Source organism: Henckelia pumila, chromosome 3 (genome assembly GCF_033568475.1).
Source record: "Henckelia pumila isolate YLH828 chromosome 3, ASM3356847v2, whole genome shotgun sequence".
NCBI lineage: Eukaryota > Viridiplantae > Streptophyta > Magnoliopsida > Lamiales > Gesneriaceae > Henckelia > Henckelia pumila.
Genome location: NC_133122.1, coordinates 54,606,868 through 54,678,956, shown reverse-complemented (window position 1 = coordinate 54,678,956; position 72,089 = coordinate 54,606,868). Strand labels below are relative to the sequence as shown.

At 37.1% G+C, this 72,089-nt stretch overlaps 1 protein-coding gene across 2 annotated transcripts; it reads left to right on the top strand.

Annotated features, from left to right (window-relative positions):
- Positions 1 to 16,494: 16,494 nt before the first annotated feature.
- Positions 16,495 to 49,360, top strand: LOC140887006 (RNA cytidine acetyltransferase 1-like). 2 transcript variants are annotated; one of them, XM_073293995.1, is made up of 27 exons: positions 16,495 to 16,608; positions 16,780 to 16,909; positions 17,027 to 17,118; positions 17,394 to 17,565; positions 17,684 to 17,806; positions 17,963 to 18,136; positions 18,468 to 18,578; positions 18,663 to 18,796; positions 18,878 to 18,971; positions 26,560 to 26,658; positions 27,319 to 27,455; positions 27,608 to 27,705; positions 29,440 to 29,563; positions 29,646 to 29,733; positions 29,827 to 29,926; positions 29,987 to 30,039; positions 43,626 to 43,802; positions 43,879 to 43,916; positions 45,910 to 46,003; positions 46,777 to 46,956; positions 47,043 to 47,151; positions 47,249 to 47,318; positions 47,383 to 47,524; positions 48,041 to 48,169; positions 48,434 to 48,559; positions 48,638 to 48,703; positions 48,792 to 49,360. In XM_073293995.1, the coding sequence occupies exons 2-27, from the start codon at positions 16,805 to 16,807 to the stop codon at positions 49,026 to 49,028; spliced, it is 3,072 nt and encodes a 1,023-aa protein (XP_073150096.1). In that variant the 5' UTR covers positions 16,495 to 16,608; positions 16,780 to 16,804; the 3' UTR covers positions 49,029 to 49,360. The 2 variants fall into 2 exon arrangements, with proteins under 2 accessions (XP_073150096.1, XP_073150095.1); XM_073293994.1 differs by having other exon boundaries at positions 16,502 to 16,909; positions 48,792 to 49,359.
- Positions 49,361 to 72,089: the final 22,729 nt, after the last annotated feature.

Genomic DNA, 72,089 nt, shown 5'->3' with positions numbered 1-72,089 from the left:
CAACTTTGGCACGCCGTGCAATCTCACAACCTCTCTGACATACAACTCGGCCATCTGATCGTGACGGTATGTCATACGGTATGGAATGAAACAAGCAGATTTTGTCAACCGGTCAATCACAACCCAAATCGCATCACAACCTCTGACTGAACGCGGTAGCTTCGTGACAAAATCCATTGAGATATGATCCTATTTCCATTCCGGGACAGGCAAACTGTGTAATAATCCTCCGGGCTTTTTCCTCTCAGCTTTCACCTGTTGACAATTCAGACAACGGGATACAAACCTCGTGACGTCTCCTTTCAACTGCTTCCACCAGAATTGAGTCTTCAAGTCATTATACATCTTCCAGCCTCCAGGATGAACACTGAACCGACTGCAATGCGCCTCTCGAAGAATACGCTGTCTCAACTCAGAAACATCGGGCATAACAATACGGCTATTCACAAATAACACATCATCCCTGACCTGAAACTCTGACTGATGACCTGATCTGACCTTCTCTATCGAACTTTGAATGCTCGGATCAGATCTCTGAGCCTCTCTGATCGACTGAAACAACTCTGGCTCGGCCTGAATCGCAAAAACTCTGATGGATCTCCTATCGGTCTCAAACTCCAAACCAGAAGTACAATATTCTTCAATCAATCGAGAGACATCAATCGTAGAAAGAGACAAAGAACAAAGCTTTCGACTAAGAGCGTCTGCAGCTGCATTCGACTTTCCAGGATAATACTTGATCTCACAGTCGAAATGCTTAAGCAAATCCATCCATCTCCTCTGTCTCATATTCAGCTCGGACTGAGAAAACAAGTATTTCAGGCTCTTGTGGTCAGAAATATCTCAAACGACTCGCCATACAGGTAATGGCACCAAGTCTTCAAAGCAAACACGATTGCAGCTAGCTCGAGATCATGGATCGGATAACGAGTCTCGTGCGACTTCAGTTGCCTCGAAGCATAAGCTATAACGTGCTTCCTCTGCATAAGAATACACCCGAGACCACGGTGAGAAGCATCGCAGTACACAGAGAAACCTCCAGTACCTGATGGAATAGACAAGATCGGAGCGCTCGTCAATCTCTTCTTCAACTCAATGAAACTGGTCTCACACTACTCGGACCAAACAAACGGTGCATTCTTCTGGGTCAACTGAGTAATCGGCTTTGCAATGGAAGAGAAACCCTCGATAAATCTGCGACACTACCCGGCTAAACCCATGAAGCTTCGGATTTTTGGCACTGATGTCGGTCTCTGCCAATTCATAACTGCCTCGATCTTACTGGGGTCCACAGATATTCCATCTCCTGATACAATGTGGCCTAGAAGAACAACTCGGTCCAACCAGAATTCGCACTTTGATAGTTTAGCATACAACTGTTCGGCTCGCAAAGTCTGCAACACAATCCTCACATGTTCGGCATGATCAGAACGGTTCTTTGAATAGATCAGAATTTCGTCGATGAAGATGATGACGAACTCATCTAGATACTGCTAAAAGATACGATTCATCAGATCCATAAAAACTGCTGGAGCATTGGTCAAACCAAACGGCATGACTATGAATTCGAAATGCCCATATCTGGTTCTGAAAGCTGTCTTCGGCACATCCTCGTCGCGAACTCTCAGCTGATGATACCCTGATCACAGATCTATCTTTGAATACACTGAAGAACCTTGCAGTTGATCAAAAAGATCGTCGATTCTTGGTAGAGGATACTTGTTCTTGACCGTCGCTTGATTCAACTGACGGTAGTTGATGCAAAGTCGCATAGAACCGTCTTTCTTCCTCACAAAAAGTACTGGTGCACCCCAAGGCGATACGCTAGGTCGGATGTATCCCTTGGCAATCAAATCTTCTAACTGTTCCTTCAACTCTTTCAACTCTAAAGGAGCCATACGGTAAGGTGCTTTCGAAATAGGCTGAGTACCTGGTGCAAGTTCAATGCTAAATTCGATGTCTCGAATAGGCGGTAAACCAGGAATCTCGTCTGAAAAAACATCAAGAAACTCGCTAACCACCGGTATCTCAGACAACTCAGGGCTAAACTTCTGAACATCCATTGCATAAATCAAGAATCCCTATGCTCCTTTCTGTAGCAAACGAGACATGGATAACACAGAGATCAACGGAATTTTGGATCGAGAAACCTTACCGAAAAACTTCCAATCGTCTGCCATCTCAGGTCTGAATCGAACCACTTTCTGAAAGCAATCTACTGTCGCCCTATACTTGGTCAGAGCATCAATCCCGATAATACAGTCAAAATCAGATAATCCAAGTACGATGCAGTCAATCTCAATCGAATTCCCTTTGGATTCTATTACACAATCTCGGACCATTCTCACCGAAACAATTCCTCCACCCAAAGGTAAAGTAATAGAAACAACATCAGATAATGGCTCAGCAAATAAATCATGCATCACAATAAATCTTTCAGAAATAAAACAGTGAAAAGCACCCGTATCAATCAACACAAACGCAGGATAACCAAAAATCGAACAGTTACCTGCTATCACGTCATTCGGGGCTGCATTGGCTTGATCCTCTGTCAAGGCAAACACCCTCGCCTGTTGTCGTGGAGGTTGGTTCTGATTCTGATTACCTCCCTGACGAGTCTGCTGTTGAGGCTGAAAGGAATGGACTGCAGAAGCTGATCTCTCGGGCTGAGCTGGTGGTCGAGAAGAACCGCCGCTCTGAGCTCTATTGGTTCCTTGCTGAGGACAGACTCAGCAAAGTGACCCGGCTACTGGCAGATATTGCAACTACCAAACACGCCTCGACACTGATCACTGGGATGACGTCCTCCACACTTGCTGCACGAAGCTCCAGAAAACCCTGAACTCTGCCCAGAACTGAACTGTCTAGAGCCACTGGAACTCGATGAACTGTCACCAGACTTCTTGAAATTCTTCCCCTTCGGCCGATACTAATCTCACCTGTTTCTGCCACTATTGCCTCCCTCAAACCTCTGAGGCTGATTCGACTGCTGAGAAGGTTGGAACTGATACTGAGACTGTTGAGGCTGAAACTGAACAGGCTAGTTCTGAAAAGATCTCTGCTGCTGCTGAGGAGCTACCTGATTACCTCGTTGCATCAAGAATCCGGCTTCGGCTCCCTTTGCTTGATCCATAGCATCTGCAAAATTGTTGGGTCTTCCGGTATTGACCAAGGTAAATATCTCAGGTTTCAAGCCATTGATGAAATGGTCGGCCTTGGCTTCCTCGTTACCTGCAACGTGAGGTGCAAACCTCAAGAGACTGTCAAATTTGCTCACATAGTCCTCAATGCTCAAGTTCCCTTGTTTCAGATTCGCAAATTCGGCACCCTTTTCCTTTCGATACGAGACAGGAAAAAAACGCTTGTAGAATTCAGTCTTGAACAAGCTCCAAGTGATGGCGGTGCCTCGGTTCTCATTCGCTCTCTTGGTTGTGGTCCACCAGTTCTTAGCAACACCCTGCAACTGATGACTGACTAACCTGATTCTGCGGTCATCGGTATAGTCAAGGGAATCGAAGAGCTCATCCATTTCATCTAGCCAACTTTCACAGGCAACGGAGTTCTCAGTACCCGTTAAATTAGGCGGTCAAAAGGATCGGAATCTCTTCAAAAGAGTCTCCATCGGGGTCGCGGTTGCATCAAACTGATCCACTCCTGTACTATCCTGATCGTTCTGAGGATTTATCACTGGCGGCGGATTCTCAGTAGAAGGAAGAGTCAAAGGTGGTTGATTCCTTCTCAAAGATCGTCGAGGTGCCATCTGATATCAAGGGTTAGGACACAATATCTCAAACTTATTCTCAATCTCATAACCTCGGTGTCCAAAACTCTGCTCTGAGTACTCATGAATCTCAATGATATACGAGAACAGATAATAGCACAAGGACAAATATATATCACGTAATTCATGCTTTATAAATTAAATCATAACTCATGTAATTCAATTAACTCAAGAATCAATAAAGCATGCTCGCACGTATTTAAAATTAACCATTTAAATAAATAAATCAATCACATGCGAGAGTTCAATTCATGCGGACTCGATCTACCCCGCTCACTCTAGTTCGACTCTAAGAATCTTATCGCTTTGATACCACTTAATATGAGACCCCGTTTCTAATCTTCTATTCTCGAATAATTAAACAAAATCAAACACGATGAGCCGCGTAAAAACGAATCCATTTTTTTTTAAAAGCACTCACGCACGGGCGCGCATTCCCCTCGGCCACCATGCGCGCCCGCGCGGTAAAACTCGCGCGCCCGCGCATAGCCCTCGGGCAGAAAACCAAAATTTCTGCACAATGAGGCGCGCCCGCTCCTCACGTCGCGTGCCCGCGCATAGTCCTCGGCCAGCCACGCGCGCCCGCGCGTAGTCCTCGGGTTGCTGAATCCTAGGCAAGAAAATATTGACTCTACAAGTTCAAAATGATAATCTAAACAACCAAGGTTCCAATCATAGCTTAAACATGAAATAAGGCGTTCGAAACACCAACAGAACGATGTTTAACAATACAAGTTCGACGGTAGTAATCGTTCGACTAAACAAAATAGAATACAAGTCCAAAAGCAACCCTACGACACACGAAGTCTCACTTCTATCATCTTACCCCGAGCTAACCTAAACGACTAGGTCCAGCTCCTGATGCTCCTGTTGCCAAGTACACATACAAACAAAGACAACAGCCAGATGAACCGGTTAGAAATATAATTTCTAAGTAAAAGAGACAGGCATGCAATATCAAGTAACATCTCAGATTGAAAAGTAATAATCAGTAATAAATCAAAATGAGAATGAATGAATGCATGACTTCAAAACTCGGGACTATCAAATCAGATAATCGAAATATCAATCGTTATTCGGTTGGGATCTCGGGGCCAAGTCCTCACAACAACTCACCGACACACCCATTCGGGGTGGATGTCGTTCAACTCAACCCCTAGACTTCAGAGCAACTATAAGAAGTATTCTGGCAATTGGAAAAACTTGAAATCCAAAGCCACTTCAATATAGCTCCCTAAATCGTCTAATTTCAAAACGAATCGAGAATTCGGCTCAATATGGAATGCAAGTGAAAATAGAATAACAATCAAATTCACTTAAGCAATTAAACATGTAGTATGTGATTTTCGGGAACTCGAGAATAAGTCAATCTCGAGTATTCGTTCCCATTCGTTTCATTGTCGACTTTTACCTTTTCTCGAAACTTCAAGTGATTCCTGTCAACAAGAGATAACTCGATATCATAGTCTATTCGGATAACAAACTCAAAGTCGATACAACAATCAATAATATACCGTCTTCAATTCTTCAATCGTTAAACAAGTCTCCAAGTTCGATCAACTCTCGAATCATCAATCAACTGTCAAAACATCGAATACGGACTCAATATCAACTCGGAATTCAAACTCAATCAAATTCGATATTCAACTAAACCGAACCAAAAACCGACAATTCAAACTCGATTTCGACGGCATAACGGCTATAAATTGACTACCCGGAAATGCAAACCATCAAACAACAATCACAATAACTCAATCATCATCCCAACCCATCAAAACAACTCAAATCCAACCTCAATCAAAATCCTCATTTTCGAATTTCACCTCTAAAATCATAAAAAATCCAAACTTCGTTCTTTTTCCAAACCAACTTCGAATACACGATCTATACTAGCTCAAGAACGACATACTCTAGAATTATCAAATTCTGACAACTCAACAAAATCGAAGTTCAAGAGATCGTAGCAAAACTTACGTCTAAATGAAGCCCTCGTTGCGGTGATCGTGAATCTCAACTCGGAATTGAAATCTAACGGTCGGATCGAGCGAATCAGGGGAAAGGAAAAGCTTGAAAGCCATCCATGGCTTCGATCAGTACGTACGAATGAGAGAGAGGGAGGAGAAGGGAGAGGGATGGAGTGATGTGATGGAGAGGATGGCAACTTTCTTGTCAATAATAATAAAATCCAACTTTTGCATTTCAGTCCTTTATTTATCCAAAGTTGCAAAGTAACCCCCTGTTAAATATCAAAACGATCCTCAATCACTAAAAATTCTGATTAACTTGATTAAACTTAATTATAATAAAATCGAGGCATTACACATATTCTCCAATGGTGAGACTAACATCTCTGACGAATTACGTCATCTTGATCACATGTTACTTACCTATGAGTTTCAATCGATGGGCTAGTCAAATCTCTCTATATGATTCAGCTATATTTGGAAATCCTCCTGATAGTTATATATACTTGCAATCACTGTACACACATCAAGACTAAGGCAAGCTTCCACCCAAAATGCTCAACTGGGACATTCCATATTATATCGGCATATGGAAACTCTTATTATTCTGTCTTGAAACTCGACAATCATTTGAACCTGGTACAACCCATCTCGGAGTCCCTGATGACACTATCATCGTTGATTCTATCCTTGCAAGATCTGACCAACTGATCTTAGAGGAAACTAGTCCAAACAGATTCAACATTCTCACTAACTCATGACCCTGTTGAAACGCATCAGCCCTGACATGAATTGGAAAAGACTATGATCCCTGACAAACACGTCATCTTTGGAACTATCACAAGTCATTAGTTACCAAGTTACTCTTGGAATATCCCATGCTTGAAGTAATTTGCTACACATCACACACCTGAATATTGTCCATTGCTGAAACGCAATAACCTTGACAATCAGTGTGAGACCCCTGTGGAGACCTCGGGTGCTAATCTCATCTTATATGGCAATTAATAACTAGAAATATTCTATCTGTAATACAGGACATTTGGCGACGCAAAACCTTACATTTGGCGACGCAAAATCACGTCGCAAAAAGATCAACAATTTTTTTTTAGAGGTGGCTCGCTCGAGCGAGCACCACTCGGGTTCAAACACCCTTGGCTCGCTTGAGCGAGCCCAAGCTACGCTCGAGTGAGCTGAGTTCTGCCCGGCCTGCTGAAATTTTGCTCTATTGCTTATCTTGGTTTTTTTGTTGATGTGAAAGTATCTATACATGCCAAATATGATATACAAAAGAAGAACACATCAAACACACAAACTAATCATGTATTGCTACCTCAATCTTTCCAAAGTTGGTACTCAACATAAACACATGCTAGATACAAACAAAACCAAGTGTTATACAAGGTTTATTCTATGTACAAAGAAGTTCCAACTACAAGCAATACAAAGTTTGATAACAACTCTAAGCATAGCCCAAGGTCACCACGTGCTAATCTTGCTATCTCGTGCTATTCACGACCTCTCTGTCCAGCTCCTGCCCCACCTATTGTCATGCACACATACAAAACACCGCAATAGCCGGATAACTCTGGTGAGAAATACAATTTCCCAGTATAAAGAACATAACATGCGAGATAATAAACATGAATGCAATGCATGTTCCAAATGTAGGCTATCAAGTTTGATAACAATAGAATTTCGGTTCTTGGGAACCCGGGAAATAAAATCTCAACCAATCACCAACTCACCAATCGAGGTGACGTCGAGTATCTCATTTTCCCTGACTTTGGTGCAACTATAGTGAGTCATCTAGCTCTGGAAGTAAATCTACATTCCGTGCCACTCAACTATAGCCCTCCAAACGTCATATGAACTCTAGGCCTTTCAGCCCTCTGTGCTTTTCAGGCTGGAGTTCAAGATGAATGCAACATAATCTGTATGCATTAAAGACTGTAAAAAATCTTTAACAACTAATCAAATAAGCAAGCAAAGCAACAAGCTCATCAAAGTCACATAAAGACATATAAGCAAACAAGTATGTGATTGACAAGGGAATACTCGAGAATCATATCTATCCCGAGTGTTCTATCTCATCTAGATATGTTGTTATTTATACCTTTCAATGCCTAGTCTGAAAGTATTTCAAATCTGAAAAGAGTATATCAATAACATAGATCAAAATCTGCTCAACTTTCCAACTTAATTATTCAAAGGCAAAGGCTTCAAACCTTCTTCAAATCGTGCTCTTGTCGTTTCCGATTGCGCCGCTGCCCTTTTAAGTAATGGGCTAGGTGCGTCCCTCTGATTTTGGCCCATCTGGCCTTCTGCTCTGGGGGCCCAGGCCCATACTCATGGTCTTCTTCCCACCTGGAAATGAGAGTTTTTGCCCTCCCCAGGATTCGAACTTGGACCACATGCATATACCCAAATTCAACTCAATGGTACCAGGGTTGAGTTGAATTTGGATATATGCTTGGTGGTCCAAGTTCGAATCCTAGGGAGGACAAAAACTCTCCTTTCCAGGTGGGGAGAAGACCATGAGTATGGGTCTGGGCCCCCAGAGCAGAAGTTCAGATGGGCCAGAAGCAGAGGGACGCACCCAGCCCATTACAACCCTTGTCCCACATGAAAAAATTGAAAGGTTTAAAATGAGTTTAAAATGGGCTACAATGGACTTCTATAGCAACTTGGGTTAACCATTTTCGTAAAGCGAGGATAGATACGAAGTAGTTGCTATAGGGGCCCATTGTGTGCAGTCGCGCTTGCACAGGCCTGGGCCCGGGGCATGACAGAATGGCATCAGAGACGGTCACCAGTCGGATGACGCCGAGAAATAAGTGCTATGCGGGACAAAGTGCTACGTGCGTGGGAGCCACCTCTTGAACCTGTGGGGCAAAGTGCTACATGACGGGAGCCACCTCTTGAACCCGTAGGAGCCACCTCTAGATTCCCGGTGCTGGTGGATCGAGAGGTCAGGTCGCGACGAGGACATCGCCTTCTGAAGGAGTGGTGATTGTGAGACCTCTGTCCCACATGAAAAAATTGAAAGGTTTAAAATGAGTTTAAAATGGGCTACAATGGACTTCTATAGCAACTTGAGTTAACCATTTTCGTAAAGCGAGGACGGATACAAAGTAGTTGCTATAGGGGCCCATTGTGTGCAGTCGTGCTTGCGCAGGCCTGGGCCCGGGGCGTGACAATCAGTTCACACTTGATGTGACCCATCTTTAGACAAGATGCATTGTCTTTCGTACATAATTATGGCAATCGCCCTCGATCCATTCTAATTATTTCAATGGCACCGCACATCAGAATCTTACTGGAAGATTAGTGGCAACAATCCTGCTAGACTCTGAAATACTATCCCAAGTACTTATCGATCTAATACATCCAAACCATCACTGAATAGGCTCACTTATCGACCACGTCGACCTACTATGGCTCACACATGGCCTGTCAGTGATAATCAAATCAAACAACCACTGATTATTGAAACTTACATGGCTTGATCAATAACCTTGACCCAGTTGCCACAAGTTTAATATTCCCAAACACTTGAAATAAGAAGAATCGCACTGGATTCAACACACCTATCCTTGAAAGCATCAGGAGGTACCAAGTATTTGATGTAAATAGATAACAATAAATCATTCAAATTATACCTACAAATAAAGATCAATTAGTAAAACAAAATAAAAATAGAAAATAAAAGAATATACAAAATATAAACAATCTTACTTGACCAATAATGAAACCTTTTCACCTTGACATTAATGAGTTTAGCTTGCCATCAACATAAAACTCAAGAATAAAGATAAAGGAAATTTCATACTTGAACTTGAGAAATATGTATATTAAAATTTTATTCTCACACACACAATATTTATTTTACAAATGAGGAATTTGTCTACACTCTTGCATACTTCAAAGCTTATACAACACATCTATTTATAGGCCAAATTAGAGAAAGATTCCAAAACTCATTAAATGTGAAATAGTAAAGTTGGTGGTTGTTTGTCTCCTTGAATGTTAATAACATGACCCAACTTTAATTGGCATGTTTGATGCCTTAAATCACCGATTCAGCCTTTTGCACTAAACATAGAACACGTAGAAAATTTTGTGTAGATGTGTTTGGACATATGATTCATCTTTTTTGGATAAAATGTGAATTATTTATGATATTTTTACTCCAAATTAGTCGTCTCCATTTTGATGTTTGATCATTTTAATCATCTTAATGAGGTTTTTGGAATTTCTTGTCTTCTACAAAGTTGAAGATGCCTCTTTTGTGATTCTATGTGATTTGAGATTACTCCAATATGACCTTTGTAGCTTGAGTAATTTTATTTTTACCGTACCTACGTAAACCGTAAAATTCAACATTTTTAGTAAAACATTTAAATATAAACGCATAACACTAAAACAATACAACATCATAATTTTAATGAAACTTTAATTTTAAAACACAACTGTTAGCACATAAATAATTACTAATTCTAAGTTTCATCACACCCCCAAACCGGATTATTACTAGTCCCTTAGTAATATAATATCATAAAATCGCAAGTTAGATTTTTATTCCTTATCATATATATCAAATTTGCAAACTTTGAAATTTTAAAACACACTTATAAGGTGTTCATATGTTTATTTATAAATCATGTTATCAACTAATATATTAATATATAATTGGATGGGTTATACATATATATTTCACACAATATCAAAATATTAAATATATATAATTTTTATATATATATAAATATTTTCTAAAAACTTTGAGAATAATATAATTAAAATGATAATAAAAATCATTTTCATAACATGTATATCATCAGGAATATTAATGTAAAAGTCTCAACTTCATATTCTCTCGGGTTATGATATTTCATATATAGTTATTTTTTACTCATGGAGTTAGAAAAAAAATTATACACTCATTGAAAATAGTTAATATGTAAAGCAGACAATCAAATAACCTAATATTGAAAATAAGATAGGATAATTTACAGAGAATAAACCCATTTTATTTATTTATTTATTTTACCTTTAGATGCAAAGTTTCTTTTTCTTTCTCGTCTTTTTTTTAAACGATGACCAAATATCTCCAATAAACTTTGAAAATGTAACATTTTTTCTTCAAAGTTTATTTACACATTTTTTTAATGAGGTAACTTAATTAACATTGAGGATTATAGTAATGATAATCATATTTATCATTACGTTCATACTTCAAGAAAATTTGCAAAAACAACCTAGAAGCTTTTATTGATTATTAAGAAATGGTTGATTACTAGATTAAACCCATTATAAAAAAAATAAAAAATTTGTGCAAATAAATTTGGCTGCACAAATTTTTTATTTTTTTTATAATGGGTTTAATCTAGTAATCAACCATTTTTTAATAATCAATAAAAGCTTATAGGTTGTTTTTTCAATTCTCACCTCTCACTCACAAAATTTATGTGAGTATATATTGCACTTTTACAAATTAATTCCTTCAATTATACATGTTATTATTCATTCAATCAATATCATTTTAACTATATACTCATAAAAGTTTTAGAAAATATGTTATTTGAAAACACACAATTATATATTATTTATAACCTATATCCCATCAATTATATATTTTTTATTAAATTGATAAAAAACATATATACAAAAAGACTTCATGTTTTTAGTAGTTTGCAATTTAAATATATACGGAATATTAAAATCTAATCTATTGTGATAATACGATAAATAAAAACTAATGCGTCTTAGGAGTTTTTGACTCCTTACTCTGCCATTGAAAAAGAAGAATAAATATTATAGCAATATTTTTTTAATTTTTTAATTTTTTTTAAATAACTCTCTCTCAAACTTGAATATGACATTGTTCTAAAAAATTTTTATATGAATAAAGAGTAAATGATGAAAGAGATATCACCTGAAATTTATTGAAGATGAGGAACAAACACAAACCATTTTGTGACATGTTGAATCAATGATCCAGTTTCCTTTTCTTACTCTTTGGTTTTACACCTAGAAATGACTTCAACATCTACTTATGAGTTGAGGGTTGGCTTCCCATCCAATTTTCTTATAAATTGGCAAATAGGGTCTTTTTTAGTTAGATACCCAAGACTATTACTATGACGTTGCGCTTGGAATAGTTTCCATAAACGGAGAAGTTGACCTTGCACATCTCCAATAGAATGCGTCTCAAGAGTTAATAAGATATCATCTAATGACTCTTTACTCAGCCCATTCTTAATAAAATCAATTTTATCTTCTCTATTTGTGGAAACATATCCCAAAGATCTGCATCGTCTGTCACAAGTCTATCTGGCATATTTATGACAAACATCTAACCTCTTGGCCCTTCTTTTCTTCGCATAGGTGATTTTTCCTAGTCCAGACATATTTCGAACAAGTAAAAATTTTGGAACTTCACCACCTAATTGAACCTTGGCTTCAATTATAAGACGAATATCCTTCGAAATTTCTTTTAGCATAAGCATTCTCAATCTTTCAAGCCTGCATTCATAGATCATTTTCAAAACCTTTTTAGAAACAGAAGAAGATAAATATTTTCCATGTTCTTTGATAGCTTCATCTATTTTTATAAATAAAGCAAAATATTTTTTTATTTTTGGATCAGTTATAGTGGGAAACCAATTTAACCGACTGTAAGAGCCACAGAGTACCGTTATCCGCAACTTAACCGGAAAGTGAACTAATTTTTGCAAAAATAAAATGAAAATATTAATAACAATTAAGTTGGATCATATAAAGGTATAAACTCTTCATCAAGAATTTTATTTTCTAAAAATGGTTTAAGTCTTTGCCCATTAACTTTAAACACATTATTATTATTAGGATTTTCAACATCAACAATGCCATGAGGATAGACAAATTTAACAATAAATGGTCCAGACCCTCGTGATCTAAGTTTTCTTGGAAACAAATGCAAGGAAGAATTATAAAATAAAACTTTTTGTCCAATTTCAAAATATTTTCTCATAATATTTCTATCATGAAAGGTTTTTATTTTCTCTTTATAAATCTTTGCATTTTTAGCTGTTTTCTTTGACAACCATTGATCTCCACATACCTCAGAATGACAAAATTTAATGACACTACTTACCTCATTGTCGGGTATGCATCGTCGAAAAATTTGATCTGGACAATACTTAAACAAATAAGGATCATCCCAATAATTTTTTTTTACCTCTTTCAAGAATTTATTTTTATCTTGTGAACTCTAATGAGAAGAAATTTTATTGTCACAAAAAAATTTACAATATTAACAAACCAAGGTATAGTAGTAGCATAAAATAGTTGATCATCCGAAAAATTTTCATTTATTTCTATTTCATTACGAAATGATTCAGAATTTATTCTTGATAAATGATCGGCTACTATATTTTCTTTTTCTTCTTCAAGTTGATTATTTTCTTCAAATAATTTTGATTCAAAAATATTTTCCGAATCAAAATTTTCCACTAAACAAACATCAGATTGTTGATTTAAGTTATCTTGTTGTATACATTCTTTCATAATAGTTTCTATTGCATTATCATTTTCATCTTTATTAATATTACATTCTTCCATAACAGTTTCTATAGCATTATCATTTTCATCTTCATTAATACTTGGTTGTTTACTTAAATTGAATACATTAAGTTCTAAAATCATATTTCCAAAAGACAATTTCATTATTCCATATCGACAATTAATTAAAGCATTGGAAGTTGCTAGAAATGGACGTTCCAATATTATTGGAATTTCATTATGCACTTCAATTGGTTGTGTATCTAAGACAATAAAATCCACAGGATATACAAATTTATCGACTTGAACTAACACATCTTCTACGACACCTCTAGGTATTTTGATTGACCTATCGGCTAGTAAAAGAGTAACAAATATAGGTTTTAAATCTCCCAACTTAATTTTTTCATAAACTGAATAAGGAAGTAAATTCACACTTGCTTCCAAATATAACAAAGCTTTTTTAATTTTATTTTTTCTAATAATACATGAAATTGTTGGACAACCAGGATCTTTATATTTCAAAGTAAAATTATTTTGAATAATAAAACTTACTTGTTCAGTTAAGAATGCTTTCTTTACATGAAATTGTCTTTTGACAATATATAAATCTTTTAAAAACTTTGCATAACAAGGTACTTGTTTAATAGCATCTAATAATATAATATTTTATTTTTACTTGTTTAAAAACTTCATAAATATCAGAATCATTTTTTTGTTTTTTTTATTTACTAATGCATGTGGAAAAGGAAGAGGTTTATTTGGCTCGCTTATTATTTAAGATAATTTATCATTAATTTTCTTATTCTTAGGATTCAAAGTATCATCTTTCTCGAAAATATCAGGATTTGGTGCATCAGAGTTCGGAGCGTCCGAACTCATCAGAGCCTCCGATCTGAGTTCGGAGCGTCCGAACTCATCAGAGCGTCCGTTCTTTAGGTATTGGCTTCGTTCTAGGTTCGGACCCTCCGAACCTGGTTCGGTGCATCCGATCTCTCCGAACCCTCAGAACTTTTCCGACCTTTTTTTTAAATGTTCTGGATCTATTTTTGAATTTCTTAGACCCATTTGGAAATCTTTTAATAATGTTTTACTTAATCTAACATGATCACTTGATTAATTAACCATTAATCATTAATTCAGGATACAGGTTACTATACATGATATCTCGAACAATACTTTCGTACCTCAAATACTCAATAGATAGACAACTCCTGCTCTACTGCCCAAGCCTATAATCATGAGATTAATATATCATTAAACATCATCTAAAAGCCTTAACTAGGCTAATACATACTCCCAAACTATTTATAGAAATTCGAATATACCTTCGTCCGTCGTCAGTTCGTTGTTGTCGATGACCCCAAACTTGGACACAACTCCGCTACGATTTTCCAAACGCCTCACCAAGGCTCACCCCTTGTCAAAGAAGACTAAAACCCTTAAAAACCACTAGAGAAACGAGAGGTAAGAGGTAAAATTGGTGCACAAATCTGAATTTCGGACCCCCTATATATATAGACGTAGATCGAACATTCCGAACTCCCGATCGGACGTTCCGATCTCCGCATGCATGCCACGTTCCGAACTGTCACTATCGGAAGCTCCGATCTCTACTTCGGAAGTTCAGATCTCATGCATGTAGCTACGTGTTCAAACTTCAATGACATATCACAAGTGCGCATGGCCTAACTCGATCGGAAGTTCCGATCTCACCTTCGGACGTTCCGATCTAGCTTCCAAACACCATCGTTTGATCCGATCACTTCGGATATTCTGATCATGTTCGGACCTTCCAAACTTGTCCAAGTACACTTTGACCTTTTGACCATTTCTGGCGTCCTAAAGTCGATTTCTTTGTCCAATTAAAAAAATTAAAATCACTAAATTAAATTTAACCATTTAATCTTGTAAAATGGGGACTGAGTTACTACAATGTATTTGTTAGTATTAAAATATGCTTGTTGAGTTTTTAGACTCACTAGATTTGGATGATGTATGTGAGAACAAAGAGTCAACGATTTAAACGATGGTCATGTGGCTGAGTAATCGAAGAGGTGGGAAGATTGCATGACACGACTGTCCGTCCGTAACATGTCTATGAAAATTTTGCATCCATGTATGTTGAGGCCCGACTAAAAACTTATATTTGATTTCTGAATAAAAGCCAAACCACACATCTCATGCAAGCAAACACACAAGTCGTGCAATCTGAGAGGTTTTTTTTAAAAAATAATTTTTTGTTACCAAATCAATACAAAATGCAAATAAAAGCTAAACTAACTGATTTTTTTTTAAAAAAGAGGCTAAACTAACACGGAGTAAAAAAAGATTTAGGTTGTGTTTACTTAGGATGTTGAATAATAATGCATAAACAATCATATGTTTACTTTGATGGATCAATTTTGTGATTGATGTTATGATTAAGTGACGAGTTACAATTTTGCCCCTTTTTATAATATATAAGCTTATTTTTAGTTTTTATTTATAAAATTAAGATTGTGATTTTTATTGAAGAATGTAAATTATTATTAATCCACATGCAAATTATTTAATTGACCAAAATTATTGAGTATAAAAATTATTTATTTTTTAAAACAAAAATTAATAAATTGAGTTATAATTTTTTTCCCATGAATAAGGATAAAATATAATGAAATGTATTAATCATATATTATATTATTAGTATTTTTATTCATGTTTTATAATTTTTAAATGAATCTTTCGTATATTAAAATCAAATGAAATGTATTAATATATATTAAAGTATTTGAAATTTATATTCATGTTATATAATATTTTTAAATGGGATTTTCATATATTATTTTTTTAGGAAGTAAATTAAGAATATTAGTGTAATTTTTTTCAATTGGAAACATAATTAGTTAAAAAGATTATTTATCACACCATTTATTTGTGATAAATCATCAAGGTTTAGAGCTTAAATTAGGTAAGTATGGATGAGTTTTATGAGTTAATACGGACCCTCAAAAATCAAGTAAAAATGTTATTGCATAGGATTATTAATATAATACTATACTTATCATAGCAAGTAAACGCAGCTTTAAAGTGTAAAGTTGGCAAGAAAGAAAATAGGCTCGATCGCATTCACGGGCCCAAATTTTGGGCCTAGTTGAGCTACTCTTCATGCAAACCCACGATATTTAGTAAGTCGGACTGCATTATAATAGGCCCATTCATATTGACCCCCAAGGCAGATAACGGAGAAGTGAGCACTCTGTTCAGAAGGCAAGCCCGCCGCTCAATTCCTTACTGCGTCCGTAGACGCCGCCGCCGTGGTGGTTCGCTAACCGTGTTGAGGTAACTGAAATCTATCAACTCAAATATGATGTTTCACACTTTCCCCCGTTTTCGGGCCGACTTGCTCCAAGGAAGGCACTTTCCTCAAGCACTTTACGAAGTATCCGTTCAAATTTGAATGTTATTCTCTCTTTTTTTCCCTGTTGATTATTGCCTGTGGTTTCAAATAAGAGAAAGAAGCAGAAATAAAGGAAATATGCGGAAAAAAGTTGACGAACGAATCAGAACTTTGATAGAAAATGGAGTCAAGTCCCGCCATCGCTCCATGCTCGTCATAATTGGTGACAAGTCTCTTGACCAGGTATAAAAACGTACATATATGCTTATGTATACATATTCATGCATTGCTTAGTAATAATTTGATATTGTTGGTGAAGGCGATCTGAAATTTATCATCAAATTTTTTTTCTTGAAACAGATATTGCATTTGCATCAGATGCTGAGCAAATCAGTGGTTAAGTCGAGACCGACTGTTCTGTGGTGCTACAAGGACAAGCTCGAGCTTAGCAGGTTCTCTAATTTCCTTTTTTTTTTTCCCCCCCCAAGTATTAATATGCAAATTGGAATTATGCATTTCAAATTCAACTTATGTCTTTATGATATAGGATTGAACTTTGGATTTCAATCAGTTATGATTTTATCCAAACATCACTTAGGGAGGAAGTTTACATTGTTGATGATGCCAACTTTAGATGTATCACACAGTTACTCTGAATCTTTGATAGTATCTCGTTTTACTGAGAAGAGAAATTTGATTCATTACTATATGATATTTGGCACTGTAGCCACAAAAAAAAGCGAGCCAAGCAAACAAAGAAGTTAGTGCAACGGGGGCAGCTGGATCCTGAGAAAGTCGATCCTTTCGTGCTTTTTCTTGAAACTGGAGAAATAACCTTTTGCTTGTACAGAGATTCTGAGAGAATTCTGGGGAACACTTTTGGCATGTGTATATTACAGGTAAAACATGAATGTTTTGATTACCTAAATCCTAATACTTGCCAGTTTTACGACAATCGCTATGAGCATTGATTCTCCATCGTAAAATATTTACTTCTCAATCTTTATTTTCCTTAAGGATTTTGAAGCTTTGACACCAAACCTTCTAGCAAGGACTATTGAAACTGTTGAAGGTGGTGGATTGATAGTATTGTTGCTGCGCTCTCTTTCCTCGCTCACTAGTTTGTTCACTATGGTCATGGTAATATCAACTCACTTCCCAATTAAATCATATGATAATTTCAATAGAGGATAATTCTGAATTCTGATGATACAAATTTTTCTTTGAAGATAAGATAAGATGATTTTTTTCCCATTTAATCTTGTCTTTTGTGCTCATTGGGCTTTACTGTCTCAGGATGTTCACGAGAGATTTCGTACAGAATCTCATAATCAGGCTGCTGGGCGCTTTAATGAACGATTCTTGCTTTCAGTTGCTTCGTGCAAAGCTTGTGTTGTCATGGATGATGAACTCAACATTTTACCAATTTCTACGCATATGAAAACAATTGCCCCAGTTACAGTTCGAGAGGTGAAATTCTTTATTTCTAGGGTAGTTTCGAGTTCTACCTGATGGATCAATATTACACCATATTTATCGCTTACAATGGAGCTAACCAGCATCTCTCAGATTTCCCAACTTCAAAATACATTATTTTTTAGTGTATAGAATACTGGAGGGAGAACCACTGTTTGTAAATAATGTATACACTGGATGTACGTGCCACACTTGTGCAAATTCTACTATAGGGCTTCTGCTGAGTGGATTTTATTTTTTTTATTGTTGGTAAACCTCAATGGAAAGATATGTCTGAAGAAGGCTGAAGGCTTTATAATTGGCTATTTTCTGTTGACTTTGCAAGGATTCCGAGGGGCTTTCAGAAGCTGAAAGAGAATTGAAGAATTTGAAGGAAGAGCTCAATGATGATTTCCCTGTGGGTCCTCTGATTAGAAAATGCTGCACATTGGATCAGGTAGAGGTTGCTTGCTTGGTAGAATGAACTAGAACTATTGTTTTTTGGTGTTCTGATTGTTATGAACTCTGCTTTTTTGTGTAGGGAAGAGCTGTAATTACGTTCCTTGATGCAATTTTGGACAAGAGCCTTCGAAGAACAGTAGCTTTGCTTGCTGCTCGTGGCCGTGGGAAGTCCGCTGCCCTTGGTCTGGCAATTGCTGGAGCAGTTGCTACTGGGTAATTCAGTACATTGTCTGTAACCTTTTCCCTCTATTTTGTTTGCTTCTCTGCTTGCTAATTTAATTATTTCAATCATAGGTATTCAAACATTTATGTAACTGCACCAAGCCCAGAGAACCTGAAAACATTGTTTGAGTTTATTTGCAAGGGATTTGATTTACTCGATTACAAGGTATGGTGTGTACCTCTTCTTGTACGAGGCGAGTGAAAACAATTTTTTTTTTTTTTGTGATAAAACGGTCGTGCGACACAATTTCCTTGTTAGGCTCAACTATTTCCAGGTTATTTTTTACGTACTGAAAATTTACCCATCACCTTTTCGGATTTATGCCTTAATTTTGTGTCAAAGCTAGTGATTTTATGGCGTGCATTAATATAAATAATTTGTGGTAAGTGCAGAAAAATAAGGGAACAATAGAGAATAAAGAAGGAAGAACAATTCTTCTATGTTTTGTATATTGAATTTCACCGTTTGATACATTTTAAATAGGTAAAGAAACCATAAAATCATATCCCACTAAATCTATAAAATATAAAATTTCATCATGTCCAACTTGCTCACTTGTTCATTAAAGGCTTGCCTTGATAGGCCTCTAGTTAAGACATTTGCAACTTGCAGTGCACTAGGAACAAACGGAGTGCAAATTTTACATTCTTCAAGCTTTTACGAAATGCTTGTCGATTTCAATGTGCTCGGTTCTGTCATGTAGAACAGATTGTGAACAATACTAATTGATGTCTTGTTATCATTTATCACAATATAACTTCGGCCACAACACTTCACACACTCCTCTGGCCGTAGACCTAAAGTCAGCCTCTGCCTTGCTTTTAGTGACAACACTTTGTTTTTTACTTCTCCACAGTGTTCTAAATGGCAGTCGACGCCTATAGACACCGCCTTAGCCTCGACCGCCCCGCCTAGTCTAAGGCAGTTTCTGTAGGCGGTCCGAGGCCATCTGACGGCGGAGGCGGTCAATGATTATAAAATTCTAATCAACTATCAATGTCAATTAATTTTAAAAACCAGTCAGAGTCCATCAATTTTAAAAACCTTAGATATAATAAAAACACCTGTCACTCTCTTTTGTATTTACTTTTGGTTTCAAATGTCCTCCACCATCAACCACCACCTGCCTCAAACCGCCTCCATCTGCCCTCCGCCGCTGCCGCTATTTGCCACCACCTTAATTATCTTGTTAGCTTATATTTATATATTTATTTACACTTTGTCTAGATTGTATATATTGTATGAAGTTTCTTTAGACATAAATATTATTTAATTACATATATTACACAAAATGTTGACTATTTGTAATTACATTGCATGATCATACATAATTGCTTATTAAAAATTGTTAAAAAAATTCAACGGCCGAGGCGGTAGGCGGTCACTGACCGCCCCGCCACCGCCTCCCATTTACAACATTGCTTCTCCAAGTTGCCCATGCGGAAGTGTAGTAACCAAAAGTAGATCTCCTATCAGTGGTTGATCCAGTCTAGTTTGCATTAATATTAACTTTTATCTGTTTCTTCTCGCTTTTTTGAAAGAGAAGTCCTTTCCCGGAGTTCTTTTGAGGTATCTCAAGATTTAATAAACAACCTTCAAGGTGTTCTGCAAAGGTTAGTGCAAAAATTGACTAATTGACTAATTGACTAATTAAGATTATTGCGAAGGCGACATCAGGTTGTGTGTGAGATAGGTATATCAATTTTCCAACTAGCATCCACTGAAACGTCATCCTATTGCCTCCTGGCTTAGCAATTGCCTCTATAGGAGTATTGACAGTTTGCAACCAATTCTTCCCTTTTTTGTTTGGAGATCCAGGTCTTATTTCTTTTGAGACACTATGATTCCTTTCTTGGACCTTACCACTTTCATTCCAAGAAAGTATTTCAATTGTTTTAGATCTTTCATCTCAAATTTAGTCGCCAAGCTTTTCTTCAGTCTGTTCAGTTCTTCTATATCATCTTCTATCACAATTATATCATCAACATAAGCAATTAATATAGAAATATTACTTGCGTTAGACATTCTGGTGAAAAGAGTAAGATCAGATTGTCCTTGACTATGCTCTAGCCTTTAACAAATCTCGTGAATCTCTCGAACCATGCTCTGGGTGTTTGTTTAGCTCGTACAGTGATTTTTTCAAACTGTATACCTTGTATCCAAATTCATCAATAAAGCTCAGTGGAGGTTCCAAATATACTTCCTCTTTTGAATTACTCGAATTGTGTTGTGTTTAACCACCAGAGAAAATGTTTCGCTGTAAGTCAACTCTATATATGTTTGGGTGAATCCTACCAAGCAAGCTTTGTATCGTTCTAAGGACCTATCGGAGTTGTACTTTGTCGTAAGACCCAATTACAATCCATAACAGACTTGCTACTAGGTAGATCGGCTTTCTCTCTCTTTTCCACGTGAATTTCTTCGCTTCACTCAGGTATATTTAGAGTCCGTCCCTTGTAAATTGTTATGGATGCTCTGCGAGATAAATGTAGAATAGGAGGATGACAATTATTATAAGATTCAAAATTTGAGATTGGGTGTATTGTGCATGGCCGAACACCTTTTCTTTGAGCAATAGAAAGAGCAATGTCGTTTGAAGAGATTGTCATGTTATTGCGAGCTTCATGATTGGGTCTTAGAGTTGATTCATGGCCAAGTTATAGTGGGACAGTCTCTCCATTTTTCTTTCCACCTTTCCCTCTTTCTTTCCAGCTTTTCTCATTGTGCACAGATAATCCTTTTTTTCCTACCTTTGTCGTGTTAGTGGGGTCAATATTTTGCTCAAACACATGCTAGCAAAAGATTTCTTTATTTCCAAATTTAACTTTGAAATCAGAATCGGTTAAGCATTCATTCACACTATTACTACTCTCCCTGAAGATGAGAGGTGTAGCAAGACTGATCTTCAAAAAATGTGATATGCATAAACACAATACAGTTTTTGGAAGTGGGAGCAAATCATTTATATCCCCGTTGGTTTGCAGGATAACCAACAAAGATGCACCTTAAAGTTTCCTGGTCAAGTTTCGAATTTTTCGGATCATGATTGTGAACGCAACCAAAGCTCCCAAAAATTTTCAGGGTGATTTCACTAATCAGAGGCGTGCCAGGGAAGCATTTTTGAAAAATGTGCAGAAGGGTTTGAAAGTTCAAAATACTTGAAGGTAACCTATTAATCATATAAGTAGCTGTAGAAATACCCTCTCCCCATAGATAACCGGGAACTTTAGTGTGAAAACTAATAGACCGAGCAACTTCGAGGAGATGCTTATTCTTCTTTTCAGCTACCCTATTTTTTTAGGTGTACGTGGACAAGTACTTTGATACACAATCCGTTGGTTAATTCAAAATTCCCCTAGATAATTTCTTAGGCAAAGTGACCCTTTATCTCTTTTTTATTTAATCTTGTAGTGGATGTGTTGGGCAAAATGTTGGATAGGGCTAAAACAGGTTTAGTACATGCCGCCCGCAGGGCAGGGCACTACCCTGCGGGTGATGTGTAACCCCATGATTGATCAAAATTAGTGGGTCTCACGTGGGGCCCACTAATTTTAACCAATCATGGGCCGCCATGTCACCCGCAGGGCACTACCCTGCGGGTGGCATCTACTCAACCGCTAAAACAATGGATGTCGAATGCATGCCTTTGTACTTCTTCTCTTTGTTCAGGATACCTTCTGGTACAACGGACTCCATGGAAAAAAGTATAAGGTATTTTTGTGGGATGGAGGTGACTAGGAGCATCATTGTCACCAGGTGGCTTGGGATCAAGTTTATAGACCTAGAGAACGTGGGGGTTTGGGCATTGGTAGTAATTGCATGAGGAATGAAGCTTTATTAGGAAAGTGGTGGTGGAGGTTTTTAAGGAGAGGGATTCGTTATGAACTTACGGTGCAAGATTATTGTAAGCAAATACGGCTTGCACGTCAATGGGTGGGATGTGGGTCTAGATAAAAATGTCACGTTCAAGAGTCCTTGGAAATTAATCTCTAAGATATATCCGGTTTTTCTTTATTCAATGAGGGATGTGGCCAGAGAGTGATAGGATCAGCTTCTTTGAGGATCGATGGTGGGGGATTCTTCTTTTCAGGATCATTTCCTTCTTTTTATTTGATTTCGGTGGCTCGTAATCAACCAATTTCCTTCTTCGTTTCATCTTGGGATTGGCATTTTCGTAGGGTTCTCAGGGATGAGGAAATTAACGAGTTGACCGTGTTGTTAGGTTTCTTGGTGAGAGTTTCTCTAGTTCAGGGGTTGCGGATTATGAATTTTGGGTGTTGGATTCTTCGGGTTCGTTTTCAAATAAATAATTTTTTGATTCTTTTTTCCAATCATCTTCATGTCTTTTTCTCCTTTTTCATGTCATTTGGAAGATGCCGATTCTTTCTAAGGTTAAAGTGTTCTCGCGAACTGCTACTCTTAGTAAACTCCCGACTTCGGAGGTGATGAAGGAACCCCTCGTGTTATCTCGGTCCTAGTTGGTGTGTTCTATGCAAGCAAGATTTGGAGACTCGGGATCATTTGCTTTTACATTGTCCTTTTGTCCAGTCGCTTTGGAGTAACGCCTTGGTAAATTTGAATCTGGTCCGTGTTGTGCCAAAATCTATTTGGGATTTACTTGAGTTGGATTTGGGACGAGTTTTGGGAAAGAAAAAGAGGATTTTCTGGAATACTATAGTTCAATGCATTTGTTGGTCTGTTTGGTTGGAGATAAACAGAAGGATTTTTGAAGATATAGAAGACACGATTGTAGACTACTGAGATAAGATTAAGTTTAGGGTACCTTTGTGGCTTTAGTCGTTTGCGGACTTTAAATCTTTGTTTGAGTCGGATCTAGGACGAGTTTTGGGAAGGAAATGGAGGATTTTCCGGCATACTGTAGCTCATTGCATTCGTTGGTCTGTTTGGTTGGATAGAAACAAAAGGATTTTTGAGGTTCTAGAAGATGTAGACTATTGCGATAAGATTATACCTTGGCGGCTTCAGTCGTCTGCGGAAATCTTCCCGGTGTCAGACGTTTATAGGGATTGAAGCATTATTTTGAGGAGTTAGTTTTTGAGAGTGTGTTGACCTATGGTTCACTTTTGCAATTCTCTCTCTTTTATCATCAATGCTACAGTTTCTGGTAAAAATAATTTTTTTTCCTTTCCATTGTCACTCCGAGAGTTTTTTTATCCTAATCTGAATTTTTTTCTGATCAGAAACGATAATATTTTATAAGTTGTGAGATTATAATTACAAAAAACGGACGAGGGGTCCACACATATAATCTAGAAAAGTATCAACTGACCAAGAGGGTGTTAATTTGTTTGATAATTTTTTTTCCAGACAACTTATGAGCTGTCAAAATAAGCTGTTTGACAGTTTATAAGTTGTTTTTAAAATGAACAAGGGTGACCTTACTATTTTTAAAAAAAATCTTATTTTAATATTTTATTTCAACGAAATATCCTCATATATTTTCATAAATCTCCATCACGCCCTCCACTCATTAAATATTAAATATTATTTTTAAAAACTTTTCCAAATAATATCAAATTTTCTAAATTAAAATATAAAATAGTTTTATGTTTTAATATGTTATTACAAAACTATTTTTGTATATTTCCATTACCTTCATAACATCATACATATTTTTGTAATTTTGATTTTGACAATAAAAAGATCTTATTTTACCAAACATGTCAGAATTAGGTGTAGACAGGAGATTATGGGATAAGCAGGGAGCATGTAACTTGTAGGACATTATGAAGTGCAAGAAAAGGAAGAATGGAAACAGATTTTTTTTTGGGGAAATTGCATATATCACCCTTTTGAAATCTCGGGTTTGCTGATAACCCCCTATGAAATTTTTTTAAGCTAATAACCCCCTGTGATTCTAGATTTATAGCATACACACCCCTTCTGATTAAAAAATGATGAAAATACCCTTGACTTTAATGAACTCTTTAATTTATCATTTATTTTATGTAGAGGTATTTTCGTCATTTTTTAGTTGAAAAGGGTGTGCATGCCGCAAATCTAAAATCACAGGGGGTTATTAGCTTAAAAAATTTTCATAGGGGGTGGTTATCAGCAGACCTGGAATTTCACAAGGTGATATATGCAATTTCCCCTTTTTTTTTTTCCAGCAACAAGGACAAAAGAACCACAAGCAATTTTAACCTTGTTGTTCCCTGCGCAAGGTGCATAGGAAGAAAAAATTGTAATGATCCTGTCATATGGTCTGTTGCACCTGGATCTAAGATCCAGGGAGCTCTTAGATATTGAACTTGCAACATTGGCAAAGGAAGATGTATACCTGTCTGAGCCAAAGAGCAAGAATGATTCGATTTTCCCAAGCGAGATTCAAACAGTTTGTACAAGTGCTCTAGCTGTTCCTTTGTGAAAGGAATGGATTTTGAGGATGATGATTGCTGTCCAGACTCCAGATCCATTTGCACTTGCTTGAAAGACGCGTCCACTATTGCCATGTCTGTTGTTGCTTGGCTTCTTCTTGAGTTGTGCTGGCTTTCCATGAATCAGCCAGCATTTTTCAATGGTGTGCCAGGGCTTTTTATACTTTATTTTCCCTGCTAACAAGCACCGATCCTTTAGTATCTAGCCCTGATTCATCACGCCTTAACATCACATGGCGACGAGTTTCTTCATGTCGCATTTCAGAAGAGACTTCTCGAAGACTGGGCAAAGGTGTGCGCCCAAATATCCAACCTCGAACCTCATCGAGTTCCTTGGTTAACCGTAACCTGGCTAGAAACACAAAAACCCTGCTGCGTTCAATGTTTTTCTTGCAGCTTGAACTTTCCTTATTGCTTTCCCACTCCACGGTGTCGAGTATATCCAACTCTTGCCACATAACCATCAATTCATTGTAACAGGTGGTAACGTACCTACTGCCTTGTTGTATTCGCCACATTCGAGGTTTTACTCATACAGTTGCGAATAATTCTCCGAATTAGAGTATGTTTCCTGAATTGCCTTCCAAACATCACGGGCAGTGAGAAGAAACATGAAGGTTTACCAGTTGTTGGGTCCATGGAATTGATGAGCCATGCCATGACCATAGAATTCTCGGATCTCCACTGCAAGAACTTTGAATCAGTAGTTGCTGGGGGCTTCACCCCACTGTTCAAGTATCCTAATTTGCCCTTGTCATCGATCACAAAAGGCGCACAGATTTGCACCCACTCGAGGTAGTTTTTTCCATTGAATTTATGGATTGTAATTTGAAGTGATGTATTAGGGAGCGCAAGGCTAGAGGTTTGTTTTGATCCGCTTCCCGAAGAGGTTGCACTTCCGATGCTGCTGGACCCGCTGGAAGCGGAGGTTGTGCCAGCATCAGCACCGACCCCAGCTGCCTTGAAATTCAAGAACGATCCTTGGTCTCTGATACCATGCAGAAAAATAAGGGAACAAAGAAGGAAGAACTATTCCTCTATTTTTTTGTAAATTGAGGTTCACCGTTTGATACAATTTAAATAGATATAAAACCATATCCCATTAAATCTGTAAAATATATTCTATTTCTATCATACCAAACCTATTCTAATAAAACAACTCTTAATATTAAAAGATCTTGCCAAAATTATTGACAGCAAGGACTTTTTGTGTTATAGATTTGTCAAATTAATTTAGAGATTTTGCGCGAGTAGTAGTGTTTTTCAGTATTGAGCGTTGTAAAAATATTTCTCTCTTATTATAGTAAGTTGCAGACCAATATTTTTAGCTGAAACATAATGTTCTCCACTTGTAGGAGCGCTTAGATTATGACGTGGTGAAAAGTGCAAATCCTGATTTTAAGAAAGCCACTGTGCGAATCAATATCTACAAACAACACAGACAGACAATACAGGTTAGTAGATTTTGTAGTGGTTTTCTACTTTTCTTTACGGACAACGATTTTGAGTATTAACTATACTGCAAGGACTTGTGTCACAAACTTTATTTTGCTCCAGTTATTTTGCTATGCATATTTTTTTCTGGGCGGTGTAATGTGATTCTTAGGACTTCATTTCTATTGTATGTGAGTAGGAAAACATGCGGTCATTCATGGTCAGTACTAGCTCCCATTTCATTTCTTTGACATTTAGTTTTTTCATGGGGAAGATTGAAGTGGTAGAATGTTAAGGGCCTCTTAGCTGAAAAAAGTGTGTGTGTGGAGTTTTTTGTTCCTTTGGGCATTATGGAAGAGGAAAATGAGAGTAGCGGTATAACATTTTTTTCTATCATTGACCAACTCTTCATTTATTAAAAAATGCTTGGTGTAAGAGCGAGATCTCTCCATCATTGATTGATTAAAGTTCTTCATGTGGCAAGAAAAAACTTTTTGTTCTTTTGTTGCCTACTTAAAAAAGAACATGCAGGATGCTTTAAAGTGGATTAAATAATTGGTTAGACATTCTTTGAGGCTATTCTTTATAGCAAATAATTGAAATGATAGGTCAAGAATGCCATTATCTACTTTTGAGTGAAGAAAATTGGAAAAATAAGTTGAATCCCAATGTTTGTGCAGTATATTCAACCACATGAACATGAGAAGCTCTCCCAAGTTGAATTGTTGGTGGTTGATGAAGCAGCAGCTATCCCATTACCAGTTGTGAAGTCCTTGCTTGGTCCATATCTCGTATTCCTCTCATCCACTGTCAATGGGTAAAAGATGCTCTTTTTCGGATTCTGTTAATACTCTATAAAACGAGTGCCCGTGCCCTCAGTGGTTGAAATTGTAGATTTCTTGAAGGAATCATTATTTCATAACTAAATGCTGAGACTTCTTGATGTTTTCTTCCAATTTCCTTATTAAGCTATGAAGGTACAGGACGGTCGTTATCGCTAAAACTTCTGCAGCAACTGGAGGAACGAAGTCAGATATCAAATAAGAACACAGAGTCTGTTGTCTCAGGTGTTTTAAGTTCATCTTTCTTAGCATAAAAGAGATACTTGCATTTGGAGTTTACAAGTCAATAGTTATGTATTTTATGTCATATGATGTTCTTTCTTTTTAATACTGAGTAGTGATGGTAATCATGCATGTACGTACACATTTATGAGTTGTAGTTAGAAAGAAGTATGAAGCAATGAGGTAATATGAACCAATTTTGCCGCCTGGCATATTTTTATCCATTGACCTAAGTTCTTGCTTTGTAAACATAACTAAACCCCTATAGTTTACATTTTGGCTAACTCTTACATGCATCAATTCGATTGGATTACCTCACTTTAACCCAACTTTACTCACGATACAAATGCATAATGGCAAGTTGTCTGTAAAAGAAAAGTAATCCTTGGGCATATGCCCTTTGTGTGATTGGGAAATATTTGGAACCGAAGCCCCACATTTATCAAATTCTTTCTCTCATAACATAGCACTTTGTTTATTTCAAATTTTTTTTGTCAATTGCCGTCTGAACAAAAGTAATTACATTCCTTTATGGTGTATATAAACCCCCTCAATTCTACTCAACATTGGATGTATAATAAGAAAAACTGCACGGCTGCATCTTGCATGTGATATATGCTCATAGATATGTGCATATGAAAATGTTTTGCATTATAACGGTTGAATTACCAGCTTTAAGTCAAATATGCTCATAGATATGTGCATATGAAAATGTTTTGCATTATAATGATTGAATTACCAGCTTTAAGTCAAATATGGTGCTAGCACGTGAAAGGACATTCCATACTTTAATCCCAGAAGCTAGTGCTTAAGTCCCATACTAAAGTCAAATCGGTCTGTGCACGTGAAAGAACTTATGTCACTTCTAGATAAATAAGGTCAATGTAGAGGCTTATATGTGAATGGGTACTTATAGTGTCATAGGGCATATGTGAGTTGGTATGATATAGAAATATGGGATATATAGTAAAGCTGAGCATGAGGATTCATGCCCTGTTATCAGTTTTCTCCGAGTATGAAATAATAATGTAAATATCAATACGCAAGGCAATACCTCAATGATGTTTTCAGAAACATCTTCCTACTCGACTATTCTTTCTATGATTTTCTCTCCCCTGTTCTTATTTCTTATTTCTGCTGGTCTCGTATCTAGTAAGTGGGGGTGCAGGCCAATATTACAATGCAGCCTTTTGTTAATTGTTACTTTAAGTTTATAGTTGGCATTTAAAATTTTTTTATTCGTATAAAGGTTTCTTTCTTGTGACTGGGAATGCTTGCATTTTGTAGTGGTCTGATTTTCAGCTTGAGGAATGTGAGATAGTTGTCTGAGCACTAAAGTCTGCATCTGAGATTTGACTTTTGGTCTTTATAAATATGTGTGTGTAGGAAATTTTGTCTGTTTAGTCTTTGAAGTAAATTACTCTCCTGCTTTGGTTATTTTTAATCCAAATAACTCTGGAAAGCAGTTGCGACACTATTCTCTGCTTTTTTAACAAATGTTGCCTTATTGACTTCCGGAAAGATACAATCAAAACAGCTTCACCACCCTTTTCAGCTTTATTGGTTTTCTTCATTGGATAGATTCTAGAATGCTGTAACAATTTTAGTTTTATGCATCCATTCCAACAATTTATCCTTTCTATGTGGAGAAGCCTCGGCGATGTATTTATTTCATGAATTTTTGTTGTAAGGCTTTGCTTGGTGAATTTGCTAAAATTACAGTAACTTCATCATTAGGTCGGCTTTTCAAAAAGATTGAATTGAGCGAATCTATCAGATATGCTTCCAGTGATCCAATTGAATCCTGGCTTCATGGTTTACTATGTCTTGATGCTACAAAATCCATCCCTAATATTAACAGGTTGCAATTTTATTTTAGATATTTTATTGAGAAGAGAATCTAAGCATTATATCTCCACTGAGGTCTCTTCTTTCTTCATCAGGCTAGCCCCGTCTGGCGAATGCGATCTCTACTATGTCAATCGGGATACATTGTTCTCCTATCACAAGGACAGTGAATTATTTTTGCAGGTAATTATATTTAAACATGATGATGCTAACGAGTTCCTTTATTATGTATTTATCGATCTGGTGGTTAAGTTCATTTTATGACAATTTTTGCAGCGAATGATGGCTCTGTATGTTGCTTCACACTACAAGAATTCTCCCAATGATTTGCAATTGATGGCTGATGCTCCTGCCCACCACTTGTTTGTGCTACTTGGTAAATTTTTTTGTGTTACCTACTTGCTTCCAGCTGTATATTTACTGACTGTATTTGCAGGTCCCGTTGATGAGTCCCAAAACCATCTTCCTGATATTCTGTGTGTAATCCAGGTCTGAACTTCTTCATATTCTACCACCTTAAAAAATGTGTTTCATGCCCTTTAAGTACTAGTTGCTCTTATTTATAATGAAGTTTGTTTGATTAAGAAATGTTCTAGAAAACACAATAGAAGAACTCTCCAGCTACTTCACTCAAGAAGGGAAAATTCCCTCTTGCCCTAGCAGTGCTAGACTCACGTAACAAAACATATCCTGCCTCACTACATCTCTCCTGTCCCCTTTTATTCCCTTTGCACACGCATAACAAAGTACTCACCTCTTCCCACATGTTCTGTGGGCCTTTTTTGATATACTTTGTAAACTCTTCTTGCTGGGCATGTATTGTTGGTCCTCCCACATCAGTGCTTGGGGCCTATAAGTGTTTGTCCCGTAACAGTACTCCCTCCCTCATTATCAGCCTTGTCCTCAAGGATGAAGTCCGGAAATTGCTAGGATATCTGTCACCTCTTCCCACGTTGCCTCCTCCTTAGGTTTGTTATTCCACTGGATCAGTACCTAATGGATCAATTCATCATCTTTATGTAGCATCCTTTCAGCCAAGACCCTGCTGGGAGTACGAGTCTCAGCAAGCCCGTTCTCCACTTCCCTCGGCAGCTGTGGTTCGACTATATAGTCACCTTTAGCATGCTTTAATTGGGACACATGAAAAACATGGTGCACCTTGGTCCTCTGACTCCTCCCCGGCAATTTAAGCTTATACACCCCTGCTCCAATTATTTGCAACACCTGAAAAGGCCCATAAACTTTGCTTCCAGTTTCTGATTTACCGTCCTCGCCATTGACACTTGTCTATGTGGTCGTAATTTAACAAACACCCAATCCCATGCACCATAGGACACATCTCGCCTGTGCGCATTAGCATATTTTGCCATTCTTTGTTGGGCTCTCCTAAGATTGAACTTTAGCTGTCTCAAAAGTCCATCCCTCTCTTCCAAGTCCCTTGCTACCGCCTCAACATTAGTTTCTCCATGAAGAAAATGGACTAAGGCCAGGGGTGGCCGGCCATACATTATCTCATATGGAGTTAGACTTGTAGCTGAAAAAAATTTGTGTTATGCCAATACTTGGACCAATGTACCCACTTGGTCCCAAACTCAGTTGTTCGGCTGCAAAACATCTCAAGTACGTCTCAATACAATGATTCATCACTTCGGATTGACCATCGGTCTCCGGGTGATATGTCGAACTCATTTTTATTTTATTCCTTGTAAACAGAAGTATTCAGACCAAAAGTGACTTATACAGGCGGGTTCCCTATCACTTACAATCGATTTCGGCAACCCATGAAGTCTCACCACCGCTTGAGCAAACACTTTCGCAACTACTCGAGCAGAATATGGATTCTTGATCAAAAGGAAATGTGCATATTTGGATAATCTATCCATGACTTACTAAATCACTTCATACCCCCTTGACTTGGGAATGCTTGTAAAGAAATCCATTGCAACATCTTCCCAAACCATTTCCAGAATTGGAAGTGGTTGTAATAACCCGACAGGTGATGTGGCTTGGTACTTCTGCCGTTGGCAAACATCACAAACTGCCACAAATTTATAACATCACACTTCACCCCTCTCCATTAAACACTAGCTGCAAGGCACTTCAAAGAACGATATGCTCCTAAATGTCTTGCCCCCTAATTACGTGTTGTGATACTCTGTTAATAATCTTTCACAACGTGACTTGGCCCAATAATTCTCATGGACCTCAGGTCAATGAAAAACTAATTGGCTCACTTAAAACATTATTTAAGCCCATTTAATTAATTAACTCAACCCAAGCTCATTAATTCATAAATTAGACTCTAAACCAATTTTTAAAATAGCCGAGCCCGAAATAAAATAACCCGGACCAGTACCCACATGACTTGACCCTAAAACACTCCAACCCGACCCGGGAAGACCCCTGCCCGAGCCCCTGACTGCTGCCCGAACCAAAGCTTCCTTCCCTAAGCCCAACTCGCGCGCAGCCCTGAGCAGTTGCAACAAATCTGTTCGTGCCGCCTGCTCCGGCCACCTTTGGCCGTAAAACCGCCGCCCAGACTTAGCCAACATCCAGGCGGTCCTAACCTAACAAACCTGACCCCAAACCGTGCCCTATAGAAGGAGAACGAACCAAAACAACACAGCCCCTCTTCTGCTCGCGCGCAGAACGCGACCCCCAACTTCAGGACTTTCGGCCGCCCAGATCCGGCCACCACCGGCCGGAGAACCACCGTGAGGACCTTCCCCAAGGTCTTGGGGTTCTAAGCAACCAAAAACCAGACCCTAACTCGACCTATAGCCCTGGAACGAACCCCTACACTAAAAATGCTCAACCTGCGCGTCCAGCCCTTACTCCTCACGTTCAGCCCCTTAACCAGCCACTTCCAGAGACAAACCACCCTTCAAACCGACCCTAGCTAGGACCCCAAACGTGGAGCAGCAGTCCCGAACAATCCAAGACCAGAAAACATGTCAAAAACCGAGCCATATGCTTAAAACCGTGAGAACTTGCATGAACCATGGATAATATCATTCAAAACTGAAAACACATGCATTATCAGATCATTCATCTTAAAAAAAGTGTAATATGATCTAAATGGTGGCCAATAATAGATTCGAGGCGTGCCTTTGCGTTATTTACGCTCGAAACTACAATACCGTCGCGTAGAGCGTTGTCCGGGACGAACAGGGCTTCAGTCCTTCGAGTTTCTCTCAATCTCAACGTGAAAGTGTGTGTGAAGGTGTTGATGGAGGCTGCTGATCAGATGGGAGGCGGCTGGAGGGGGAATCGTGAATGAAAGGAAGGGGTTTTGGGGCTAAAAACTTGACATATATTTGTTGGTATAATGGGTTGGGCATAATTAAATAATTAATCCAGGTTTAAAATATTAAAGCCCACCATTATATCAGATTTAAAACTTAAAATTTTCATAATAATAAATTAAGGCTTTTTGAAAGTGTCTTAAAAGCCCATAAAATGACTTATTTTGATAAAAAAATGGACATATATATATATATACATAAAAACTCTATTTTCTAAAAATAAAATCTTAAAATAATAATTTACGGCTCTTAAAAACCTTAGTCTAATTTTCCGATGAAAAATCTCCATCTCGTTCGTCCAAGGTCTCGTCTACGCGATCGCAACATAACTTTTCTCAAATAAATTCATAAATTTCATAATAACGGTTTAAATGCTATAATAAAATTTAAAACATGCAAATAAATCACATAATTCAATAATGGCACATAAAAATAATTTAACCCCTTTTTAACTTATTTTTAAATCATTAAATTCCCTAGTTATGCATGCGAGTTTACGTAACGAATTTTCGGGCGTTACAATTCTCCCCCTTAAACGGAATTTCATCCTCGAAATTTGAAGCGAGTTCCGGATAGAGCTAGTTACTCGTGCAGATCCTAATCAAACATTCTACTTACGAAAATTTTTAAAGACGTAAATTAAAATTACCCGTGATGCGCAAAATATTCGGATTCGCCTTCTCTGCTTGCATCACATAGATACGCCCCGTGGCATTCCTTTTCTTGGGACAGTTCGGCATAATATGTCCAGGCTCCTTGCAATGAAAACACTTGCCGGACCCAGCCATACACGGTCCAAGATGGGATCTCTGGCACTTCTGGCAGAGAGGTAGTACTTCGGTGTTAAGGGTGACAGCCCCCTGGTGTTGCTGCCTCGGTGGATTTGGGCCCTTCGACGGCCCATTAAATGGTCGGATTTGGGCCCTTCGACGGCCCATTAAATGGTCTCTTCGCTAGCTGCTGCGAAGACTGATCGCAGTCACTGCTGTTGAAGTTGTCTCTTCCTGTGATTGTCCGTCTGCATTTCCTTCTTTTCTCCGACCGAAAAACCCTATTAACTGTTGCCTTGTAGGTCGTCACATCCGCCATATACACGTCATGCTTGATATCAGACCTCAAGCCATCTACGACGTGTCTCAGCTTCTCCTTCTCGTCGTTAGCAATCATGGGCACGAAGTGACACCCACGCTCAAACCGCTTCACAAACTCTGCAACAGTCTTGTCTCCCTGTCGGAGACGCACCAGCTGACTACGCACATCTTCAGTGAAATACTTCTCGAAGAAAGTCTTCTTGAAGTTTTCCCAAGTCAATGCAGCCAAATCCAAGTCAATCACTGCGCCCTCCCACCAAAGAGCGGCATCGTCATTCAGCATAAAAATCGCACACCTCACTTTATCCGCATCTGTAATCCCCATATAAGCAAATATGGTCTCTAGCGAGCGAATCCACTCAGCCACAAATGGATTAGTAGTCCCTCCGAACTCCTTCGGTCCCTGCTTACAGAACCTCTCAGCTACATATTCCTCGTGCGACTTCCTAGGCTGCGTGGTCTGACGCTCGTAAAGCCTCGTAATCCCTGTCAGCATCTCAACAGTGGCCCTCTCGTATGGTGTAAGTGCTGGTGGTGGAGGAGGATTTCCACGAGCTCCACCTCCCTCTCGACTGGCGTCCTTAGTCTGACGGGTGGGTCGTCTGGGAGGCATACTGCAATTTTCATAAATTCCCCAAGTAACCGCAATGCATAACTAAGTGTTTTAACTTTTAAGACTTTTATAACTTAAAATTAAAATTCTCATATCATAAATCATCAAAAACATAAATCATGTGCCCCATTTTAAAACATAATTTAAATTTAAACATTTAAAACTCACAGACTGACAATGTTGCTTCTGATCTAAAACTTGAGATGAAAATTTATTTGAGATCGAAGGTAAAATATTCTGACCCGAGATATTGTGTTGATGGAGAGGAGTGTAGACTTTGTGCTTGACCTGGTGAGGGAGTATTTCCCGAGGCTAAACTTTTAAAGACATTCGTGTAAATTCCCACGGAGAAGAACCACTTTGGCTAGGTCCTTAACAAGACAAAAATGAGGGTGAAATTCGAAGAAAACACGATTATCTTGGGTTTACATTTACTCACACAGAGCAGATTTTAAAAGAGAAGGGCGTGAGGAAGGCGATGAAGAAAACTTAGATTGACCAATATGAGTGATCGACAAATTTGTTCCATTCCCTAAACCTTGCCACCACCAGAATATTCAGAGCAAAGATTGAGATTCCCAAGTTCATTAGTGATGTGGTGTGATGCCCCGGAGTCCAAATACCACCATTCCTCAGTGAGTGGTTCAGATTTGGTAGTGGTCAGAGCAGCCGCTGGATAAGATTGAGAGCTCCGATTAAAACCTGGTGATGGTGGGCAAGAAACACCAGTAAACTTCGGAACATATTCATGATCAAACCGGTAATAACAGATCTCGGCGACATGACCGGAAAGCCCGCAAATTTGGTGCACAGGCCGGCCATTGTTATGTCGTAGGCTCTGGATACCAAGTTAGAAAAAAAGAAAAATAATGGAGCACATAGAACTGTAATTTTATTCCCAAGATCACTTCACTGTACAACATGTATATATATAGCTGATTACAATTCATAATGCGTTGACACCTGTAGAAATCTGTTGTAACCAAATCTGACAGACCAACAAATTACATCGACAAGGAATATTTTTATATACATAATGGGCTTGTAGTCTTGGGCCTGAAGGAGACATCCTATTCTTAGATAAAGTGGCCCAATCTATATATCATTTGACTGTGTAGTAATATTTTGTTGTGTCAAGTAGCGCGAGGATTTTTTATCTGTCATCCCTTAAACCATCGCCCTAACAAATAAGGACGCCAATGATGTATAGCGAGGACTAGTACCATCAATTCCTTCTCATATACGGCCTCGGCCGCCTAGGTGGTTGATTTTTTTTACTAGATTTTATGCATAATTATGCATAATCATACAATATACGCATAACTAGGCGGTGTCTTGTCGGTTGATTTTTTTTACTAGTTTTTATATATAATTACGTATAATTATATGATATATGAATAAATTAAATGATGTTTATGCATAAATAAACTTATTACACTAAAATATAATTTATATAAATTGCAAATGAATATATATAAATAAAACTGTTAAATAAAATATTAGAACAAGATTTTATTACAAATATAGTATACAAAAGCTATCCTAGTGGGTTGAAGGTGGCGATGGCTGGCGGCAGTGGTGCGGCAGCGTAAGGAGGAAGAGAGAGGCACTTGTGGGTTAGCTCTGTTTATGTTTTTGACTTTTGAAATTTGAATGAAAAGCGCAGGTATAAATTATGATTTTTAAAATTGGTTGACTAATCTTCAAAAGAAAAAAATGGTTGACTTTGATTGCCACCCACCCGCCTCGTCTGCCACCTTGCGCGCCTAGCCTGCCTTCAGACCCGCGTGGACTGCTTCGCCCGAACTTTGACAGCCTACAACACCGCCTAAGACAAAGGGTATTCTTTCGGCCAACGTCTTGCTGAAAAATGCCATCGGCCTGCCATCCTGTATCAATACAGCCTCTAATCCTCAACCGGAAGCGTCACATTCAATGACAAATTCTTTGTTGAAATTTGGTACACCTAGCACATGAGCTGTAGTGATTAACTCCTTCAATTTTTCAAAGGACTCTTTTACCGGTTCCCCCCACTTGAACCCATTTTTCTTCAATAAATGTGTAAGAGGTCTCGTAATCTTGATCCCTTATAATAATAGCCTATCAACCCCAAAAATCCTCACCCCTTTCACCGACTTAGGCTTCGGCCATTGTTTCGAACAAAGCTCTTTGTTCGGGTCAACCTCTACACCTTTGTTTGAAACTATATGTCCCAAATACTCGACCCTCACTGTCCAAATTTACATTTTTTTTTCCGTTTGCAACACATTTGTGCTTTGCAACACTTCAAAGACTCACCGCACTTTGTTTCTACTGCACACTAGAATATCATCAAAGGAAACTAGACTCAGAAAAGGTTTTTCATTCACTGCAGCCTGAAATCTTTCCCGTGCATTCGAAGCCCAAAAGGCATAACAAAGAACTCATAGTGCCCGGACTGAGTCCGGAAGGCTGTATTGGGACGTCTTCCTTCCTCACACGAATATGATGATACCCGGGCCTCAAATCTATTTTAGAAAACATGATGGCCCCATACAACTCATCCATAGTTGTTAAGGGCGCAAAGCGCACTAAGGCGCAAGGCGAGGCGCGCGCCTTATCGAAGCAAGGTGCACCATTAATTTTTCAGAAAACTATATTTATTTAATGCTATTATATGATAAAACACTATTATTGAAATAATTAAACTAAACAAAAATATAACATATCATAAAAAATATTTATCTACTAATACTATTTTGTGGTAAAGTGCATATTCTTTAAGAATGTTGTAAAAAAATATTTCATTCTTGGCATATTTCTGCATTATTTTTAGTTTTCTAATCTAGAATGCGAAGATTTTATTTTTAGAATGTTGTGTGTAGTTAAGAAAAATCCTATTACTGGTAGACTTTTTGTTTACTTTTATTTTTCTTTTTTACCATAATAAGTGTAGGGAATTTCTCTACTAATTTGCAGTCAATCAATTTAGATTCTAGTTTAAGGAAGATTTGACAATTTAGATCCTAGTTTATATTTGTTATCTATCTATCTATAAATGTAATTTTCAAATATTTTGGGAAATGGAAACTCGATTAAATGTTCTTTAAATTAAAAAAGGGACAATATATAACTTTCCTTAGCCCATTTATTTTATTCTAGGGTTTGATAGACTTTCTTTTTATTATGTTAAAATTAAAAATAGAAAAGAAATGTAAAAAACAAAAACAAAAACTGAGAGCGCGCCTTAGTGGGCTTCAAAGGCGAGCCCAGGATTATTAAAACGCTGCGCCTGGGAATATCCCAGGCGCAGAGGGGTCGCCTGGTGGGGCGAGAGGCGCTCGCTATTCCCAGGCTCCCAGGCGCAGAGGGGTCGCCTGGTGGGGCGAGAGGCGCTCGCCTTTAACAACTATGAACTCATCCAATAGTTCATCAGTAATCCGAAAATGGTATTTGTCCAAAATTGTACCTCATTCAAGGCCCAATAGTCCACCAAAAACGCCAATTTTCATCTTTCTTTTTCGGGTAAATTTGCTTTAAATCCTAAAATCCAAACATAACTGTACATTCAATCCCTATCAGAAAAAATATATCTTTTGCACCAATATCATATATAAGTACTATATATTCAATGTTTTGTACCGATTTTCACTCGTGAAAAGGCATGTGGGCCCATGGAGTGCAAAAACGTTTTTTTGTGAATTAGAGAGTGCGAACACATATTTTTTATGAGAAGAACTAAATGCAAATTTAAGTTTTGGTTTGGGGATTTAAAGCAAATTTGTCATTCTTTTTAACCTATATAACTGGGCTTGAATAGGGACTCGTGCTGAATTGAATTATTCCAACATTTATCATTCGCCAACCAACTTCTCAATTTCGTTCTTTGGATGTGTGTGTATCTCGTTCACCTTGTTCGATCAAATTTAACCGATTAACATCGGACAATGGCGTTGAGGAAGGGAACGCCTTATGCATTGAGTGCCCTTCCCTCCTCCACCCAATCCCATTTGTTGAGGTTTGGCCGGATTGGTGTTGATGGATTGGGCATAATTTTTAGAAATAGGCCTTCCTCCATAGAACCTAAATTTTGCAGGCACGCTGTTACATCCTTCTAGAAACCCTTTCTTCCTCTGCCCAGCTACACATCCACGTAATTCCATCTCCACCGTTTGAGCTAACTCCATTGCCCTTATCACAATCATCAGTCCATGGGTATACACACTATACCGTAGGTCGGTCCACAGCCCACTTTAGAAGTAGGCGATAAATGATCTTCGGAGAGTTCCGGCTCCTGGGCGATCAAAGATTCAAAGCTTTCTATGTATTCGTGGACGACAAGGATTTTTTCTTCAGGGAAGCCATCTGTTCATAAGATTCCTAGCCATCCTCCCCGAGAAACGACGGAACAATTCTCGGGTAAGTTGCTCCCAAGAGATATAGGAGTCTGGAGTCACTTGTTTTAATCCAGCGGAACCAATTTAGAGCAGGTCCTTTCGTACACGTAAGCAATTGGGACCCGATTAACCCATTTTGGTATGGTGTGGCGTTGATGTCGAAATATTGCTATGTTTTTACGATCCAGCCCATGGGATCAGTACCATTGAATGGAGGTAAGTCTAATCTCTTGAAGGCATGCCACATTTCACCAAATCCATAATTACGATCAGAGCCTTTCTCGTATCCTCCCCACTCGGCCTCAAAATCCCACCCAGTGCGACTCTTGGGAATTCGATACTGATCAGTGATCATCATAGATGACCTTTGGAACCCATCGCCCTCATCTTTTTTGTTAGGGCTCTTCGCCGCATCAGTCAATACTTGAATTGGCAGCAGCCAAGGCACTAATCTGTCCATACAATGATTGTATTTGGGTAACCCGATCTTTTTCTTCCTGAGCAAGTATCATCTTCTTTGACGTTTCGAACTTAGCATCTGTGCGTGTGGAAGTCATGGAAGTCCCTTGGCTGGCTTGGCATGTCAGACCAATTGATAGAACTCTAAGGGCATGATTGGTACGTTGAAAAAAATAAGATAGAAATGAAATTAATTTTGGAATGAAATGCGATTGGGAATGGAATGGTTGTTATATTTTCTTCCAATGATTGGTTATTTATTATTTTGGAATAGAATGAGATTGGTTGTTATATCCCAATTTTGGAATGAAATGAGATTGAGAATGAAATGAAATTATTTTTAATAAAAAAAACATATTTTAACTGCATACATCAAAATAATAGTTATTTATATGCTTATTATTATTATTATTATTATTATTATTATTTTTTTGACGGGTAAAAACTTGTAATATTATTAATCACGATGAAGTTGTTTAATTACAAGATCTACCAACCAAACCGGAAAAGTTCCATACTCCCAAATCGTAAGATTTTGGGAAGGAAAAGAAAAATGCGCAATAGAATGAGCAACCATGTTCAATGATCGACGAACATGAAAAACTCTCGCATCTTGAAAACACCCGAGCAAAGAAAAAATATTTGTAGCGATAGCTCCAATATAGCTACGATCATCCTCCGGACAAGTGACTGCTCGCACCGCCAGAAGAGAATCAGAATAAACTTGAAGAAGCCCAAATCTTCGATCCTTAGCCAGAAGCAACCCCACCCTTATTGCAATCAATTCAGCATACACCACTGATTGGGGTTTTTTAATTTTCTTTCCAAAAGCAACAACAATCTTACCCTCAGTATCACGAAACAGCCCACCAATTGCAAAGTTATTTGAATCAATATTATAAACCGCATCCACATCGAGTCTTAGCCATAGGGGAGGTGGCGCAGTCCAGCGAGAATTATTTCCCAGAACACTATCGTTGCGGAAATTGAGCATTGCCGCAGATGCTTTACGATGTTCTTCAAGTAAGATCCCTCCCTTATAAGCCGAAACAATATCATTCGATCTCTCCTTGTCATGAGCGATCCTGTTTCTATCAAGCCAAATAGCCCAAGCTCTCATAATAAATACCTCCAAATCTGCTCTGTCCACTGATTCTTTCAAGCACATAAAAATGTCTATAATCCCTAAATGCCTTATCATCTTCAAAACGGGCCAGAATGGAGTCTCTTTCCAAGAACTCTTAATTTTTGAACACCATAGCAACGCGTGTTCAGTAGAATCATTCCCAGATTTACAAAGAGGACAAAATTCAACCATAGGCACATGATGTGATATTAAATTCTTAGAAGTTGGAATAATATTTTGCATTGTTCTCCACCAGAAAATTCTAGCTTTAGGAGGTATAGACAAACTCCAAATGAAATTCCACCACTTTCTCAAGAAATAATCAGAGCAATTTCGTGGGGGTTCATAAGCTTCAATCTCAACTTTGTAACCTTCACGAACCGAGAATTTACCTTTGATATCCGAGTTCCAATACCGCAAATCCACCTGTGAAGAATAAATCAGTGGGATATTGATAATTTCCTGAGCAGTATTAGTATCAAATAAAGATGTTATCAGCGATCTATTCCAATTTCCATCTAACATGAGTTGATTAACAGTGGCAAGACGATCTTTGACCACTTGGTTCTGGAATTCGATCTCTCAATCTAGGAACCCAACGATCCTGGTAGATTCTAATACTCTCGCCTTTTCCAACACGCCATCTAATTCCTTTCTCAAGTAGGGATCGACTCCACATCATAGAGCGCCAAATAAAGGAAGGATTACTACCGAGTTGTGCATCCATTATATCTTGGTGTCTAAAATATCTTCCTTTCAAGACTCGACTTACCAGCGATTGTGGCTCTTCAATAATCCTCCATATCTGCTTGGCTAAAAGAGCTTTATTAAAAGGCACCATTCTACGAAACCCCATTCCACCCAAACATTTTGGTGTGCTTAATTTTTTCCAAGACTGCCAGTGAATTTTCTTTTTTCCATCGTTAGTGCCCCACCAAAAATTAGCACACTCACGTTCAATCTCCTTGCAGACCGAAGTCGGAATACGGAAACACGACATAGCATAGTTTGGGATTGATTGCAACACAGACTTGATAAGAATTTCCTTTCCACCCAAAGAATAAGCTTTTGTACCCCACCCTTGCAACTTTTTGATAACCCTCTCCACAAGATATCGAAATTGAAGTTTCTTACCTCTAACCGAGAATGTTGGTAGACCCAAATACACATCATGACCTTGCACAATCGGGATTGAAAGAATTGATTTGATCTGATTCGCAAGATCTGCATTCACGTTAGGACGGAAAGATAGAGAGGATTTAGCGAAATTAATCAACATCCAAAATGGACGGAATGACTATTTCCATGTTCATGAGAATCCCATTCCGATGTCAAACCAAGCATGGGTAAGGGAATGAGATGGGAATGCTCATTCCATTCCCACCTCATTCTCTCATACCAAGCATGCCCTAAGGGCATGATTGGTACGTTGGAAAGGAATAAGGTAGGAATGGAATTGATTTTGGAATGGAATGTGATTGAGAATAAAATGGTTTTTTTATTCCATTCCAACGATTGACACTATTGAAATGAAAAAGGGAATGAAATGAAATAATTTTTAATAAAAAAACATATTTTAACTACATATATTAAAATAATAGTAATTCATAAGCTTTTTTATTATTATTGATATTGAAGATGTATCAATTATCAGTGTTTTCATAACCGGACCGGTGATCGAACCGGTTTACTTAAAAAAAAGGTCCAACCGGTCGGACCGTTTTAACCGGACGGTCGAACCGGAAAACCGTTTATATAAATTAATATTTTAAATAATATATTTTGGAATTTTAAAAACTCAAAAATTATATAAATAGACATAAAATATATATTTAACATAGTTTGAAAGCTAAATAAATATGTAAATATATTTAAAATATCAATTATAGTTTTAAACTATTAAAATAATAAATTATTTATTTTTTAAAAAAAACAGTAATTATTAAAATATTTTTTTAAATGAAGTAGAAGTTTCAAATAATAATGTATTTATATATAAAATTATTAAATCTAAGGTTTAAAAATAAAAAAATTTAAATTTAAAAAAAAAAAAAATAAAAAAATTCGAAAAACCGGTTCAACCGGTTTTCCGGTTCTTGGCTGGTCCAACCGGTTCATGACCGGTTTTGACCGGTTGGGCCGGTTTTCCGGTTTTTGGGGTCGGACCGGACCGGTCCGGCGACCGGTTCCCGGTCGAACCGGCCGGTCCGGTCCGGTTCCGAAAACACTGTCAATTATTATAATTTTTTTTTGAAAAAAAGATCTCATACTTTTATAGAATAAAATCTTCAATTTCAAGATCGATCATTTTTAATTATTATAAAATTATCATTATATAGTTTAACTAATTTAAATTTTTATTTTATAATAATAATAATATAATTTTATTATAATAATAAGATACAATTATAATATTGTTTTTTTTAATTTTTATATTAGATAAATAATATTAATTATTATTTTCAAAATAATATTAAATAATAATAATATTTTTGTAATAAATAAATAATAATATTTTTTATTAATACTTTCATAAATAATAATAGTAAATAAATCATAATACTAATAATTAATATTACAAAAATATTATTATTAATATAATAATAAAATAATAACATAATTATTTTTATATATATTATAATATATTGTTATAATTTTATAAATAATTAAATATTAGTTTAAATAATTTAAATATGAAAAAGATTGCATATAAATATAGAAACGGTAGGTGGGAATGGTCATTCCATCCATTTTGGAATGGACATTCTCATTCCATTGCCAAACCAAGCATGGGTATAGGGAATGAGATGAGAATGCTCATTTCATTCCCACCTCATTCCCATGTACCAAGCATGCCCTTAGAGCTCTACCTCAACAACACACAATATAATGAAGAAAAAGAGATGAATCTCAATATTGAAACTTAGGGAAACGATATTGTTCAATAAACTTGCAGAATAATAAAAGAAACACTCCCGTAACAAAATCATACCTTAGATGATTAAAGATACCGGCTAATGACATGAGGAGATCTACTTTTTATACAACATTAATGGTCTTGATTATGCTGGTGGTAAGGTATTTCCTTGTATATAAAATCTGTAGGTCTGCCTTGAGGGACGCATATCTCGTAAATCTGCGGTTAAAAGCTTAAGTGAGGGTCGTCAGCCCTTTGGAGACCAAATTCCCTGGAAATTTTGTGAGCAGTTTCGGAACACAGATTTTCCCAGCCTTTCAGGTGCTCGTATTGCGCGCATTGCCACACATCCAAGTGTAATGAGGGTAATACTAGCGTAATCCGATACAGATGAAGTAATTTTGTACCCTCTTCATCAATAACATATTTCAATCATTGCAGTCTGGATATGGCTCTGCAGCTGTTGAACTGTTAGTTAGGTATGTTCATATTCTTTCCAAGCTATTATTCTACTCATTAGGTTTTTATAAATACAATTTCTTTGTACTGGATGCTATCTTTTTAAGCTTTGCAAAATGAATCTGCATGCATGATCTTAAAAGTATTCACTTACTGCTACTCATTTTTTTAATGATAATGATTCTTGAGCCCCTAAGAAAGAATATTTTAATCCATCATGCTGGTGTTCATTCATTTTCTATTTGGTTGATTGCTTTGTTGGGTTCTTTGATGAAGATCGGAGTGCCGGGTTGTCTGTTTATGTGGGGGCTATGTTTGCATTTTCATGTACTGTGATTTAGGAAAATATGCAGTTTGTGACAGAAGAACGTCTAAATTCTAAAATGTTCTATCGAGTCCTTTAGGTTTTGTGAAGTCTAACTAAATTTGTTCGTTTTTTAGTTAATCTCTTGCAACCATAGACTGGTCACAACAAAATTTCCTGAAACCTATGTTATGACTGCATATAATTGTGTCGTGGCTCTGGTCTTGTAGTCAATATATCTGCATAGGAACCTCCAAAATGTTGATGCAGCTACTTTAAACTTACCTGCATAGGGACTTCTGACATCCGACCCCTCTGTGAAAATGCTAATAGTCACAAAACCCCTTATGAAAAATCAATAGGCTAATTCGTCTTCGAACTTAAAATTTTGGCTTACAGCACCCCGGTGTCCAATGTTGTTGTTATATTTTTGTGTGTTTTCACATGACTTGCCTTAATTGTCCTTCCCCTACCTTCTTTCTTTTCTTAATAGCCGTGACTTCATCCTTCGATTTCACCGACTTTTGCGATAAACACCAAAATTTCAAAGAAATTCGAAGTCTAGCTCTAACCCACCCAAACCAGTCAAAACTCAACCAACCGTTTTCCGGCGATGTTACCGCTGATCAACCACTGGGAATGTGCGTCTCACCTCCCTCTTTCAAACCCCTCAAACAATTGCTCCGATTTCCTTCAAAAATCACGTATATTAAGCTCAAAACCTCAACCCCAATCGGGGACGCTAACTGCGATTTTTTTCGTCCGATTTCGCCTTCAATTTGTATCTAAAACTTGAAATTGACCACATAATTGGAATCCTTGTACCTAAGATTTCCATTGATACCAAAAGTGCAAAGAAACTTAAAGTCTAGCTCAACCCAATCCGAACCGGTCGCCCGTTTTCACATTCTCAACTTTGAGCTTCGATCTCGGCCATTTTAGCTTTGATTTGGGTACTCCCACCACCAATCTAGAAAACCCAGTAGTCTTAGTGTTGATTGACAACGAGAAGCAGTTGGCAATCGTCTGAAAAAGACCCGAACCAGTCGGAATTAGCCTTGGACAGCTTGAATACTAAATCCCCAAAATTGATATAGAAAAACCCTAAGAATGATATGGTTTTAAGGGTATAAAAGTCATTTGATAATTAAATATATTTTTAATTGAGTATGGGTGTTGTGAGCCAAAGTTTTAAAAGTTGAAGGACATATTAGCCTATTGATTTTTCATAAAGTGTTTTTTGGCAGCTAAGATTTTCACAGGCGGATGCCATTAGCCCACAATAATTGAGATATAATGTCCATACATGATTTGCTGATTTACGCGAGTGTGGAAATGAGGCACCTTTATAGTGATGTTGGCTAGCTTTGTAATTTATGATGACTCGCGTCCTCAATGCTTTTTTAGGGTTGTTGTTTGTAGCTTTGAAAATGCCGAACAACCTATATGTTTTAAAGAAAACAGATAATTATATTGTTTTTTGTTGATTTTAATTTTTCTTCTTGCCTTATATTTTACAAAAATTTTATATCGAATTTAGCACAAGGTGAATCATATCTTCATCTCCTTGGTTAAATAATTGTCTTTAGAATGTATGTTTATCACTCTTCAACCCCTCTCGCAAACATTGAAGAATGAGCTGCCAATTGTCTGTAATGATCCAATCACCTGGATATTGGATGCAAGGATTATATATGTACTGCTTGTAGGTATTTTGAGGGCCAGTTGACTCCAATATCTGAGTTAGAAGTTGACGAACTCACAGAGATTTCCCCGCGCAGAGTCATTGTTGCTGCAGAGAAGGTCTCTTTCACAGTTCTCATTCGTTGTCTGGTCCTTTTTTATTTTTATTTTTTTAATTGTACTTATTTTACCTTTAATTCTTTTTGTTTCTTTTTTGGTGAGGATCTTGTACATCTTATCATTTGCGTCTTTGCGGGACTGTGATTGTTTTGTGTTGGTGTCTTATTTGTGTCCCACATCGGTTGGCTAAATAACCTGGGAGCCCTTTATATAGACAAGGGCAACCCCCCTCTTGAGCTAGCTTTTGAGGTGAGTTAGGTTCAAGTCAATTTCTAACATGTATCAGAGCCCGGGTTCCACCGTTATGTGTTGGACGGCCCATAGTTGGCTTCACCCGTCCCATAGTGGGTCACCCGTTAATATCTCCACGCTCAAGTTGTTTCATTCCTGGGCGTGAGAGGGGTGTGTTGGTGTCTTATTTGTGTCCCACATCGGTTGACTAAATAACCTGAGAGCCCTTTATATAGACAAGGGCAAACCTCCCCTCTTGAGCTAGCTTTTGAGGTGAGTTAGGTCCAAGTCAATTTCTAACATTTTGTTGTTTTGCTATGATAGTGAGCCTCTTGTTTTTTCAACTTGACACCAAAGACGAGGATAAATTACAGTCTCCACACAATCATTTCTGAGATGAAATTGTTTTAGTTGACACAACACAAATTTCTAACGAGGGAAAGAGGAAGCTTGAGAATTGCAACTTAAGTGCTGCTGCAGAAACTGTTAAATTATATCAATGTCTTCTGTGTAATATGAGGTGGTGGTCATGTTGACTGCAGGCCTCGTTGCTGGAAGAAAACATAAACCCAAGAACTGACCTTCCTCCACTGCTTGTACCTCTCCGTGAACGGCAACCAGAAAAGCTCCATTATTTTGGTGTCTCTTTTGGGCTTACTCAGGACCTTTTGGGCTTTTGGAAGAAACATAAGTTTGCTCCATTCTACATTAGCTCAGTTCCGGTAAGACGGTGATTCTCTATAATGGGCAAACTCTCGATTTTTGTTTTATTAGACTAGCATATTCTCTGACACACTTCATTCAACAGAGTCATGTGACTGGTGAACACTCTTGCATGGTTCTGAGACCATTAAATAATGATGACATTGAAACCAGTGGATCTGATACTTTGGGCTTTTTCAGTCCATTTTCTGAAGGTTTACTCTGTTGCTTTTTTAAGACGAACACTTCTATTTCAAATTAGTGGTCGATTTGTTTGGACCGAAGTAATTATCATTTTTTAATTGTTCTTAGAATTCAGGAAGGACTTCACTAAATTGTTGGGTCGTACATTTTGTCGAATGGAATACAAGCTTGCTATGAGGTATGGTTCTCGTTTTCTTCTTAATGATAATTTAGTATTCTAACACTGCTGGATTTTTTGCCAGTGTCTTGGACCCGAAGTTAAAGTTCTCAGACGTGGATTTGTCCTCTTCCAGTGGATTTGTAAATTCAATAAGTGCAATCCTATCACCCCTTGCTATGGAACGACTGCAAGCATACACTAATAATCTTGTAGACTATCGCATGGTAGGATCTTATTTAAATGATTGAAGGAGTTTAGTATTTGTCGTGGAAATTTTATTAATGTGATTGTATTTTTCCAATGGGCTTCTCTTTTGAACTTTTATAACCTTTCTTACTTCTTAATTATCTTATGAATAATTAATAATAATATATACGGTATAGTGTGTTTTGACTTTCTTATTGGACTCTATAACAATTTTGACATGGTCACTTAAAGAAGAAAGTGTACAAATATGCTTTTGCTTTTATGAAATTTTAATTATTGAATCAAGGAGTTAATGTCGATGACCGTCAATCATCAAAATCAGTTGTTTTTCTTAGTTTTTTCAATTACGGAATCTTTTTGTACCTTTTATATTTTCAGAGTTGATCACAATTTTCAGTAACCACTTTATTCTCTGGCTGAATATTTGAATATAAAACCGACTACTAGCTGTTAATATTTCTATGGTTTCCCTATATGATGTCGTTGCCTTTTGAGTTGCAAGTGTGATTTGCCTATTCTCATGCATATTGCAGACTGCAGCATTTGTAGATGATCTTGCCCGTGCATACTTCTGGGGGAAGATACCAACCACGTTGTCGTATACCCAGGCTTCTGTTTTGCTCTGCATGGGTTTGCAGGGAAAAGATATTTCCTGCATTGAGGTATACTTGTCATTTCTCAATTTTTTTTAAAATTACAATTGGGGTGTGGTTGGTAAGTCTCGAACTTGAGCCGTCTCAATATTTTCCCCTAGTATCCCCATGATTTCATTAGTGCCAAAAGATATGTTGATGTAGGCAGAACATTGGTTTCCAAAGCATGACGTCGACATGAAGCTGTGGTTCAGCAACATTTTGACTCCAATTTCTTAAACTTGGAGAGATGGTGATCTGATTACCATTTTTGTTACTCATTTTGATCCGTAGGCAGAGATGAAGGTAGAGAGGCAGCAAATAATGTCGTTGTACATGAAAGTAATGAAGAGGTTTTACAAAGTCTTGCATGATTTGGCATCAAAGGAGACTCGTTCTAGTGTTCCTCACTTGAGAGATGTAAGTTTACAGTTTACTACTAAACTACTGTTTGCAAGTAAGAACTTTCGTTGTAGCTGATGTGTGTTTGGTTTTCAGCTTGCCATGGAACCTCATCCAGTTTCCTTGGAAGAAGAACTCAATGCAGCAGCGAAACAAGTTGAGGTTTGTGGACCTTCTTGTTGCTATTCTTCAATTTGGTTTTTTTTTTCCCCCACATTTAAGTTGTGGTCTTGCCTCATACTGTGTCCAGGATGAGATGAAAGCAAAGGCGGATGGTATGCTAAACCCTGACCATCTACAACGGTACGCGATTGTAGATAAAGAAGTTGATTTTGAGCATGCCTTGCAAAATGGCGGTGGAAAGGCTCTGTCTGGTGCTCATTTTAGTGTAAAATCAAGTAAAAGTAAGATTGAGAAGCTGAATGAGAGGAAGAGAAATAAGCAAGAAAAAGGTTCCAAGACGAACAAGAGGAGAAAATCAAATTGACACAACATTCTCATTTTATTTCGTGATTATTTTATGTTAATTTGGATGATGTTACTAAAAACTCTGGCATGGCAATACTGCCCTGATGTTGTTGCTTCAAAGGTATAGTTTTATATAAACAGATCCATCGAGAGTCAACACCATTGACATTCATCATCCCGTTCCTTGTCCCGTCCATGTTGAAAGGGTTTGGTAACTTGGTTAATCTCTGTTAGATATTATAATTGATGATTCGGACGCACATTTCAAGTTTCCCCGCAGGGCTCCAAACCTGTTGTCACAATTGTCATCCTCAAGACAAGCGTACGCTTGTAAGTTTTGGATTATATATATTCTAGTAAAGCATTATTTGCATGTGAAAAAAATGTAATAGATATAATAAAAATAAATTTTAATTAAATCATACTTATAATTAATAAATTAAAAAAATAAGATATGATTGAAATTTCAAATAATCTATTTGTTTTTTATTTTTTATAATATGTATTAATGAATTTAAAGAGTTGCCAAGGGTTTTATATTTGAATCTTATAAAGGTTTTATATTGGAATCTTAAATTTATTTAAATAAATGTGGATTAGGTTTTGACATTTATTGTTTAATAATTATCTTTTTGTCTTATTTCTATTGATGAATTTAATTTATAATAATATTTAATTTTTATTGAAATTTTAAATTATCCATAAACTTGATACTCGTTTTTTCTTAATTTTTTACATTCATTTCTCATCAAACGTTCATGCAATTAATCGAAAAAATACACAATCTAAAAGTAAAACAAAAAATCCACAATGAAAAATTGTCATTCTGTTCCCACTGTTTAGTATAACTAGAATGCACGTGTTGACAACAATTTTATGTGGTTGAGACAGAAGTTAATTTATAATAATATTTAATTTTTATTGAAATTTTAAATTATCCATAAACTTGATACTCGTTTTTTCTTAATTTTTTACATTCATTTCTCATCAAACGTTCATGCAATTAATCGAAAAAATACACAATCTAAAAGTAAAACAAAAAATCCACAATGAAAAATTGTCATTCTGTTCCCACTGTTTAGTATAACTAGAATGCACGTGTTGACAACAATTTTATGTGGTTGAGACAGAAGTTATCATATTTTACCTTAAAATATTTAGCTTTTTTTAATTAAGTGTTATATTTTTTACTGTCAATTTTAAATTTCGATCACAATGATTCGAACTCTAATTAGCTATTGAAGTAAGAAATCAGTCTATTTTTCGAGTCGGGCCTATTGAAAAATTAAGTTTTGGTGTTTACAAGATATTAAACGAAAGACAAAACCGATATGAGGCTAAACTGAATCGTTAAGCCCAAACCGAAATTACCGCATAAAGAAAAAAACGCTAAACTGAAAAGCATGTCCCTCATATAAGCTCAACTGATAGTATTCAAGTCAACTAAACTGAAGACACTAAACTGATCTATTGTCAGTTTACCCTCGCGCCTCTTTTTGGATAAGGTTTTCCGTACTCTGACATTCTGCAGAAGTTAGTGTCGCGATCCAAAAGGAAATGTCGGCTTCAGAAATTGTTCGTGAAAATGACAATTGCAACGGAAATAATTCGAAATTCTATTTGAAGATCCATTTTGAATTTATTACCGTTGGCATCCGAAGAGTATAAATAAGGATTTGGATCGATTGAAGAACAACTTTTGTCAACTACGCTTACTGTGAATATCTGAAATCTCAAAGCTTGGAAATCGATCAAAGAACTTGAAGCACAAACACTCAAACTGATATTTTGATCATTGAAGGATCATTTTTGTGCCAAGTTAACCGAGTTGTAAACATCTTTACTTTATCACTCTAGGACTGAAACTGAGTTGTAACTAGGAGTTCTTGTTTAGGCAGCTGTTGGAACACGTTTTCAGATCACTCAGATCTGATACCCAAAGCAGCGGAAGTTTAAAAATTTTTCTTTTCTGATATGGAATGATTCCATATCATGGGTATCAAATCCTTACGATTAAAATAAACAAGTAAAATAATAATAACAATTATAATTTTACCTCTTCAAACTATGACTTGAATTATGGACTCCAACAGATTAAATCTGCTCTTGTTGTAAATCCCAGGAACTGATGACTCGCTCGATCAACTCCTGAATTAGGTCCACGTATAGAAAACTAAAACCCTCTGATTGATTGCACTAGAAATCAATCAGATGTTTATCGAAGAGATTTACAGATTTGATCTGTCAATTCAGAATGTAATTTTTCGAAAAAAGCACAGACTGAATTCTCTCAAAAAGGTAGACAGAATTCGAAAATTCTCCTTAGAATTAATCTAGGATTTTCGAAAACTTTAGATAATTGTGTGTGTTTCGAAAATCCCATCAACCCCTATATATAATTTGTGTACTGGACTAATTATATGTCTAATAGGACACTAACACCTTAGGGCCCATTAGTCATAACTTAAGCCCAACAAGCCAAGCCTGTTATTATAGAAATTAATATAAAATTCATCATGACTCCGATTGATAAACTGATTTCACCAATGTGCACAGAAACCATTTCTGCACCTTTTAAAGTCAAGATAATTTTTCTGAATCCGAATTCAGTGATTTCCAAAAATGCCCATCCCTATGTCATTTTAGGAAATTTCACTCCATTTAGTTAAGAAGTCCAACTTCTCTTTCGCCAAATTTAACTCTTTAAATTCAACTATCTCAACGGGGATTAGAAATCCATTACTTCTGTAACCCTCAATGGTTCAGGGATACAGCTAGCCGTGGGCTAACAACTTCTTGTGACTCGAAACAATAATTTCCGACTTACCCATCGAATCATGGTAAGAGCGCCTAGAAACATCGCCCCATGATTCCCTAGGTATCACTGTTAGTGCCTGCAAGAACCAATAGGTTTTGGTTAGCGTACAGTACGGTCCCTTCATCCAAATATCCCGATCGAATCAATAACCATTGGTATATCAAGAGTCATTCGAGATTCGATAACTATGCAATGCATCTTGAAGATCAAATAGTGACATCGCATGTGCTACTAGGAAACCAAGCAACCTAAAGCACATCATGTACTCTGGCCAGAGATTTGTCACACTAATATCTCCTCATATCGCATAGGATATCCACACTCGCAAGCGTGTGGTGAATCCTTGACAACAAAGCATTGACTCCTATATGTGTCGTAACTGTACCCAATATCGACACCTAATGACCCTCATAGAGTCGGTAAACGAGTCAAAGTACAGTACTAACATATAGAGTCTCCATGATGTTTCAAGTAGTAAGGACTAATGGTGTTCAACCAAAACCGCGGACTTATCCACTCAATTAATGATAACCACTTGGAAAGTCCAAATAGGGTAGTTCGATCATCCATCATATGAATATCCATTTGCATGCTTCGAATATCTCTATGTTCTATACCAATGAAACGTGGTACTAGGCATCGCAAATGCTAGTCTCAATCTCGAGCGATCCTTATCCTTATTAGCGGACGGCTCAATTGACTAGAAACTTTTTAGAATATACAGTGATTATAAGATGTGTTTTATGATAGTCATTCAATTCTACTATCACATCTTACATGCACTCTAGTATATTCAAGGTCTTTATCTAAATATCGTATAGTACGTCACAACATAATAATATGATAAAAGATAAAGTAAATGCCAATATAAAAGTGTAAATTATATTAAACAAAGATTGTTTACACATAGAGTCACAAAAGCCCTTAGCCACAAGTTGGCTAATCGGGCACCCACTCTTTCAATCTTCCACTTGCCCTAAATCCAACTAGTCATACTACGTAGTCCCATTGCTTAGCGATGTTTGTCAAATAATGGTCCTGGCAAGGGCTTAGTAAGTGGATCAGCGATATTGTCTGCAAAGGCCACTCTCTCGATAGTGATGTCTCCTCTTTCCACGATCTCCCAGATGATGTGGTATTTCCTCAGTATGTGTTTGAATCTTTGATGAGACCTTGGTTTCTTTGCCTGAGCAATGACACCAGTGTTGTCACAGTACACCGGGACTGGACCAACAGCTTCAGGAATGACCCCCAACTCTTGGACGAAATTCCTCATCCAAACGGCCTCCTTAGCAGCAACTGATGCTGCAATGTATTCTGCCTCAGTGGTGGAATCTGCTGTGGTGTCCTGCTTGGAACTCTTCCAAGAGACAGCAACACCATTGAGCATGAATACAAATCTAGAGGTTGATTTCGAGTCATCCACGTCGCTTTGGAAGCTAAAGTCGGTATAGCCTTCCAATTTCAATTCTCTTCCCTCATAAACCATGAATACATTCTTAGTACTTCTTAAGTACTTAAGAATATCCTTCACAGCTTTCCAATGCATATGACCGGGGTTGGCTTGATATCTGCTCGTGACACTCAGAGCATAGGCCACATACGGTCTGGTAGATATCATCCCATACATGATACTCCCTATGGCTGACGCATATGGTATGTGTGTCATTTTCTCTATCTCTTCGTCAGTCTTGGGAGACATAGACTTGGATAGAGAAACTCCATGGCACATAGGTAGATGTCCTCTCTTGGACTCATCCATAGAAAACCTTTTCAATATGGCGTGGATGTAGGTTGCTTGAGTGAGTCCTATCATTCTCTTAGATCTATATCTATAGATCATTATTCCTAGAATATAGGACGCCTCACCCAAGTCTTTCATCGAGAATCTACCTGACAGCCATATCTTTGTTGACTGCAACATACCTACATCATTCCCAATGAGTAGGATGTTATCAACATAAAGTACTAAGAATGTCACAGCATCCTTAACTACTTTCTTGTATACGCACGGTTCCTCCGGGTTCTTGATGAAACCAAAGTCCTTTATTGTTTCATCAAATTTTTGGTTCCAACTTCTTGATGCCTGCTTGAGACCATAAATTGATCTCTGAAGCTTGCATACCTTATGCTCGCTTTCCATGGATGTGAATCCCTCAGGCTGCATCATATAGATCTCTTCCTTAATGTTTTCATTAAGAAATGCAGTCTTCACATCCATTTGTCATATCTCATAGTTATACCAAGCTGCTATGGCAATAAGGATTCTTATGGACTTGAACATTGCGACTGATAAAAAAGTTTCATCATAGTCAACACCTTGTCTTTGAGTATAACCTTTTGCGACCAATCGTGCCTTGTAGCTAAGTACCTTACCATTAGACCCAAGTTTTCTTTTGTAGATCCATTTACACCTTATTGGAACAATTCCATCGGGAGGATCTACTAAAGACCAAACTTGGTTTGTATGCATCGAGTCTATTTCCGACTGCATAGCTTCAAGCCATAAGTTCGAATCAGCATCAGAAATTGCTTCCTTGAAGTTTTTTGGATCACATCCAATGTCGGGTTCACTTTGATCCCCTTCAAGAAGCAGACCATGTCGAATAGGAGGTCTAGAAGTCCTCTCGGATCTTCTAGGAAGAGGCGTGTCAATTATTGGTTCCAGAGGTGCGAGATCGTTATTTTGTATCTCGGGTTCTTCTCGTATTTCTTTGAGTTCCATCATCGCCTTTCTTATCAAGTAAGAACTCCTTCTCCATGAAGGTGGCATTCCTCGAAACAAACACTTTTGTTTCAGTAGGATGATAGAAATAATATCCAATTGAATTCTTCGGATACTCTACAAAATAACATAAGGTGGATCGACTATCCAACTTATCTCCCACTGTCTGCTTCACGTAAGTAGGACATCCCCAAATTCTTATGTACGAATACTTAGGAGCTTTGCCATTCCATAATTCATATGAAGTTTTGTTCACTGCTTTAGTGTGGACATTGTTTAACAACAATACCGTCGTTTCAAGTGCATAGCCCCAAAACGAAGGTGGGAGCTCAGTGAAGCTCATCATAGATCGAACCATGTCCAACAAAGTTCGATTGCGACGCTTCGAAATGCCATTTAGCTGAGGTGTCATAGGAGGAGTCCACTGAGAGAGAATCTCGTTCTCTTTTAGATAGCCCAAAAACTCGGTACTTAAGTATTCTCTACCTCGATCTGATCGAAGTGCTTTAATACTCCTACCTAGTTTGTTTTCTACTTCAGCCTTGAATTCTTTGAACTTTTCAAATGATTCAGACTTATATTTCATCAAATATAATACCCGTACCTAGAATAATCATCAGTAAAGGTAATGAAGTAGGTATGACCATATTTAGTACCAATACTAAATGGGCCGCAAACATCTGTATGGATCAAATCCAACAGATTTTGACTACGCTCAGGTTTTCTTTTGAAAGAAGTTTTAGTCATTTTTCCTTTTAGGCAGGACTCACAAGTTGGTAGAGAGTTAATATCAGACATATCAAACATGCCATCTCCCACTAGCTTGTTCATCCTCCTTGAGGAAATATGACCTAGCCTAGCATGCCAAAAGTTTGCCGGGTTTTGACTATAATTTTTTCTTTTATTTGTTGTTGCCGGTTTATCAACATAATTAATTGGTACGTCTTTTAATTTTAAGTTATATAGATCGTTTTCAAGTTGTACACATCCAATCAAACATTCATTCTTGTAAATATTGCAAATCTCATTCACAAAATTGCAAGAAAAACCATCTCTATCAAGCATAGAAACAGAAATAATGTTTTTAACCAAATCTGGCACAAATAAAACATCTCTCAAAAATAACTTAAAATCATTTTGCAAAACTAAATAAACGTCTCCCACAACTTTGGCTTCAACTCTAGAACTATTTCCGAGCCTCAACTGGGTCTCACCCATCCTAAGCTTACGACTTCTTGTCATCACCTGCAAATCATTGCAAATATGAGATCCACATCCAGTATCCAATACCCAAGAAGTAGTATTAAGTGAAACATTTATTTCAATATAGAACATACCCTTTGCAGTTCGCAACTGCTCGAGATATTCTTTGCAGTTACGTTTCCAATGACCGGGTTTCTTGCAGTTATGGCAAACATCTTCATATTTGATCACGTTTGAAGCCTTTGTCTTGTTCTTCTTCTTGGGTCCAGTTTTCTTGGGTGGGGCAGAACCTTTCTTACCCTTTGCACTTGGTCCCTTCTTAGAGTTAGAAGAGGAGCCTACCAAGAGTACCGGTTTATCCTTCTTTAATGTGGCCTGATATGTGACAAGCATATTGACCATCTCTTCAAGGGTGGCCTCTATCTTGTTCATATTGAAGTTCATCACAAAATCGTCAAACGACGAAGGAAGAGATAGAAGTAACAAGTCCGCATTCAGTTCGTGCTCCAATGTCAGATCGAGTGTTACCAACTTTTCAATGAGCCCAATCATGTGTACCCCATGCTCACGGACCGAAGTCCCATCTCGCATGCGGCATGTCATGAGCTCTTTGACAGTCTCATACCTCTCGGATCTCGACTGAGCTCCAAAAGGTTCCTTGAGGGCCTTGTGAATGTCAGCAGCATTCACTGCATCCTCAAATCGCCTCTAAAGTACATCAGACATCAAAGCCTGCATGTAGCTTTTGGCCTTGATATCATGGCCCTACCATTTATCAAGTTTAGCCAACTCTTCCGGACTCACATCAGCCTGGGCTTCCTTCGGAGGAGACTTTTCTAACACATAGAAATCTTTTTCCGAACTGAGAACAATCTTTAACTTACGGAACCATTCCGTATAGTTTGCGCCAGTCAGTTTGTTTTGTTCGAGAATAGAGTATAGTGGATTGCGCGAATTCATCATAATGAAATACTAAAAAGAAACAGACAATAATCAGTGATTGCTTAATTAATTTACTAAGACATAAAATATGGCGAGATTAATTTTATGAATTACACTCCCACTATTTTAACGATTTCACCACCCTCTAGTAAAAACGAGAAATTAGTTTCCTTAGTGGGAACATGAAGTCCAATTGACAAATCATAGTCCCGAATAATATCAGCCAACCATAATTTTCAAAAGGTAGAGCCCAATTGCTTCCAAAGAAACCCCCATGTTTTTACCTCATGTCCAATAAGAGCCCAATAATATGACGTCGTTTATTGTGACATATCAAGATTACCCATCAATATTAAGTTGTGATGGACGGTCGCCATGTGGATCCCCAATAATATGAGCCAATCCCATGGGAGTTCCACCCAACTTACAACATGTGTCGATCCAATGTATAGCTTTCCGACCAACGGGCCCCCCCAATAATATGAGCCGGACCATGCCCGCGGGTAGCATCTCATACATTGATCATTGATGGAAGGTAGGAACATTTAAAAAATATTTAAATTTCCTTTTGTTAATCTTGATATCAATTTTAAATCATATTTAAAATGAGGGATTTTAATTTTAAAAAATTGTCTCATCATTTAATAATTTTTATGCTTGCGGGATTCATGCAATTTAGTCTAAGCATGCATACAACAATAATATCAAATATTATATAAAGGATGATCGATGCCTAGATCTTATCGACCCGTGGTTGCCAATCACGAGTCTAAGTCCAATCCTAGGTGATATGCAAGTATGCAATGCAATCCTATTACATTGAGCTTCCAATTTATATTTCTTCGGTCTTTATTGTCTGTTGGGCCCACCATTGTCTTCAAATCTTTATCTCCCACTAAGTCTAATAAATTTACAATAAATTTCGATGACAAGTAGGGGATACATATTTAAGGGTGAGAACGGGCCACAAACCAGGCCCAATTTTATTACAAATGATAAATTAATTTGGGCTATAAACCAAGAATTTTCCGGGCTGCCCGGGATGTTCCCAGGCAGCCCCACGTAGGGCCTAGGCAGCCCGTCGCTGCCCTGGATCGCTGCCCGTGTTGCCCTTAAAATTTAATTTAAAAATTTTGTTTTTTTTTCCAAAAAACCGAGGCCAAAATTTTGTACAATCGATAAATTTTAATCGTTTTATTTGAGAATAACCTGTCTCTGATACCACTGTTGGAACATGTTTTCAGATTAGTCAGATCTGATACCCGGAGCAGCGAAAGTTTAAAATTTTTTCTTTTCTGATATGGAACGATTCCATATCATTGGTATCAAATCCTTACGATTAAAATAAACAAGTAAAATAATAATAACAATTATAATTTTACCTCTTCAAGCTATGACTTGAACTATGGACTCCAACAGATTAAATCTGCTCTTGTTGTAAATCCCAGGAACTGATGACTCGCTCGATCAACTCCTGAATTAGGTCCACGAATAGAAAACGAAAACCCTCTGATTTATTGCACTAGAAATCAATCAGATGTTTATCGAAGAGATTTACAGATTTGATCTGTCAATTTAGAATATAGTTTTTCAAAAAAATCACAGACTGAATTCTCAAAAAGGGAGACAGGATTCAAAAATTCTCCTTAGAATTAATCTAGGATTTTTGAAAACTGTAGATAATTGTGTGTGTTTCAAAAATCCCATCAACCCCTATATATAATTTCTGTACTGGACTAATTATATGTCTAATAGGACACTAACACCTTAGGGCCCATTAATCATAGCTTAAGCCCAACAAGCCAAGCCTGTTATTATAGAAATTAATATAAAATTCATCATGACTCCGATTGATAAAATGATTTCACCAATGTGCACAGAAACCATTTTTGCACCTTTTAAAGTCAAGATAATATTTCTGAATCCGAATTCAGTGATTTTCAAAAATGTCCATCCCTATGTCATTTTAGGAAATTCCACTCCCTTTAGTTAAGAAGTCCAACTTCTCTTTCGCCAAATTTAACTATTTAAATTCAACTATCTCAACGGGGATTAGAAATATATTACTTGTGTAACCCTCAATGGTTCAGGGATACAGCTAGACATGAGCTCACAACTCCTTGTGACTCGGAACAACAATTTCCAACTTACCCATCGAATCATGGTAAGAGCGCCTAGCAACATCGCCCCATGATTCCCTAGGTATCACTGATAGTGCCTGCAAGAACCAGTAGGTTTTGGTTAGCGTACAGTACGGTCCCTTCATCCAAATATCCCGATCGAATCAACAACCATTGGTACATCGAGAGTCGTTCGAGATTCGATAACTATGCAATGCATCTTGAAGATCAAATAGTGACATCGCATGTGCTACTAGGAAACCAAGTAACCTAAAGCACATCATGTACTCTGGCCAGAGATTTGTCATACTAATATCTCCTTATATCGCATAGGATATCCATACTCGCAAGCGTGTGGTGAATCCTTGACAACAAAGCATTGACTCCTATATGTGTCGTAACTGTACCCAATCTCGACACCTAATGACCCTCATAAAGTCGGTAAACGAGTCAAAGTACAGTACTAACATATAGAGTCTCCATGATGTTTCAAGTAGTAAGGACTAATGGTGTACAACCAAAACCGCGGACTTATCCACTCAATTAATGATAACCACTTGGAAAGTTCGAATAGGGTAGTTCGATCATCCATCATATGAATATCCACTTGCATGCTTTGAACATCTCTATGTTCTATACCAATGAAACGTGGTACTAGGCATCGCAAATGCTAGTCTCAATCTCGAGCGATCCTTATCCTTATTAGCGGACGGCTCAATTGACTAAGAACTGTTTAGAATATACAGTGATTATAAGATGTGTTTCATGATAGTCATTCAATTCTACTATCACATCTTACATGCACTCTAGTATATTTAAGGTCTTTATCTAAACATCGTATAGTACGTCACAACATAATAATATGATAAAAGATAAAGTAAATGCCAAAATAAAAGTGTAAATTATATTAAACAAAGATTGTTTATACATAGAGTCACAAAAGCCCTTAGCCACAAGTTGGCTAACCGGGCACCCACTCTTTCAGTGTATAAGTCCTAAATTGGATTGGGGTTTTGCAAATTGCTTGTTAAATTCAAAATCTTCTAGTGATATCCTTCTGAGGAGGAAGAAGGGATGACATAGAAGTAATTGAAATCTCCGAACATCCATAAGCATCTCATTGTGTTCATCATGTCTCTTCAGTTTACCAACCTACTATTTATCTTGCATACACTGTTTTTTTTAAGTGTTCAAATCTGTAACTCGACATATTTTCGCACATACCCAGTTTGTCAAATTACATTACAGATCAAGATAAAACATAGAATTCAATCATTAAACCGATTGAATTCAATCCCTACTCATCAAAACATTTTAAAGGGTTCCCCCCCCCTTTTCTATACTCTAAACCGATCCTAACAAGGCCGATTCATATTATTTCAACTTTTTACTATTTATTTTATTTGTTTGTCACACAAAATAACTTTTTGAATTCTTTTATTTAATTTTTTTAGTTAGTATAACTCTAACTATTACTCTTAAACAAATTATATTGTTTTCACCTAGGATCTTTGCTAAAGAAAGTGAGTTCCAAATTGAAAGAACATTTTGTGCACATGTCTTTTAAATTATTTCCTTATTGCATTCAATTTCTATATTTATAGTTTTGCCTTTCTTAGAACAAGTTTTAAATTTGGTAATATCAGTTATATCTTGAATCAAAATATTTGATTCTGATGATATATTGTTTCCATGCTTTGTAGGTTCTTATTTATGAAAACATATTGAAGATCTATTTATAGGAGTGCTTGGACCGATCTGATAACAAGACAATCAAGAGAGAAGAGAGTGAAACGTAGAGAGCAAAATACATAGAGAAATTACTGAAGAAATTCTAGAGTGTTGAAGATCTATCATTAAAGAATTTCTGAAGAGATACTACTACTACGTTGTGTTGCCGAGTAGTGTTGGAAACACTGAAAAACACACGAGTGAAGTGTTGTTCAGAAAGTGTTTCTTTGGTTTTCGTTTTTCGGTTTAGAAATTCCTATTGATGTTTTATTCTAGTTTTTACTAGTTTTTAGGAAGTCTTTTATTTTCTCAATCTGTTGAGAAAAGTAGTTTTTCATAAAACAATCGCTTTTTGGTTTTTTTGTAAACTGATTTAATTTTCTAGTAAATATTTCGCCATGAGGCATTGTACAAGTACTTAGTACTTGTGCATAAATATCTGTGTGTTATTTACTTTTACTGTTAGTTAATTATTTTGCTGCATAGTGTTATCGTGAAGTGTTGACAACACTGAAACATAAAACACACTCGAAAAATTTTCTGGTATTTCTGTGATTTCATACTGTCCAAACCTTACAATTGGCGTCAGAGACATTCACTTGACGATACTAAGTGTGATTCTGTTTTTGTGTTTGACAGGACATCACAATGGAGATACCTTATTCAGGAACTGCTCAACATCCTCCAATCTTGGATGGATCCAACTATGCTATCTGGAAAGTAAGGATGCGTGTCTACATCAAATCGATTGATGAAAAGGCGTGGCAACGTGTGCTACAAGGATGGAATCCACCAAGGAGAACTGATGGTGAAGGAGACTTTCCATTCAAACCAGAAACGGAATGGAATGCCGATGAAACAGCTGCTTTGAATATGAACAACAAAGCTCTTAATGCTATATTTACTTCTCTTGATTCTAATATGTTTTCACTGGTCACTAACTGTGTATGTGCTAAACAGGCTTGGGAAAAACTTAAAATGCACTGTGAAGGATCCGATAGTGTGCGTCAAACCAAAAGAAGGATTCTCACTACTCAGTTTGAAAATCTGAGAATGGAAGAGAGTGAGACAATTGATGATTATGAACGCCGCTTGAGTAAGATCGAGAATGAGACAATTGATCTTGGTGATGCTATTTCAAAATGAACTCTTGGTGAGAAAAGTGTTGAGATCACTGCCGGAAAGATTTCAAATGAAGATTTGTGCCATTGATGAATCAAAAAACACATCAATTCTGGGATTGGATGAATTGATGAGTTCACTTCGAATATATGAGTTAGAGATGAATTTTGGAAAAAAGGACAAAGGTAAGTCTATTGCACTTCAAGTTTCTAATGACTCATACAATGATTTTGTTGATCTGACACAGGGAGTCAACGAGTCTGACTTAGGAGATGATTTGATCGCCTTTCTTACCAAACAATTTGGTAACTACTTGAAGAGAATGAAAGATTATAAGAAACCTGGTCAGAAACCTAAAGTTTTGAATGCTCCTGCTGTTGGAAAACCATTGAGGATATGCGGACCAGAACAGAATACCATCCCTTCAAAGAGTCAAAATCACTTTCAGAATGAAGAAAAAACACTGAATATATCGAAGAAGTTTGAATCTGTGAAGTGTCATGAGTGCACAGGCTTCGGTCACTATTCTAATGAGTGCCCAACCAGACTTCGCAAAGGAATATGTGCTTCCCGAAGTGATGATGAATATGCGTAAGGAACAGAACAAGGAGAAGAAGAGACTCACAATGCCCTTTCAGTTTTGGTGCTGCAGAAGAAACACAGTGTTATCACAGGTGTCACCACACTTAGTCACAATACTGACCAAAAGGTACTGTGTCTGAATGCATCTGTTTCTGGAGACTCAAATCAGGAAGCTGGTGAAGTAGAACTTTCTTGGGATAATGCTCAGAAGATGTATGAAGAATTGTATAATGATTGGATATTAAGGAACAAGACAAATTCTGCTTTAACAAAGGAGAACAGTGAACTGAAAGCTTCAGTGGCTAGACTAGAAGTTCTGAGCAAGAAGGATTTAGAACTAGGCAAGGTCAAAGAAGAGCTTGGAAGAGCCAATGAAACTCTCGCAAAGTTTAATTCGAGCAAGACCAAGCTAGATTCAATTTTGATGATGGGAAAAGATGATAGAGCTGGTCTAGGATTTCATAATAGCAAGTTTGAAGTTGGGGAGTCGTCACAAACTATTTTTGTCAAAGAAAACAGTAACTCTGCTAGTGTTCCAATTGCAATTCCAAAGGAAAAACCAATTCCATTGAAGGCACAAGCTCCTGTTCAGAGGAAAAAGCAAAGGAATCGTAGGTTTGTTTGTCATTACTGTCACAAGCAAGGTCACATCAAGCCTTACTGTTTCAAACTCAGGTACGACTATATGTACTGGAATTCCAGGCAAGAGCTGTCATCAGTGTCGCCAACACTGAACCAGAACACTGCCAGGAAGAAAAATTCTGAGAAAAAGGTTTGGGTACCAAAAGCTAAATCTAGTTGTAATGTCGTTTATACTTCCTTGAAAACTAATGTTACAGGTCATTGGTACTTCGACAGTGGCAGTTCACACCACATGACAGGATTAAAGAAGTATCTTTCTGACTATGTTGAACAGGATAAAGGAAAAGTGACATATGGAGGAGGAGCCAATGGAAAGATTGTTGGAAAAGAAACTTTGAATGTAGAAGGACTGCCTAAGCTTCACAATGTTCTACATGTTGAAGGATTAAATGCAAATCTTATTAGCATTATTCAACTTTGTGATGATGATCTTTATGTTAAATTTGATAAAAATTTATGTCAAGTATTTGATAAGAGTAATTCGTGTGTTTTGACAGGGTCTAGATCATTGGACAACTGTTATCAACTTGGAGAGGAACTTGCTTGCAAATTCACCAAGGTTGATGAATTGAATTTATGGCATCAAAAGTTGGGACATGCCAACTTCAAAGAATTGAAGAAACTGAGCCAGTATGATGCTGTACGGGGAATGCCAAATCTAACTTCTGGAGTTCCATAGTGTGTGGAGACTGTCAAAAAAATCTGAAGGGGAAAACAATTGAGGACAATATTGATGATCTGTTGGATACTGTTGCACCCCAGACTGATTCCAGTGTTGTCACTAGTGTTGTCCCGCATGAAAAATCACCCAGCACAACACTGAGTCCAACACTGAATATGAATTAACAGAGTACAGAAGATCAGGATGATTTTGAAGATGAAATACAAGATGCTGGACATAATGTACCTAGCAAAATTCAGAAAAACCATCCTACTTCACAAATCATAGGAGATGCACAAGGAAGGATGCAAACCCGAAGAAAGGAAAAAAGTTGATTATCGAAAGATGAGCGGGTTAGTGTGCATGAATTCCGCATACTCTCAGGTAAGACATTCTTGCTTTGTGTCTAGTATTGAACCAAAAAATGTTGGTGAGGCTTTAAAAGACGAGTTTTGGGTCAATGCTATGCATGATGAACTTGAACAATTTGTTAGGAATGATGTGTGGATCTTAGTTCCTCCACCTAATCATAGTAATATCATTGGAACAAAGTGGATTTTTAAGAACAAAACTGATGAATCAGGAAATATTGTAAGGAACGAGGCTAGGTTGGTAGCTCAAGGGTGTACACAAGTTGAGGGGGTGGACTTTGATGAAACTTTCGCTCCTGTAGCCCGAATAGAATCTGTTAGATTATTGTTGGCTATTGCATGTCACATGAAAATGAAACTTTTTCAAATGGATGTAAAAAGCGCATTTTTGAATGGAATTTTGAGTGAAGAAGTTTATGTAAGACAACCTAAGGGATTCAAAGATCCACATCATCTTGATCATGTTTATAAGTTGAAGAAAGCCTTATATGGATTGAAACAAGCACCTCATGCTTGGTATGGAAGGCTCACAGAATATTTGCTTGACATTGGATTCAAAAGAGGTGAGGTAGATAAAACACTTTTTGTTCAAAAAGTACAAGGTAACATTCTTATCTGTCAAATCTATGTTGATGACATAATTTTATGTGCTTTATCTCAAAAACTTGTAAATGATTTTGTTGAAAGCATGACGGCTACCTTTGAAATGAGCATGGTAGGTGAGTTGAATTATTTTCTAGGATTACAAGTAAAACAAATGAGTGATAGAATCTTCTTGTGTCAAAGCAAATATGCTAGAAATTTGATAAAGAGGTTTTGTACTGATCATGTTAGACATATGAAAACACCAATAGGAACTAATGAAAAACTGTGCAAAGACAGTGTTGCTGACAGTGTTGACAACACTTTGTACAAAAGCATAATTGGTAGTTTGCCGTATTTGAGTGCAAGTCAACCTGATATTATGTTCAGTGTGTGTTTGTGTACCCGATATCAATCTGATCCTAAAGTCACACATATGAAAGCTGTAAAAAGAATTTTGAAGTATGTTGCAGGTACTTTAGACTTGGGGTTATGGTACACTAAGGAAACCAATATAAATTTGGTAGGCTATAGTGATGCTGATTGGGCAGGAGATGTTGATGAGAGAAAAAGCACCACGGGTGGTTGTTTTTATTTGGGTAACAACTTGGTTTCATTGTATAGTAGGAAGCAGAATTGCGTGTCACTTTCCACTGCTGAATCTGAATATGTGGCAGCGGGAAGTTGTTGTTCTCAATTAATTTGGATGAATCAAATGTTACAATACTATGGTCTTAAAAGTGAAACACCAATTGTGTACTGTGATAATTCAAGTGCTATAGATATATCAAAAAACCCAGTACGACACTCTTGAACTAAACACATTGACATAAGACATCACTTCATTCGAGATTTAGTTGAGAAGGACATGATCCATATGGAGTTTGTCGGGACCAATAACCAACTGGCCGATATTTTTACAAAAGCATTAAACTTCGAGAGATTCTCCAGTCTTAGGAAATCTCTCAACATGTGTTCTTTATAAGCACTCACAGTTGTTGTCCTTAAGTGTTGCCAACACTGACGGACAACACCAAATATGCATGTGTATTTTTAGGACTTTAGGCATACTGCATATTCATATTGTTCTATATTTTGCACTGGTTGATAATACTGACTGACACTTTGTAGTTCTTCTGTCAAAGGTATTTTTAGAACACACTTGCCATGAAAATATGCTTTAAACCATGAAGTAGTTGAGGGATGTTCGTGTATTCCATGATCTTGTCTCATGTGAAAAGTTGTTTTAAAAATTAAAAAGCATGGTTTGATAAAATTTCAGTGACCAATGTCGTGAAAATCAAACTAAAATCGGAAGAAAATTAGAAAAAGCTACCTAAAAGAGTCCAATGAAGACCGTTCTTTTAGTGTGCAGGCTACCACTTCTGAATCAATATAAAAAGAAGAAAAACATGGCTCTGGAAGTGTGACAAAATTCAAAAATATTTTAAAGACTACAGTGTTGTTGGGAAGTGTTGCCAATACAGATGCTTAACACGTTCTGCACACACTTTGCATGCATCATTTTTGATCTAATATCATTACATTCTGTTTTAGACATAAATTAAGTCATGCATTTTGCATTTATTGTGATCGTATCATGCTCAAGGTTAAAAGTTCAAAGACGAACAAAAATTGGAAAATCGCCCAACTTGCTGAAAATTGAATTGATTGAGATTGATTATGTTTCAGTGGCGTTAAAACTCGATGTGGAGTTTTTTTTTTTTGGGGAATATTGATATATTTTTAAGTGAGAGTTTCAGGGTTTCCCTAATTAATCAAATTTAATTTCCGTAATTAGAGAGATTTTTTACTCGTTGGAGAATTGTTACCTTTAGGGGGAGATTCTTAGTCTGATATGAGAGATAGGGGCTTTTGATTTTTTTTACCGTTTGAACCCCATATCCCTATATATTTCTAAGCACTGTAGAAATTGATCTTATCGTCTTCAACCTTTTGTAATTCTCTCTGCAAAAAATTCTCTGAAACCCTTAATTTCTAAATTGTTTATAATGGCAGGCAAAGCTTTCGATTAGCATGATATTCGATCGGAGATGGGTTATCAAGAGAAAGAGAAGCCTTCGGAGCTATCTTCTGATCCTATTCTCACGATTGTACCTGCTGCCATTCAACCTACACTGTTGGCAGAAATTGCTCCAGGAGAACCCGGGAATGAAATCAACATTGAGAATCCTCCTGATTTTTCGGTGTTGAATCGTGTGTTCCCAACACAACCAATAGCGAGAAGGTCAAAGCGCCAAGTGGGCTTCAACCCCGATTTTACTACCAATAAGAGATTTCGTGGTAAGGGGGAGACTTCACTTCTTATATTGGATGATCCAGATTTCTCATATGGAGATGATTCTGCGGATCAGAATTTTGAGGTCGTTGCTAGGACAAAAACCGTTGTTGCTGAAAAGGCCAAATCAAAGAAAGGAGATTCATCTAGTGGTGATGATTCTTCTGATGAAATTTCTACTGATGCCACTTCTACTAAGAAAGAGCCATCTAGTACTGCTGTTGTTGATGATACCACAAAGACAACTACAGAGGCTCCAACTTCTACTGATGAGGAAATTTCATTGGCCACTTTCATGGCGAATATTCGGAAAACCAAGGTTAAACCAATTGCACCTTCACAAGTTCCATCTGATGGTGATGAACCAGATGCTGAAATGTTGCAAGAGTTTGAGAATAACTGGCCCCAGAAGTCTGATAGTTCATCGTCTTCGAGTTCTGAGGAAGAAGACTATGAGGATGCTGCTTCTGATGGTTCTGGAAGTTCTGAGGAACAAGCTGCTGATGACAGTGTTGCCAACACTGATGACAACACTGCTGCTGAATTTGACTCTGATATTGATCCTGCTAAGGCATACAATATTCAGTTTTATTCAAAAGAATCTGCTGATGAATGGGAAGCTCTGTCTGGAAAATACTGTTGGGAAAAAAGAAATATTGATGAAGTGTCCTTAGAAAAGTAGAACTTGGTGACTTTCTTGAAACAGCAGAAGTTATATTCTACTGTCACCACTGCAGGACCATTTTCAAGAAGAGCTGTGTTAGAATTTTACTGCAATCTGAACATAAAGACTGGAGATGAAGAATCATTTAAGTTTGGAAGAGTGTACATCCGAGGAAAGGTGTATGATTTTACTCCTGTTTTGATCAATGAGCAATATAATACTCCTGACATCGATGACGATGCAGTTACTGAGGATATTGATCAAGTCACTAAAGTGATCACTGGAGGAATGGTTCAAAAATTTCCACTGTACCCAGACAGGTTGTCAGCTGCAAAGCTTACCTCCTTCTTTTCTGTGCTTCACAAAATTGCGATCAGGAATTGGAGGCCATCTACCAATACAACAGTGGTAACTAAGCCACAAGCACTTGCACTGTTTGCCATTGGAACTCAAGCTCCTTTGAACTTTGGAAATTTGGTGTTTGAAAATATTATGACCTTTCGATAAGGTGGTTGAAAAGCAACTAAGTTTCCGTTTCCTTCATTGATCTATGGTATGCTGGAATCTCAAGGCTTCACGAAAGAGGATGATGAAGAATTGATTGGAGGAGATGAGCTTTTCAAGATCGCACCTAGTTTGCTAAAAGGAAATAGGATGATTGATCTACCATGGACTGGTGTTGTACCCAGTGTTGCCAACACTGAGTTTGTTCCACCTATGACTATTCATAACACTGGTGTGATTATGTTGAATTCTACTGCAATTCGTGCTCAAATGGCTCATGCTGAACTAAAAATTGCACAAGACAAAGCTGATCTCGAGTACTATGAAGCCTTAATAGCTGAGTACAGGACTAAACTTGGACTACCAGAGCCCTCTGGACAAAAAAGGGGAGTAGAATCAAGAGCTGAGCAAGCTGAAGAGGCAGATGATTAGATGTGGTTGATCATAATTGGTTTTAGGATTTTTTTATCTTATTTTGCTCTGAGTTAGTAATATATTTCTGAGTTGATTAGGTTGTGCTCCTTATTACTCTCTGATATGATATTAAACTATTTGCTACTCTGATCTAGTAAGTGTTGAGAGTTGGTGTTGGCAACACGACCGCACAACACTGTGTTCTGAGATGATTAAATTCAGGGAAGCTTTAGTTGCATAAGATAGGGGGAGTCATTTGCACTTGTATGTGTGTTTTGTCCAGAAAGGCAAAAAGGGAGAGTTTGAAAGAACATGTTGTGCACATGTCTTTTAAATTATTTTTATATTGCATTCAATTTCTATATTTATAGTTTTGCCTTTCTTAAAACAAGTTTTAAATTTGGTAATATCAGTTATATCTTGAATCGAAATATTTGATTCTGATGATATATTGTTTCCATGCTTTGTAGGTTCTTATTTATGGAAACATATTGAAGATCTATTTATAGGAGTGCTTGGACCGATCTGATAACAAGACAATCAAGAGAGAAGAGAGTGAAACGTAGAGAGCAAAATACATAGAGAAATTACTGAAGAAATTCTAGAGTGTTGAAGATCTATTATTGAAGAATTTCTGAAGAGATACTACTGCTACGTTGTGTTGCCGAGTAGTGTTGGAAACACTGAAGAACACACGAGTGAAGTGTTGTTCAGAAAGTGTTGGTTTTTGTTTTTCGATTTAGAACTTCCTATTGATGTTTTATTCTAGTTTTTACTAGTTTTTAGGAAGTATTTTATTTTCTCAATCTGTTGAGAAAAGTAGTTTTTTCATAAAACAATCGCTAGTTGGTTTTTTTGTAAACTGATTTAATTTTCTAGTGATTATTTCGCCATGAGGCATTGTACAAGTACTTAGTACTTGTGCAAAAATATCTGTGTGTTATTTACTTTTACAGTTAGTTAATTATTCTGCTGCATAGTGTTATCGTGAAGTGTTGACAACACTGAAAGATAACACACACTCGAAAAGTTTTCTGGTATTTCTGTGATTTCATACTGTCCAAACCTTACAAAAATAAAATAGAATTTTTCAAAAATTTGATTTTTAGATTGTCATTAACTTTTCTCTTTTGCGATCGGTTTGTGGTCTCTAATTGACGTTTTTATGCTTTATACCTTGGATTTAATTTATTTTATGAACTAACAACTTTAAATCAAATATCATATGTTATATATTTTTCGAGAAACGTAAAAACAAAATACATAGATTTTTGCTATAAATCGTAAGACTGAGCATTTTGCATTGTACTAAAGGCTATAGTTGGTTATAATTGTGCAACTCAAATCATTTAAACTGTACAGCAGCTCAAACGCTAGGTTCGATTGTTCTAACTATCAAGGAGATAATTATTGCACTCAATAATCTCATTCCCAACAATTATGCTTACAATCAATATGAATCGAAGTCATGACCTTGACTTTGATACCAATTATATGGTCGATGCTTATCGTTTTTTTAAAAATTATAGTCAATGGTAACAGTACTACTCAAATATTGTAAAATATGTTGTAGACAAACGTCATGTTTTGATTGTTCTGCCCAGTATGGATAATTATTGCACTTCAAAATAAGCAATATATGTTAGATGATTATTAAACTCTATTGATTTGTAAGTTAAAAAATAATTTATTTGAGAGAAAATAATTTTTTTAGTCTATTAACTCGTGACATTTTAAGTTTCAGTCAATTGGTTTGTCAAATTTTAGTTTTGGTATACTAACTATTAATTTTCAAATTTTTAGTCCAATTGCTGACGTGACATCTAACAAGTCAAAAATTTTCGATTTTTCGATGCAAAATAAGTATTTGACTATTTTCCAGTGTCACATCAGCAATTAGGTCAAAATAGCTGAAAATTAAAATTTTGCGTACAAAAAACAAACTTTAAAAATTTAGTGGTCAAAGCCTAAAATTAAGCAATTTAGTGGAAAAAAATTCCTTTATTTAAAAGTTTTATTTGGAGATAAATTTTGATTTCCTATGGATAAAGTGTATCTAAAACACATATTATTTTTACGTCTGAGAAAGCATATTGTCCATATGACTTGCTTTGATTCTCAACTATCTTGCATATGCATACTACATTCAAATTTTTATTGTGTATATTTTCTAGCCAATTGAATAACTTTGTTTGGTTAGCTTTGAAGATCAAATCTAATATACATTGATAATGATTTAGTATATAAAATAATATATGTATTAACAAAAATAAAATACAAAAAATAGATTTTCTAATATAAACTCTTGTGTTAAAGTTCGTCATACTCTTATTTTAAAATCTAACATATTAATATGTAGTAAATCTCTTCTTTATTTATTTTTTGGAAAATCAAGTACATATAATATGCAACAATCAATGTAAATTTTTCTTTATAATTTTATTTGTTCAAATTTTTAATATTTTTCTCAGTAAACTCTCATAGTTAGATTACATATTTAGTTATCATCATTAGTTTTATAGTCATCCGTCCTAAAAATTGGAATACCAAAAAATTAGTTAGATTACCAAATTTCAAAAAATAAACAAATTGATTGAATAAAAAGTGAGAATATATTTCCTATAATACATTGTCATGGGTGAAACTTCCCACACTTCTGGCAGGCTGCTCCGTTGGTGGTATTTGGAGCATTATTCGTCGTTTGGCGTGGCCCTTGCGGTCGTGGCTGCAAATGCTGTTGTGGTCTGCCCTGAGGTGGAGCCTGGTACGGTCTCTTGCGACTAGGCCCGTTCTGATCACGACCCTGATAACTCGTCCTATTCGCATGTGATTCTTTAATGATATCGTTCATGTCCTTTTTTGATAGCATAGACTGGTCCACCACCTCCCTGTAAGTGGTTGCCACACTCAACCTAACATTTCGACGGATGGAGGTGTAGTGGCCCGCACCGTGATCACCTACAAATTAGAAGCTTAGCATGCAATTAAACAATAATCTAAATCAAAGTAACTGCGGAATAAAAATAATACCAGGAAAGCAAAACCTGGTGGTCAACCTTGCTAACCAGTCATGGTGTAGTAGCCCAATTCCATTTTATAAGATTAAGTGATTTTAAACATGTTAAAAAATGACATATAATTTTAAAAGTGTCAAAACATATTTAAGGAGTCCTTATTTGGTAAAAATAAGTGGAAAATTAGATCCGGAACGTCCGAAAATGGTGGGATAGGTCCCGGGGGTCTTGGGGGCCCAAAACCAGTTCGAAAACATGAGAAACAGTTCGGAGCTTCCGGGCAGATCGGAGCTTCCGATCCTGAGATCGGAGCTTCCGATTCTGAGATCGAAGCTTCCGATCTCAACCAGAAACATGTGTCAAGGAGATTTAAACACATGGCCAGATGCAGGAAAACGTGGAAAACATGCACCGATCGGAGCTTCCGATCGTGGCCTATAAATAGGGGTTCCGAGGGCCACAATTTCACACCAATATCACATCTTCTCTCTCGGTTTTAGAGTATTCTAGGTGTTTTAGGGGTGATTCTAGCCTTCCTTGGCTTGGTCCGGAGGTTGGCGAGGCGCTCCAGGGTTACGATGGAGTGGTGCCCAAGTTCTGGGGCAATCGTCATCAGTGGGCTGACGACGGACGCAAGTATAACTCTGGATCCTTATAGTAAATAGGGAGTATACTATAGTGTAGTT

Bases quoted from the DNA above. Each gene is read 5' to 3' on its own strand.
- LOC140887006 (XM_073293994.1), top strand. From the start codon at position 16,727: ATGTTATTCTCTCTTTTTTTCCCTGTTGATTATTGCCTGTGGTTTCAA. The intron at 47,152-47,248 runs GTTTACTCTGTT...AATTGTTCTTAG, and splicing joins TTTCAGTCCATTTTCTGAAG to AATTCAGGAAGGACTTCACT. The intron at 47,525-48,040 runs GTAGGATCTTAT...TGCATATTGCAG, and splicing joins ATCTTGTAGACTATCGCATG to ACTGCAGCATTTGTAGATGA.